Source organism: Anguilla rostrata, chromosome 16 (genome assembly GCF_018555375.3).
Source record: "Anguilla rostrata isolate EN2019 chromosome 16, ASM1855537v3, whole genome shotgun sequence".
Taxonomy (NCBI): Eukaryota; Metazoa; Chordata; class Actinopteri; order Anguilliformes; family Anguillidae; genus Anguilla; species Anguilla rostrata.
The window spans coordinates 21,871,579-21,932,526 of record NC_057948.1 but is presented as its reverse complement, the minus strand read 5'-3'; the positions used below and the strand labels follow the sequence as shown (position 1 = coordinate 21,932,526).

At 38.7% G+C, this 60,948-nt stretch overlaps 2 protein-coding genes and 1 long non-coding RNA gene across 5 annotated transcripts; 2 read left to right on the top strand and 1 right to left on the bottom strand.

Annotated features, from left to right (window-relative positions):
* The first annotated feature begins 1,964 nt into the window (after positions 1–1,964).
* Positions 1,965–19,518, top strand: LOC135241868 (CKLF-like MARVEL transmembrane domain-containing protein 4). The gene is made up of 4 exons (XM_064312613.1): positions 1,965–2,880; positions 10,987–11,163; positions 13,857–13,955; positions 15,815–19,518. Exons 1-4 carry the CDS (start codon positions 2,695–2,697, stop codon positions 15,941–15,943), a joined length of 591 nt encoding a protein of 196 aa, XP_064168683.1. The 5' UTR covers positions 1,965–2,694; the 3' UTR covers positions 15,944–19,518.
* Positions 19,519–21,157: 1,639 nt separating this feature from the next.
* tk2 (thymidine kinase 2) lies at positions 21,158–26,346 on the top strand. 3 transcript variants are annotated; one of them, XM_064312606.1, is made up of 10 exons: positions 21,158–21,438; positions 22,225–22,262; positions 23,055–23,129; positions 23,337–23,390; positions 23,729–23,818; positions 23,963–24,036; positions 24,224–24,312; positions 24,706–24,785; positions 24,882–24,962; positions 25,465–26,346. In XM_064312606.1, exons 1-10 carry the CDS (start codon positions 21,258–21,260, stop codon positions 25,549–25,551), a joined length of 849 nt encoding a protein of 282 aa, XP_064168676.1. In that variant the 5' UTR covers positions 21,158–21,257; the 3' UTR covers positions 25,552–26,346. The 3 variants fall into 3 exon arrangements, with proteins under 3 accessions (XP_064168676.1, XP_064168677.1, XP_064168678.1); XM_064312608.1 differs by lacking the exon at positions 21,158–21,438 and adding an exon at positions 21,734–21,986 and having other exon boundaries at positions 22,157–22,262; XM_064312607.1 differs by lacking the exon at positions 21,158–21,438 and having other exon boundaries at positions 21,733–22,262.
* A 5,553-nt stretch (positions 26,347–31,899) lies between these two features.
* Positions 31,900–41,693, bottom strand: LOC135241872 (uncharacterized). The gene is made up of 2 exons (XR_010326142.1): positions 41,554–41,693; positions 31,900–35,784 (listed from the first exon to the last, which is right to left on the bottom strand). It is a non-coding gene; the product is annotated as an uncharacterized LOC135241872 (long non-coding RNA).
* Between the last annotated feature and the right edge of the window lie 19,255 nt (positions 41,694–60,948).

Below are 60,948 nucleotides of genomic sequence, written 5' to 3'. Positions count from 1 at the left end.
TTTTTATTTACCATTAAAGCTTTAAGTTATTATAAAAATGTTTTTGATTTGAATATTACCTCCGATGTTTATCGCTTAAAACTGCATCACACAGAGATTTTCAACAGAATAGGGTTCACCACTGTGGCAGTATGTTCATAACAGGAATATGGAACAGGCTCATGTGCACTATGGCTGATTGGATACCCTTTTTACTGTGTAAGGTTTCAGTGCAGGCCTTAGTGCTGAAACCAACTTCTGCAACCTTGTTCAAACCAGAGCTCACATGGATGAGGTGAGCATAGTCACAGGAGTAATCAAAGATGGGTTTTGTTATGCTCCTTTTTTGTAGCATCACTGATAATAAATCTGTTTGTTGCAACCATTTGTTTCACTGTCTTCATCTGAAAGGGAAGCATTGGCATAAATGTTAGTCATGTTGTCAGTACATAACTTGTTTTTGCACATATGCTTGCATGCAAAGATGCAGCTAGGTGTGTGTGTGTGTCTGTCTGTGTGTGTACTTGGTGTGCTCTAATTGAGCTGCTTCTGACTAGTCTAAAGCTCAGTCTCTTTATGCCTGGCAGATCATTTAAATGTTTGATTTTTTTGTTATGGATTTTTTTTTTTTTTTTTTGCATGATAATTTTCCTGGTGTATACTTATATTTAGGAGTGACTGCGGTGTATTGCTGTTGTCGGAGTCATTCTTTTCACTGCTGTACTCAAACCATTTTCTGCAGGGTTGGGCATAACGTTTCCATATAGCTTGGTCCAAGATTAATTTACAACTTAAAACTGCATTCGCTTGATATACAGTTTATTGCAAAAGTATTGGGGCAGTGACACATTTTTGTTGTTTTTCATCTGTGTTGCAGCCCATTGGATTTTAAATTAAACAATGAATATGAGGTTAAAGTGCAGCAAAATTTTAATGATCAGATTTTACATTTTGCTTAATGTTAGATTTGTGCATAATCGATATAATGAAAAACATTTGGAAATGTTCAGTTACATTAAGCTGAATGCGACTTTTTACCATTACCATTTTTACATACAGGCTTACAAATAAATAGCAGAAAAACATTCCGTCCTTTTATGCAGATACCAAAGGACACTGTGAACATGAAAGACTGAGTGAATGTTGTGGACATAGCCTATTCGTCTGAATTACACCAAACGCAGTATGTCGCCTTGTGCAATTTTGTGTTTAGCGCCACTAAAGAGATCAAAACGTGTATTCCCAATAAATCCATACTTCAACCATAATTGAATGTCATTTTAGGAGAATTTGAGTTTGATCTTCTATTTATAGCCTAATTATATGTCTTTGTGCTGAGTGTTACTTTCTTTTTGTTATTGAAAATTGTTATAACTTGGAATTTATTTTATTGATGAACGATGAAGTCTTGGAACGATACCTTAGCTTACACATCCTCACGTGATACAATTTAGGGAAACATGCTAGCTTGCCGTTTTTCAAATATGATTGTTGAGACAAGAGTTCTCACTGCTATTCTGTCTGAAATACATTGAGGATTGTGTGCACGTTCAAATGACCACGTGTGTAGGCTACATTTCCCCTTACTCAGAAATGTTTTAGGTCCCTCGGCCACTGTAGGCGCGTGGTACGTAGCCTGTGCATTACCCAGAGGTGAGAATGATAAGGGAATGATGCTTACGCCTTTGATAAGACCCATCCAAAACAGAGCTTGGGTTGTAATTGTCAATTGTAGGTTCATTTTATTGTTGCACATTTATAAATGTTACATGAAGTGCTATTTCACTTAACTAAAACATAAACACGTCTACTGCATAGCTGCAATACGGGAAACGTGTAACAGGTGTGTAGCCTACTCCTGTGGCAGGTATCGTCTGTTTTATATTGAGAGCGAGAGACAACGAAACTGGATACCTGTCTAGACGTCATTGGTAGGCTACACACCTGTGTAACACGTCACGAATCTATACTGATACTCTTGCGCTGTACCCACTGCTGTATTCCGAGCTGTAGGTGGAATGAGGCTGTTGAGCGGTTCTTTCTTTAGGCTCAGCCCACAAACGAAAATGTAAATTTCGCAAAATTATTTTTAGGCTTTATAGAGGAGAACTTCCGTGACAATGACTGTATTCCTTTGGATCCGGGGAGATGTGGGCTGTAAAGAGAATATCCGATTTTGGCTTATTTTTTTCCAATCTAGATAAATTGGAAGACTTTCACATCGAGTAGCCTAACGTTATTATATTTATAGGGCGGAGGCAAACATTTGCAACAATGGGGTTTGCATTTTAGATTTCGGAGTGCAGTGCGTTGCTGGACACCACAAGCGATGCTTGGATTGTGTAGGCTATCGTGTCTCGTTTTCGGAGAATAAGAAATAATTAACAAATAACGGGAGCGTTGTAGCCTTTGCTGTGAACCTCCGAACCATATTTCAGTTCTGAATAGGCTACCACGTGCATTGTGTACTTTTCAGAAGAGTTCTATTTAACTAATGAAGGACATTCTTTGAGAAAATGTTCACTTCAGAATGTGCCGAATACAATGCGGTACAGTAGACTACATAGCCTGACGTGGACGCATTGAGCTGCTGTTCTGCAGTTTTGGTCTTAGCTGTTTGCCACTTTGTGGATTACACCCATCTGTTTATTGTCAGAGCGTCTGTTTAGTTTTTGTTCTCTATAGAAGTCCATATCATCAGAACTGATACTGAAGATGAGGAACGCAGAGGAGGCGGATGGATTTGATGGCGAGGCCTCCAACACTTCAATGATATCTGGGGCTAGTAGCCCCTATCAACCGACAACTGAACCAGTTCATTCAAGAAATGTATTCGGGGGAATCCGATGTGACACGGCATATCTGAAATCAAATTTAGGAATTTTAAAAATTATTGAAGTGGTAAGTGCTACACTCGTCTAACTTTGAAAAGGATGTCATGAATATCCACATATGTAACGCGTGTAGAAATACACAGTTTTATGCATTGGACGTAATTTTAGAGCCAGAGAACAAATGCATTGTGTTTTGGCCAACATGGTTCAAACAGCCTCCGTTATTTGAATACCGCGATTAACTCTCAGTTAGAGAGTTAAAATGCATTTGCATTGCAATGAAACCCATCGCTACACTTTGCAGAACGACTTTTCTATTGTCCATATATACGAACGGCAAATTAGAGAATAATTAGGCTAATGCCAGATAAATAATTCACTGTAAAACTACATTAGGACCAATACCTACACCAACACAGAAGATTAGATATTTGCGACTTTTCCTGGGTTATGGTAGTCGTCCATATTTGTCAATGGCTGCATACAAAGTATTTCTCGGCCGTTCACTGATTTTCAGCTGGGTAGCCTACTAAAAACGACATTATGGCAATGTAGCTTCAGTTTTGCAAAAATATTTTTGCAAAAATATACTCACTTTTTATGCATTTTAAATTAGCAAAATGTTTTCAATGGTTACAATAAACAGTAATTAATTATTAATTGTTAATACCCAGTGATCAGTGGCACATAATTTGAAGGCATTTTCCACAATAACAGCAGCGTGTAACAACTTGCATTTTTAATTCGTCGTCATAATAGTGTATTGAGCATGCTTATACCATGCTAAACACTGTCTAACCATTGTCTGGGGCGGCAGTGTCACATAATTCTTGTGGAACTGGGGTTTCAGCGCTGAGGTTGTAGAACTGGGGGACTGCCATTGTGCCACCTTTAAGAAAGATACTTAACCATAATTACTTCAGTACATATCCAGAATGGTTTGTATGTAAAGAATGTAAATTCTGTATGTCACTCTGGATAAGAGCAATTGCCAAAGACCAAAAATGTAAAATGCATTGTAATTGGCTACAATGTAGTATGTGTTTGAATCCTAATAGTACATGTAGCCTATAGCATGTGTTTGGATCCTTTCTCCACCAGCCCTTGTCTTTACTCAAATTAAAAGTCTGATGTTTAGCTAGAGAATGAGTGTGTTTTTCCTCAGATGAACTGACAGAATCTGAATTTGGAACACTAGTTCCTATCTAATCTCAGAACATAGCAGTCAAAGGAGTGGGATAATGGTGTATGTGTTTTTTTTTGGTGTTTTTCTGTTTGGAGTTTTCCTGTTAGTGACCAGAGGAGTTTGGAATTCTGCAACATCCAAAACACATTGCATAGTTTACAGCATGTGTTTCTGATTACTAAATTGAGCTGTTCTTGTTGACACTTGGCACTTGACTTTGGCCCATTTTTTTTAGTTCACAGCATTTAATTTAGCATGCAATGTGTTTTGCTCCTGTTCTCTGTGAAAAAACGAATGATGCAGAAAACTCAGGGGTTTGGAGATTAATGGAGGCATTTCTTATTGGGCCCAATCTTCTAGTTTTTCTTGTGTTTCAGTTTCTAAGTTGTGATGTGTTTGATTTTATGGCAAAGACTTTCCAAATATTTTATAAGTACTTGTCATTTGTCAAAGGAAATATATTTTGTGTTTACCTTTCTAATGCATGGAGGAATATTTCGGACAAAATTAATTAAATAAATAAATAAATAAATAAATAAATAAATAAATAAATAAATACATCCTGAAATAAATAAATACATCATGAAATGTGAGCATAAATAATTAAATACATCATGAAATGTGAGCATAAATAATTAAATGTGGCACGAAATGTAAGTATGTATTTATTTATTTAATTATTTATTTATTTCAATGACGCTACATGCGACATGAAATAAGGCTTGAAATTAAAACCGCCACTTTTATTTATTTCAATGACACTACGTGTGCGACATGAAATAAGGCTTGAAAATACAACCTTCACTTTCACCTATCAAATTGGACATACGTACATTTCGTGCCACATTTAATTATTTATGCTCACATTTCATGATGTATTTATTTATTTCATGATGTATTTAATTATTTATGCTCACATTTCATGATGTATTTATTTATTTCTTTAATTTTGTCCGAAATATTCCTGCATACTAATGTGCATGTCAGTCGTTTAACTGAAGTGATATTCATTTGTGTGGGCAGTTGTATATTTATGTTGTCATTAAATGCATGTGGCTTTCTTGCTATAAGGCAATGTTTTGTTCTGAATTATATACACTAAGAAATCATGAAGAGAAACTGGCAGTCTTCAAGTGGACTGGAGACAATTAAACCAGATGTAAAGAAAAACAAATGGAAATAAAGCCTTAACACTATGTCCATATCAGGCTCATCTGCAGTGTTCTTGTGCTGTGTTCCACAGTAACAGCTGTGTGTTGTGTTATACAATGGGAAAACACTGAAAGAAAGCAAGAAATTAAGTAAAACAAGTGCTTAATTCTAGTGAAGTTAAATAGTCTGGGACTCAGAGATGGAATGTCTGTATAAAACCTTTGTATTGAAAGAAAAGTTGAAGTTTGATTACAGTTAAGTGTATGAACACACACACACACACACACACACACAGTGCTAAGGCAATTTAGCCTTAATATTTAATTAATATTTTCCAAATGGAGCAGTAGTGCTTTTCTTTGTTTACCCCAAAACAGAGGAAACAATAAGGTTGTTAATGGAATGCATTGGAACCACTTAAATTAGTGTACTCCTTTACAAAGGGCATTCGGTTTTTTGCAAATCAGAGGTCTTTTCAAGGAGAGATATTTCATGCCATGTCGTGTCACATGAGTTCAGTATTTGCTCTGGGGCTCTGAATGTGCACTCCAGTCACAAAAGTGGTCACCCATCTCTCAGAGCTTGCACTTATCAAGCAGAGATAAGAAAGTATGGATTTAACTGTGTTGGAACATACACAGTCAGTGTTCAGTTTATCACAGAGCTCTGGGATATTTGTTTAGGGGAAAGGTTGAAATGGCGGTCAGAAAGATCTGAAAGCACCACCAAGTTGAGTTTCTGAGTAGTTCTCAGAGTTTACTTTTGTGGATAAGAGGGAGAATAGTCCTTTGAGTAGAGTGGTTGGCCAACAGCCTGCAAAACCACCAAATCACCTTGATTAAATTTGCCTGTCCCCAGCTTTATTCAAAATGACCAGAAGGTAGTGAGAAATGGTCTGCACGTTTTCATTCAATGACAGCTTGTATTGACTGAAAGCTCTCTGAGCCATTGGTGTGACCTGGAGGGTTTAGACAGGTGTGGTTTCTCCAGCATATCACTTTTGTCCTTTGAGTTCTTGAGACTCCAGGATTTTGATGTCGTCAACCAGTAGACAACACATCTGACTGTTATAGACCAGGAAACTTCATATATAATGTTATGTGAATGGTTATAGTGCACTGTTCATTGGTCACTGTTACATCATCCACTACAAATTGACAATCATTTACTTTTCCTTTACTGTGGAATTCACAGGCTATCCACATCATTTACTGTCCTTACTTAAGTGTATCAGAGCTGAGGCACCTTGTCAAATGAGTAGTAAAATGTTGATTTTAATCTGCAGGTCTATTTTTAGTATTGACTTTAAACTCATTCAGGCTCCTGTGAACAGTTCCAGGTGCTGATTCACCTGGGAGAAATGACATCTGCCTTTTGCAAAACTAAAATTGGCAAACGTTTCTGAAGGCCAGACCTCCAGACAGGCCAGTGTAGTCTGGAGGTTTGTGGTGTAATCCCTTAAATCTCCATGTTTATCATCCTTCTGAATTATAGCCATTAAATATTATATTAAAAATGGCAGTGTCACTTTTCTTTTTATGTGGTTTCTCTCTACCATAGCTTGAGGCTGGCTTATGATGCTATATTAGTTATTAGACAGTTGACATGTACATTGTCTGTTGCCTGTTGATGCTATAAAATCATGCTGTGACCTCAATAGAAATGATGAAGTAGAATGTTGAATCCACTCATAAATAATATAACAATACATCATTAGATGATACATTTTTGATGATCATTCAGTGTAATCTGCTGTCTTTTATTTGTCATTTATATTGTACCCAAAGAAGAAAATTGGCATCAACTTTTGTATTGATTTTGAGAAATGTTTGGTGCTATCACAGGATCTTGTTAATGACTTTGGGTTCCTTTATGGCCATTCTATGGATAGCAGCTATACCACCATGTACCCTACTCCAGCTGATTGGCTGTAGCTAAGCAATTGTGGGCTTGGTTAGTTCTTGAATCGGAGACGCCCTGGGAAAACTAAGGTGCTGCTGGAAGTGATGTTGGTGGGCCTGTAGGGGGTGATCTCCCTTCTGGTTGATTAAATCCCAATGCACCCAGTGCACTGATGGGGACACTGTGCTGTAGGAGACACCATCATTCAGACCTAGGTTCTGACTCACTGTGGTCATTAAATATCCCATGACACTCATCACAAAGAGTAGGGGGTTCCCCTACAGACTAAATTCTCAGCCTGGCTCTCTCAACCGGCCACCTATTCCTCCCGTGATTTAATTGGCTAAAAAAATTATTCTGTCCCTCTACACTTCAGCTGATGTATGGTGAGTGTTCTGTGCAAAATGGCTGCTGTGCATTGGGTGTTACTCATTGGTAGTGCTTGAGGCGAGTGTTCCCCTCATCAATGTGAAGTATTTTGAGTGTGAGAAAGGATTAAACAACTGTATAATGTGGATAGCTGCATTTGTGCTTTAGCAGATGTCTCTTGTAATCCTTCCACAAAGCTGTAGCCCTTGTTTCAGTCCATTTTAAATTGTGACATGATGTACTGAGACACACTGCTGACTCGAGACAGGCATGTTTTTGTTTTATTTGGGTAATGCTATTTATGGATTGACTGTGAGTTGCTGTGGTGCCACATTTTTAGGTCACATTTTAATGTTTGGTTTTATTCTTTCTTATGAGAATTGGTAATAGTAGCACCTGCAATCAATTCCTGGACCTGTGTTTTAATGAAGTTAGCTCACACTGCTCTGTGTCAGGGGCATTCCTCATGCTTACGAGAGGTGTGTTCTGGCCACACACACCACAGGCAGGTCTCTGACACACGTTTCATGGGGTTTGTGCTCAGATCATCCCTAGGGTTTGAGGACTTTTGATTAACTGCTCAATTTGTGCACAGAGATTGATACGAGCTAGTCTGGATGACATGGCAATCTTGGGAAAATAGATGACGCATTCCTGTTAAAAAGGGGAGCTTGTGCTTAAAGTGCAGTGTGGCTTGTCAGCCAGAATCATCCCCCATTAATATCTTCCTATAGCAGATGGTGGAGGTGTGGGGAGGGGGGGGGGGGGATCTGCCTCTAAGTGGCTATTACAAGCAACATACAGAGAACCTGATCTGTGAGGTGAAGAATGGGGCTGGCAGCAGGCTGGTGGAGATGCAACACATGATGATAATTAATATGCGTACCCAGCATGCTTGTTGCTGCCCCACCCAGTTACTGCTGTTACCCAACCCCTGTCGTATGTCTGACTCTTGCCCTCCCCTGTGGATAAGCATTTTAGTTAGTCTAATTAATCCACCTCACTGTCCTTCCCATTCTTCATTTCCTGTCCCACTACTGCCACTACAGTACTGCATACTTTCTGCTGAGACACAATATGTTTATGTGGTTAAAATTTATATACTTCAGCTTGGTCTTGCTTGTCAATTCATACCAGCATTTCCCACTGATAAACAGGGACATGACAGCTTGAGACAAACATAGGTACATTGCTGACAAGACAAAAGGAACAGATCCAGTTATGTACTTTGCTTCTGGACTAAGGTGGTGGTATCAGAAAAGATAGAAATGTTTATCATAACGAGAAACATGTCCCCTTTTTTGTTTTTGAATATTGGGGGCCATCCACTCCAATAGCCTGTCCACAGTGGTGTGATGTTGGTATGGGAACATATTTTCCTCTTCCTTAGCCTTAATTACAGTGGTGCTACAACTTATGGAGGCAGCTAGAAAGCCAGCAGCAAGTGTAATTAGACTGTAGCTCCCACTCAGTAAGTGGCCTGGATTCAATCAGCATTCATCCTTAACTTTGAATCACAGTCAGTGTTTCAGGAGTCAGCTTTTCTGCTCATTAAAATCAGTGGTGGGGATTGTGAAAGGAATACTCCCCGGTGGTGATTGTTGGTGTGGGAAGGGCAATCACTATGAGCCTGATTTACTAAGACCTTTAGCACATGCAAAACCTTTCAGCACACACAAAACTAATAACACAAGCAATGATTAGTCCAAAACAAATACTATTAGTCATGTTATTGGTTTTGCATGTGCTAAACGGTTTTGCACATGTTCAAGGTCTTAGAGTCTTGTATTAAGCGTGCTATTATTTTTGTACATTATTTATTTGACTTGTTCAGAGTGATTAATAGCTATACCTTTTCATACTATTCATTTATAATCCTGGATTTTTTTTACTGAAGCAATTTAGATTAAGTACTTGTACTTCACTCAAGGCTATGGCCTTAGTATCTCAACCGGGATTTTAACCTGCAGGTTACTTGAACTTAAGTTACAAGCCCAGTTTCTTAAAAACTGCACTACACTGCTGCCCTACAAAGTCTTCCAACTCTCAGCTTCTCAACTGTAAACTATTCACCCTGTGGGTTCACTGTTTTCATTGAGTTCTACCTCTGCAAGCTGGCTTATAATAAATGGGAACATTCTGAGTTTAATTGGTCACTTGGGCTTGGGTTTTTCCATGTGAACTAGTGTGAACTAGTTATACCATTCAAGGCCACAGGGGAGAATATTTGCTGTTCAAAAAAAAGTGTACTTTATTGTATGACAGTTATGCAAGCTGACTTTCTGTTTATCTTCCCAGAAACATCCAACAGGTTTTCCTGGAAACTTAATTTCACTTAAATACTGTGTAAGACTGGAGCAAAAAGTGAATTTTTGTAAAGGTAATGTTTTAAAGAAGAGGCACCCAGAAAGAGATTCAAGAAATAATTACAGTTTACTTGGTACCTTCATTCCATAAATTGTCTGTGGGGAAATAAGCTAAGCCAAATACAAGTTAACTTACATTTTGAAATGATGGTGATTATGCATATGTCCCTTCTGTTAGGCAATTACAAACAACCAATTATGTCAAGAGCAGTAATTATACTCTCTCTTAATATAACCTTTAAAAGGTGCTTAAAACCTCTTTTCAAGTTGTGTTGCCATGGGAAGCATCTTTTATGGTCCATCCTTTTCACAGGAGGTGACTCCTTTGTTCTCCCCTGGATGATGTTCTGTTGAATTAGCATTAAACAAGACCAGGTTAAAACCTAGTATATGGCTGGACCTAACACACGTGATCCGGCCGACCAATGGTGTAACTTCATAACTCGGCCGACCAATGGTGTAACTTCATCACTCAGTCAGTCAGTCACTCACAGACATTTGCATCTGTAGGGCTGGCCCCACTGTTGCGGTCCAGCCAAAAAATACAGAGACACTCAGTCTAAATGCCTAAAGGTAGTCTGACTGTTCTCCTGTCCCTAGCTGTATGTAGTTAAACTCCTGCCTGTGCCTTTTTTTATAAATCAATGATTTCATGAAGCGCATGTTCTTCTGGCAAAAGAAATAAATACAAAATCATAGCTTTTGCCTGTGGGTCAGTTACTTGTCTGTGGTGAGCCAGAGATGAATAAAAGTAAGCACATTCAAGATGGAAACTGCTTGTCTGAATCTGGAGTGACTAGGGTAATGGCTGATGATACATGTAAAGTGGCTACTGTGGCTATGTCACCCAGTGAGTGTATTTGTCATGATACAAAGAATATCATGATAGGATGGCTGTGAAGTATAATGGTTAGTAAAGTAGGCTTACCCAGCGGCTGTACTGTAGGTTTGATTTTAAAGAAGGACGCTTGAGCAAAGTACTTACTGTACTTACCTTAAATTACTTAAGTAATTTGTCCAAATTTATAAGTGGATGCTAGGTGAAGTGTTAGCTGTGTATGTTTCTCTGGATAAGACTATCTGCTAAATACCTTAATGTAAATGTGTGATAATATAAGATATGTATTGTGTAATGTTGAGGGGTGTAAGGCTCTGTATGCTGAAAGATCGCTCTTTGTGACCTGTTCTTACCATATAGGTCCTCTCTCTCATTGCCTTCATCTGCATAGAGACCGTTATGGTGTGTTTGCCCTGTGGAGGTGTGTACTTCTTTGAGTTTGTCAGCTGCAGTGCCCTCCTCATCACCAGCATCCTGCTCCTGATCTTCAGCCTCAGCATCCACACCAAAGTGCCCCACATCAACTGGAGTCTCACGGTATGTACTGCTGCTAACAGTGATAATCCACTAGCTATATATATATATATATATATATATATATATATATATATATATATACATATTGTTATTTATTAATTTACAGCTACTCTTCCATGAAATATAAGAATATGTGTCATTTTACAGGGCATAATTGTAATAACCAACAGAAATATGAAGAACAATACAGGACTCAATTACATGAAAGCAGTGCAAGTTAAATCATCTGGTGTACGCAGATGTTTTCCCATAAATAACACTATGCTGCAGCAAACAGAGAGTGAGAGCTTTGTGATGCTTGCTGTTCATTTGTCATAGGCAGCAAGACAGATATTGAGCATCTGTCATTGTTCAGTGGTGGCTCCTTGTGGTCCCAAAGAGCCATGGTTCTGAAGGTTTGTGTGTGTGTGTGCGTGTGTGTGTGTGTGACAGTGTGAGTGCATATATGCGGATGTGTAAAAGGGGCTTAGGGAAATTCTGTTGCTATGGTTCATTACAAAATTGGAATTTATTTTTGGTCTGTGGTTGGGCTGAGGTACAGACAGACCGTCTCGCTCACTCTCTCCAAACCAGCCGTGAGTGGGACCCCAGTGTTGCATAGCAGAGCCAAGAGCTCCAGGCCGACATTAAATATAGCCTTTTGATTTGTTCTGGAATGGAGCGGCACAACCAGGGAGCCCATTGTGAGGCTTCTTTGACTGTGTTTATGTCTTTGGGTTTCCGTGCTCCTTGGGTTCCTCACAGGCGCCCGACTCCACAGTGATTGTGGTGGGGGATTTTTACATGACGTGGCAGTCTGAGGGTAAACCCAAAAAAGCTGCTCTGCACACTTTTCTGACATTACCCCTGTAGCGGAGCAGTTTCTGTAATTGTGGCGGCTGGACTGGATAACAGTTTGCTAACCAGTTTGTGATGTTTTTGCCACTGAAAAACAGAGAGAAATAGGAGCTGCTTTCTCTGGTGTGAGAAATTGTCTTTTAATATTGTGGTAAAGGAGCCTTTAATATCTGGCTCATGCAATTCGAAGAAATGGTGATGGTAACTTCTCAAGTTTTGACAGGTTGTTGTGATTGATGCTGTGATGTTATTTACGCTAGATGAGGTTAGTTTTGGCTGGTGTAGCTTCTGACCCCTTCAATTCTACTAATATTTTACCTACCGATGGTAAACTCCTTTATGCTCTATGCTGTTGTGTGTCTCAAAGAACAACAGACCCCATGCAGCACTGCCATGAAAAGTCGTGGAACATCAGGACACAAAGAGGGACAGGAGTTCTGTACCCCTCCCAGTGTCAAAGAAGCCACCAACTTTAATTGTAAATAGACTACCAACTTTAACTAGCCCATCCTGCAGTTTTGGTTAAGGAAGCTTCAGACATGGTTCTCTCTGATTGTAGGGAAGTCTTATTCAAGGCTGTTTAAAAGCATTATGGAGGGCTAAGAACAGAAATTGAATTGCTTGCCTAGTTCAAAGCTTAGAGTTATATAAAAAATAAAACAACAAAAAAAAAGACTAGGTTCTTTGTCATATTCCTAAAGGGTGCATGTCAGTGTTAAGAGAAAAACAGAGTGCCCTCTTTGATTGTGAGCAGCCAGGCAGTGAATAGGGTAGGTTTAACTGAACAGAGTGGGCTGTAATACTTTGATAGCAGTGGTGTCAGGAATGCTTTTTATTTCCATTTTTCATCCCTTTGTGAGCTGAGTATGCTTTTTGAACTGAGCCTAGATGTGAATTGCCAGTAGGCCTGTTCATGTGTATGCTTTTCCATGATATTCACCTTTTTAGGAACTAGAGGCTTTCTGTTGCCAGGAGTCTCATGAGCCCGTATGAACATTTATAGCGATTGTGCTCGCTTTTAAAAAGCTTCTGGCTGATAGCTTCTCCCTGTGTCCGTATAGCCACACTTCACTTGCTAATGAATTCAAATCTTTTCAGAAAAGCCACAGACTTTTTGTATACTTGCTGACTTGGTGAATACTAGATTGGATTAAGAAGAATGAAGCTACGTATCAGCCTTATGTGGGTAGTAGTGTGCAGAAGCACAAGCGTACAGCAACGGTTTAACTGCTTCATGAAGCTTTTAGATATGAAATTCAGATTAACCATCTCAGATAGGCATAACAGTAACACTTCAGACAAGGCACACAGAAATGCAGTAGGTAGATAAATGGTAATTAATTAATCTGTACATTCATGCTATCATGATGCAGGCTATATAATGTATATTATTATATATAATAAATTACATAAATAATAATTGCAACCTTGTGTACAAAACAGGATTGCAGCGGCTTGCTTTCTGGTATGAAATTTGCAAAAGGATATATGTGCTCACATTCACAGAAGACTACACTTATTCATCTTAATAAAATGACCCCGACCTTGTGCTGAAAGTTGCACACACTGCTATGAACTGTCATTTCAACACTGTGGTAGTGTCATGTGACACCATGCGCAACGACTTGCCTCAAGCACCCAATTACATGCTGACCATGCTCATGCCATCCGTAGCTATTTATTTACCATTCTCTGTCTCCCTTTCCACGCTGCTCGAATCTGGTTCTTAGACGTTTCTGTTCTCATTTAATGTGCTAAGTGCTGAATGATCAGTGAAATACAAGAATGAGCCATCTCACGCCTGAGTCTCAGCCGAAGTTAGCAGCTGTCTGTCTCTATGCCATCTGTCTCTGCAGGACCTGGTCAGCACCGCCACAAGCTCCTTCTTTTTCCTCCTTGCCTCCATCGTGCTGGCAGCACTGAACCGCAAGTCTGGAGGAGAAATCACTGCTGTGGTGAGCACAACCCACCCCCTCCCCCCAACCTACCCCTGTGTCCTCAGAGAAGTAATGGCCCCATGACTCCCCCCCCCCCCTCCCCCCATGGCTTTTCAGATCATTCTGTATCAGACTAGTAGAGTGGATGTACTGAACTGGTTCAGTACATCCACTCTACTAGTCTCAGATACAGAGTGCCGATGGACTTAGACGGTCTGCTAAAGTGCATTATTTCCAGGGATACAGGGCAGGAGTACATGCCTCTCTTTTCACTCCTTCCCCACAGGCTGCTTGTCTACTTCAAAAGAGGCTTTTGAAGTGCTCTGTGTCATACTTGCTCAAGGGAATATTCACCAGGGAGACTGGGAACAATAGTTGTATGGTTATCCTTTGTACAAAACTACTCAAAACTATCCCACAAGGGAGATTGTAAAATTATCTCAATTTTTGTGTCTCGGATGTATGCTTAAATCAGATGGACATGAGTAATAATGGTGTGAATAACTGTGATTATATCAATAATTGGAAACCTACATACCAGCTGCATACACATTTCAAGACTGCAGCCGTCACATCACATGTGACTTAAACTTCTATCCTTCTTTTACCAGAAACACTTTTATCATGCATAATTTTATTTTATTTATGGGTCACACTTCACATTAATTATTCACTCTTTGCCTAAAGAGTCTAGAAGAAATGGAAATATTCACTGCATTGCTGGCCCCTTTGAATAAAAAATGTCTACTGGAAACTTGCTAAGTTAGAAATTGTATTTTTAAGATAGATACCAGATACTAAAATTTACATTAAATACAAACAATGGCTTTATGCCTGTATTTCCACTGAAGCCAAGCTGTGAATGTAGTCAAACTATCTGAATAGAAAGCAATCTGAAACCCTAAAGGAAGAATAGGACTACAAGCACCTCAATTTGCAAAATGTGAACAGATAGAGAATGAAAAATGAAATCTTTATTTGCATAAACTGTATTCTCTTATTAGTATTTTTTAATTCCAACTGACAGCATGTCCATAATTCTTAATCAGTAAACTACTTCTTTACCATTTTGTGTTCTCTGTTTCATTAATACCTGTTTAACAGCTCTTCTTTCTATACTCTTTCTTTTTCCTTACTAGGACATATGATGAGGTAATGATTGTAATGAGAACATAAAAATAACTTAAAATGTAAACCATAACTTACCCTGCCATTTCATATCAAATGGAGATAATTCATTTCAGTTCTGGTCCATTAAGTGGGGACAGCACTGGACCTTTTCATAGTTCTCTTTTTTGCACTGGTCTGGAATATCATGGTTGTTTAGCCTGATTTCACTACACTTACGCTTAATAATTTCCCTTTCCTGCTGTAGCAGTGTACTGAATTCATTTAGATAGAAAAAGGGATAGAGTGTGGATAAGCTGTAGACACATTGATTTCTTGAACAGCAACTGTTTGAATCAAAATTCATATAGGATGGTGTCGAGAGCCTTGGGGTACTGCTGTGGATTTGTCTTGCATGACAATATTTTCCCAGCTGGAAGCTCAGATTTCACATTCAGGGATTTCTCCTGGCTGTGGGGCTCCCATCTTGCCTCTGCATTCTGACTGGGGCTGTTTATGCAATTTCACTTTTACACACTTTTTGCTTGAAAAAGTGTGTAAAAGTGGCATTTCATTTTACACTTGCCGATATTTTGACTTTCTGCCAGGATTAAGAGCAAGACCACAATAAACTTTTCTTCTACTATAAAAATTTACATTTAATTTCCATGTTTAAGTAGACTATTTACACATAATCATGTTCTTTTTGAAGTTACATGACAACTGAATAACACCTTATGACAACTTCCTGTATGCAATTTCCTGTGCAGATAGTTGGCTTCCTGGTGATGGCTGTCTATGCCTTCAACACGTACCTGGCAGTGAGGAGCTGGTGCACAAGAGATGGAAGCTCCAGCACCACTCAATCCAGCGAGTACATCCGCGCTCGCAGCACGTAAAAGAGTGAGGTGGAAGCATGCCCTGAGCTCCAGTAACCCACCCAGCTCAGACTGGAAGGGTGCTCACAATCTCTCATCTGTTTCACCTGCTATGTTCCCAGGGACAGCCTGTCCCTGGCCTCTGCCTAATAACCCAGCCCAGGGAGTTGGAATTATTATAGCTTTTAGTGGTATACTGAACATCATCATGCCACAACGACATCTAAATCTTCCTGATGACATTTTAACTAGACTGTTGACTGTTGACCACACCCCCAGAGGGGGCCTCAGTGTGACCAGCGTGGCCAAACAGACCAGTCTTGGAAGGCTGCATGCGTCTGTGACAAAAATAATTTAAATTTTTTAAATATTCTAGATGTCCTATCAAAGATTATGAGATCGTTATTATTTCTTTAGTACAATTATGATAATACAGTACATACTGTATATGTTGTATAAAGATAATGAGTTCTTATAGTTGTCTTGTGGTAGTTTTCTAAAAGATGCCAGTGGGTGACACTGCTTTTTTCTTGGAATTAACCTCTCAGTGAACTGGTGTAAACCAGTGGGTTGTTACTCTAGTTTTTATTATGATGTAGATACGTCTAGTGAATATCATTAACTATCTCATGTTTGGTAAACTAGGTCTATCAGCAGATTTACAAAGCACAAAATGATATTGTTTCAGATGGATACAATTCATTATCTGTGGTTTGGAAGAGCTGACTGATTCCATTGCAGACTGGCAAGTTCCTGAGAACTTCAGAACATATTCTGCCATTTTTAATTCACATAATGTGTCTTGACAAATACTTCTGAAGGTTGTTTGATTACAATATTTATAAGGAACATTTGTTCCATATCAATATAAAATCTATTTGTTTTAAAACACTGCTAAAACAAATCTTGGGTCGATTGCATTATCATACACAGTTTTGCTCTAAACAAAGCTTACCCGTACAGATCTCACCTGGACGTCAAATATTTTGTCTTCCTGAATCACAGCTGTTAGAAGTGTTGCAGAACATTATCAGAAGCATAGCTTTGAAAACTAGCATTAGGCATGAAAGCCTAATGATATCAGTAAAGTGAAAATATATTACGGATATTTGTAAATAATGTTTATGAATAACATTCCCAATACCACCTATGTATCAATTTCATTGCACTGTAACCTTATTTATTTATTCAGTAACAGCTTTAAGAGAGGCTGCTTAAGAACTACCAAATGAATGGTCTGCATAGATAAATTGTTATCATTATGCCAAGAAAGGACATCATTTATTTTATCTTAAATGTGGTTAAATGTGGATATGTTATACTTAATGCAAATTAATGCTTTACATTCTCATCATGAAGGAGGTTTCTCTGAAAAACAGAGTTCTTTTAGCACAATAATATTGGGGATAAGTGTGGATCAGGATTAAAACTTGAGTGGATTTCTACTTTAATAATACATGTAAACAATTTTAATGCATAAGATGATCTTGCTGCATTGCTTGAGGATTTTGAATTTTAAAAAGCATATGCATTGGTTTCTTTTCAAGAGAGACACACTGCTGGACCATCTAGTCATGCATATTCAAATGTTAAGTCTCACAAGCATACCAGTCTAGCAATTAATTCATATAAAAATATTGGGGGTGATATGTTTCCCCCAAACCTGTGCATGTGGTAAAAAGCTGAGCTGCATTCAGTGTGTGAAGAGAGGCTGCATGAGGATTTTAGAGGTGGGTGAGAGCAAATGTTTGCAGAGGTTGTATTTTTTTCAGTTTATACCATATTTTCCTAGTAAGTTACCACATTTGGGCCAAGAAGCAAACTTGTGGTCTGCTCACTTCCTAAGTCAGTTTAACTTGAATGAATAATTGTGTGTTGCAGCTCTGCTTTGCATTGCCTAATTCTGTGTCCCAGAGAAGAGCGTATGATAGTCAAACCAGGCCTACTGCATCAAAAGGCTCTATTCCTTAAGCGCCAAAACGATTTGCTGGATTTTATATTCATGTTACAATGTATTTTTACAAAGTGCTCACTGTGAAACAGGAAACTCATAGCCTTCAACTTGGTGTGGCTGTGAATTGGAGCCAATGTCAAAGTGTGAAGGAGAAGTCCTGAGGTGTTTAAGTTACGTATTTGTGAGTGTGAAAGTGACAGGGCATTATTCTGCTCTTATTAATAGACCCATTGATGTTTTAGTGGTGCCTAATAATCTCTCTGGACTGTTGTTGATTATATGTATATGTGAGTTTTGATAAGCTGTGGATAAACTTTGTTGCTGAAGTGTATTTATTACAGCTCTGTGTAATGTATAGTTTATGCACTTTGTTTTATATACACGTATGAACTCTGTGTATCATAAGGATTTCAGTAGCGCACTTCAACCATGGTGCCTTAAGTCAAAGGCCACACCACCAAGACTTCCTGACTAGGACTAGGATAAATAACCCAATTTTTAAAGTACTTGGCATTTATCACAGTAATGGAATTGAATCACTATACCGGAGAACATTACTTGCATTTTATGTATGTGTATTGTTGAGAGGAAATGATGGACAAATTCTAATCCTGAAGGTAATCCTAAAGGTACTGTAGGTACATACTGTATGCTGTGACAGCTTTGTCAAATACAGAAAGAGGAGAAGATGAAAGTAATCAGATTAACGTTTTTACATTCAGTCCTAAACTATTAATGTGATTTAAAGGCTTAAAATAATGGACCTTTTAATCAATGATGTGTTTTTTTAAATTGGTGAAGACTGTCAATGCTCATTGTAGACTTTGACCTAATTTAGTACTTCAACAAAATGGTTCACAGACATTATGCTTGTGTTGATGATGTGACAATTGCTATGGTGACATTGGCCTTGTTTCCACAATCACCGTGGGAGTGCATATATATGAATGATATTTGTATGTGAATGTCTCTTCAATCAATTGAGGGTTTTAAAGCCTAAAGATTTTTGTCAATGTACTTCCCTTATTTTCTCTCATATCATTTCTCGTTATCATTTATTATTTCATATCCCATTCATCAAGCAAGACAATGGGCTATAGACTAAGAATCAGTCAACATACGTTTATAGTTTTGCTTATACACAGACAGTGTTTCAAATGGGCAAAATAGGTGAGAAATGCTGTGGCAAATCCTGAAAGGAGCAGTTCATACAAAAATGGACCAATTTGTCTGATTTAAAGCAGTTCTGCAAAGAAGAGTGGGCTAGAATTCCTCCACAATGATGCGAAAGACTGGTCTCAAATTACAGGAAGCGTTTGGTTGCAGTTATTGCTGCTAGAGGTGGTGTAACCAGTCATTAAGTTTAAGGGGGCAACTACTTTTTCACATGATTGATATGGGTGTATGATAACTTTTTTCATTAAATAAATGAAATAATTTTTAAAAATTTGCTTTGTGTTTACTCAGTTTCCCATTTTGTCTAAAGATGTGAAACCATTCAGTGTGACAAATATGCAATAATAGAGGAAATCAGGAAGGGGCAAATACCTTTTCAGATGACGGTAGCAACGCTGATTATTTTTACTGGTTTTGTGATCAAAAAATCCTTTCATTTAATAAATCATTCTGACCATGATTTTGATTTTGACTTGTAGTGTTTTCATGTCCAAAAGCACTTCTACTTCTGTGATTTATTTCTGCTAATCTTCTTTATGAAAAAGTGAAGGTTTGCGGAAAATGACATTTTTTATATATGGCCTTTGTAATTACAATTTTTGACAAGTAGTGTTATGCTGACCTTATGTTCAAGATTAGATCAATTTTCTATGAGAATCTGCAAAAATAACCATGTGTATTATTTATTTCCCACTGTACTACATTTCTCTACCAAGTTTACTTTGGAGAAAAACATGAAGGTGCCTTTGATCCTTTGGGCACACTTTTTTGTGTTTTTGTTTTTTGCTGTTCTGTGTTAACAGAATGCTATTGCAGATTTGGGGATAATTGAAATGTAGTCTGTAATGAAAGATGTACCTTCTGTTTACAGTTATTATCAGAGGGGTACTGTTTTGATTGAATCAGCCACTCAGTATGTTGTAGGGATGCCCTGGACTTTGCCATCCTCAACCTTTAAGACACAATTTACACACAAATTACAGACTTACAAACACGTTGTTTTTAAACATTTTGTTGAAAAATTAAGAACTAAAACAATTAAGTTTTTTTTTAAAAGAGAGACTAAAAAACTTGAAACCATACTTACACTTGCACTAGGCAAACAAAATATTTACCTGAGTTAACAGGTCATGGTTCTCCCCTTACTTGGAAGATTTCACCAGTTTTAGGAAGATTAAATGGAATTCAGATTGAAATAGACAGTAGCAATCACCTGCAAAAAGTGGAGCCCTTGAAAAGAACTGCAAAATGGTATGGAACAATGTGGCGGGGGGCAAGAAGCTGAGGCTTACCTGTAGCCTGATATTTACACGTGATACCTATGTGGGTTGAAAGCACACAACTTTAAAGCATTTTTGTGTGTGCAATCCATTAGTTGTCAAGAGGAAATAATACAGTGGTATGTTGAGAAGAGTAGCAATGTGGATGCTGTAATCTAATGTACCTCGTCTGCTTTGATGCACCATCTGTGCTACTCAACACTGAGATTATGGAGATGATGAAATAGATTACGATCTCACTCACGGAGAAAGTGATAATAAAACTGAAAAAACAACAGTGACTAGCTGAATTAGATTTGACCTTTTTTTCATATTTCAACCTAAACACATAATGGACAATGCAAGTACAAGGGACATTCAATACACATAAAATAATATTTTAGAAAATATTTCCACTGCCATATGTTCTGTCACACAAGACACTCGCATCTAAAATAAATTCTGCCGGCTCTCAGGAGGATATGGCGACACATACATTAGAAGCATGGGCCCATGTTAATCTTTCTCTCATAAAATCGTAAAAACGAGTACCTACAATAATTGTCCACTAGAGGACAGAAATGGCTGTACTTCGATAGTCAGTGTAGAAGTTGTAAAAATAATTCAGAAATTACAAAATGCTTAGACTTCAGATGTATTGCCTTACTTTAAACAACAAACCCGTTGATACCCCTACACCACCTGGCTATGTAATGTCAAACGTACACTAACTAAAACCGAAATAATATTGAAAAGTACACACTGAGGTCCAGACTCCAGACAGTGAACTACCCCTTTAAGAATTTAAGCGCTCCTCCTACACGCACTGCGCAGTGACGAAACTAGGAAACGCTGCTTTATACGGAAGTGAAATAAACGGTGGCAACACTGTTATGGTGACTTGACAGCACTCAGAACGTTGAGCTGAGCTTAGGAGGACTGCGAGATGTCATTTTCTTCTTGTTACATCGGCCGGTTTAGGAGGACTCTCGCACAAATACATTCCACAACCACTGGTTGTTTAAATCACCAAATAAGCTATTATCAGAAACCTGTACACCGTACGTGTACATGGATGAACACACAGACGAGACTTCGAAGCTGTAGGACGCAGCACAATAGCACAAGTAGGTGCACAAACGACTCTTCAGGCTGCACCTCTCCCCATCCCTCCCTTCCCCCCCTGTAAATGACTAAACTTAGGGGTGTAACTAGGCAGCTGTTTAATAGGTGACTTAGTTGATGCGCCAGTCTTAACGACTACTTGTATTTTTATTTATTTTTATTTTTCCATAGATTGCGTTGTTGCCGTTCTCGTTGTTAGTGTTAATCAGTTTAACCACCAGGGTCCAAGTTGAACTATGCGGTTGTTCCCTGTACTTGGACCGGTACTTCTCTCTAGGGGTTTCGTCATACTTGTTCCTGGTTATGGTTATACACTTTGTTGTACGTCGCTCTGGATAAGAGCGTCTGCCAAATGCCTGTAATGTAATGTAATGTAATGTAACAAAGCGCCGCGATTTCTTCCTTGTTGTATTTATTTCCTGCTGCTGAATTAAGTATTTCACAGGTGTTCGCTGGCATTACATAGTCGGTCAACGCTGACGACTCACAGTGAACACGTTTGATATAACTAGTTACGAAAAATAAGACAGAGAACTGTTAACAGTGTTATCCACGTTTAACGTGTCTCGTAAGGTTTCATCTGCCACGCACAAATTCATAAAGTATTTCGACTAGCTAAACCGGTGCTCAACACCATGTGTATGTTTTTTTGTGACTTTAGCCCATGTGTGCTTGATCTGCTTGCTGTTACTATCGATAACTGGCTACGATTGTATTGCTTGGCCTTGCATTAATTTGTCACGACGTAGCGCTCTTAAAATAGGTTATAATGTTGTGTTCTTCTCAAGGGAAATTGGTGAGCAACAGAGAGGAGGAAAAATTAGTGGTAAGTACATTTGTAATTTTTATTTATTCATTTTATTTTTAGTTTAGTTAAATATGGAAAGGCCGTCTAGAGCGTACATAGGAACTGGAGAGAGGGCCAGGCGGTGAAGCCTATGTAGCAGCGAGAAACGGCCTCTACTGCGCATGCTTGAGGACAAAAGCGCTTGCGCATTGAATTCAATGTTGAAATCCAAAGTGATGAAACTACTGTACCTAAGAACATCATCGGTCCATTTTTTTTGTGATCATAAATGTAATTATATGCAGCAGTTTCTGAAACGATAGCTGTTTTGGTCCAGAAGTCTTGGGAAAATATTTTAAATGTGCATATTTTATTACATTATTAATATTTTTAAATCTGCTTTTCATATGAAACGTAGCGGTAGTCAATCTAGTTTCAAAATACCATCGAGGACGTTTTATTTTCACTTCATCAATATTCATATTCTCATATTCCCCATTCGGTTTAATGGGAGCTCCAATGTTTTGCCATTAACACGCCACAACTGCTTGCTTCCACCCTCGCTTTACCGTGAAGAGAGGTGGAAAGACAGTCTGGTTGGCCAATCAGTAGCACTAATTGTTCAGTTGATTACCTGGGAGAAAACAAAAACAACCGGCTTTGGATTCGAGGGTCATAGTTAGTCACTATATTCATGCATTAGATTAGTCCGTTTTAGTTAATGCATATTCACATGAAAAAATAGTCTGCTGGACTGGATGGTGTGGAATCCACAAATGCTGGATTATCATTCATACAAGCAATTTAACGTTAGATTTATGTTTTTTTCAGATATGCATTGAAGGCAACATCGCTAGTGGGAAGACAACATGTTTGGAGCATTTCAGCAAAACGAGTGATATAGAGGTAATCAGTCCGTATCCGTATCCAAAGATGCTCATTATATGGAAGTGTATGTTTGGAAGTAAATAATGATTGAGGAGATTCATTATGAACACGTTTGCTTGTTTTTATAGTGTACGCCTAAGAACTTGAACAGGATAGTTTTATGATATGTTTAATGGTAGTTAAAGTTCTTCAGGCCAAGTTTAAACAGGTTTGTTCCATTTTCAGGTACTGACAGAACCAGTATCTAAATGGAGGAATGTTCAAGGGCACAACCCTCTGGTATGATTGATATTAAAGTGATTTAATTTCAAGCTGTAAATGTATTACGTTTTTTAAATTCCACTGAAGGCACCTCATTTTATGTGCCTATATCAGAAATGTTTGTGTGAGAATACATAGAAAATTGTTTTGTTTTGATTTGAAAGTTGAACTGCATCCAGTTTGTGTTCAGTTTTGAAGGTGTTCCTTTTTCATAAATATTATATAATTAATATTATACAAATATTACATTGATTTGTGATATTAATAATTAGTTTATTTGTGGTGGCTTATGTTGTGCTGATTTTGTGAGTGGGTTTATATGCTGTGTATTGGTGGTGTTATGTGGTTTCCCACAGGCTTTGATGTACCAGGACCCATTTCGATGGGGGCTGACCCTGCAGACCTATGTACAGCTGACAATGTTGGACCGACACCTCTCCACAGTAGTGCGTACTCCACCTGTTTTGATACGGATGTCTCCTAGACTAAATCTTGTGTGGGAGTGTTGAGTGAGTGAGAGAGCTTTTTATTTTAGACCATTCAACTTCAGCTCATTTCATAATCTGTCATGTTCTTTCTGTGTTCTTCAGTCGGCTCCTGTACGAATGATGGAAAGATCCATCTACAGTGCCAAGTACATCTTTGCGGAAAATCTTTACCGAAGGTATCATTTTGCATTGTGGGAATTAAATAGAATATAATTTAGTTCTCTTTTGTTTCGGTGAGCTGAATTTAAGTCTGCAGTGTCATATGAGAACAAAACATTTTTTGCTTTTATTGAATGTTAACCTCTTTTCAGTGAGCCTTGAACGGATCTTTTCAAGGATTTCCTTAATGTTTTTATTTTTCAGTGGGAAGATGCCAGATGTGGACTTTACTGTTCTGAGCGAATGGTTTAATTGGATCACTCAGAATATTTACCTTCCTGTGGATCTAATTGGTAAGCCACTCTGCAGTCAAAACAAAATGTGACTTGGAACAGGCATTGTGTTGTGCTGCTCTGGCACTGGCTGATAATCAGAGCGATTGGAGTTCCTTCAAAGGAGATATTTAAATATTGCCCAGTTTTATGGCAAATTCTAAACATTTTTTTTCTAACAGTTAATAAAAAAAGAATATTGAGTTAAATCATATTTAAATAAAAAGTCCAAGGGTGTAAGATCCAGATAAACAGAAAACTGTTTATGTGTACATGTTGGAAAGCAACAGAATCACAATCTTTCACTCAGCATAAAGCGCTTCCTTGTAATAGAAGTCAATAAAATTCTGTATGTTGTCAGAATCATGGGTAGGTTTGCACAGTAAAGTCATTGTTCTTTTCTCTATGGACTAGTTTACCTGCAGACAACACCACAGATCTGCTATGAGAGGCTGAAGGAAAGGTGCAGGGAGGAGGAGAAAATGATTCCCATGGTAAGTGTCGGATGCGCCCAGCACCTCTCTTTCACTGCAGACTGTGTTACTGTTTGTATATTTAGTGGGTTTTTCTTTTTAATCTTTTACTCGTAGGAGTATTTGGAAGCAATCCATCAGCTGCACGAAGACTGGCTGATTAACAAGACATTGTTTGAAGTCCCTGCTCCTGTTCTCGTAAGAGACTTTGCCTTAAAGGCATTAACCTTTGATTGACCATGCTGCATTGTGCGCGAATAACAACGTTTTCTATGTAAATGAATTAGTTACATTGCCTGTCTTGAGAACTTCACTTGATAAAGGTTGATCAGTCTTTCCCCCGGAGATCATAAAGGTACGCTGTATACGGGGCGGCAGTGTAAAGGTCACAGGTTCAATTCCTAGGTAGGACACTGCCGTTGTACCGTTGACAAGGTACTTAATCTGCATTGCTTCAGTATATATCCAGCTGTATAAATGGATGCAGTGGAAATACTATGTAAAAAGAAGAAGAAAAAAGTTGTGTAAGTCGCTATGGGTAAGAGCGTCTGCTAAATGCCTGTAATGAATGTAATGTTTGCCATGCTCGGTGCACCAATGCTTTCATTGTGTGATATCTTATGGATGAGCCATATGTCACATTTTAGAGTTTCCAGTAGTTTTTATTATTCACGTTTCAAATTTTTCTGCTGTGTTTTAGGTGATACCTGCAGATCATGACCTTCCAAAGATGCTTCATCAATATGAGGCGAACAGAGAAAAAATTTTATTGGCCAAGAATGCATAACTCGGTGGATAAAATCTACAGCAAATCTATTGGTTGCAGATATGGTGCAAATCTTTTAGTATTTATTCTTTTTTTTTTTAAGTCTGAAAGTAAATTTTGTATTGTTGCTATTCAGTTCAGAAGATTTTCTCATTTTGAGTCATGTTGAACATGAAATACTTTCACAATCTCATTGTCATAGACAGCAAACATTATACGGACTGCTTGGATTTGGAAAAAGTTTTTTAAAAATTTTATTTACATTACCTATGGTGTCATGCCACAACTGTACTTAGCAATTGTAATGTATAGCTACCTCTCACCTCATGATGTTAGTTAGCAGTCAAGTGCTTGGGTAACCGCACTGAAGTAGCTCCTATAAATCATAAGCACACACCATTATTAGGATATTTATTATATTTTAATTTGAATATTCACTAGTTACTACGATGTGAAGTTAATTTTTTTGTCCTGTAAGTTAAGCCATTTTATTACTGGGGCCACTCTTTAGGTTTTCTATCAGTCATACAGTGGATGACGTCAGTTTTTTCTGATAGCAGTTTGTTGAAGAAATAAGTAGTAAATTATGTATTCATGTACATATCACTGCTGTCATTTATAATAATAAAAACTACTTGAGTTTTATCTTTCATAGTTTCGCAAGTAGCTGAAACTAAAATATTTTATCTAAAATATTTACTCTTGAATTTAACTTATTTGACTGGGAACAACTCTATTGTGATGCTGAATCACGCCTATCATGCCTAAGGTGGCTCAGGCTTATGTTGGTTCAATAAAAAATCTGTCTTTTCCTAACTGTTTTGCCTTTTTGTCCATTCATCCATCCATCCATTTTCTAAAGCTGGTCAGGGTTATGGGAGGTGGTGGTATCCCAGCATGCATGTGGCGAGAGGCAGGAATACACCCTGGACAGATCGCCAATCCATCACAGGGCCCACATATCATTCACTCACACATTTATACCTACAGGCAATTTAGTCTCCAGTTAGCCAGCTGCATATCCTTGGACTGTGGGAGGAAACGGGAGTGGAGGCCATATTCAAAATAAGTTGATGCAGGTCTATTTTCTGTAGCTAAAATGCAATTTTCAGCATCAGTGTGCACTGCAGTCCTTTATTGAATCGGAGGACAGCTTATGCTTGTTCACACTCTCCTTAGTAGATGGAGATTACTATAATAGTGGGAAAGGCCCTGTGGATATTCTGCGTTGTTCTGAGCCTTATTGAACCAACCTCCCAGGATCTTCTAACCAATCCATGTTACTCCATACAGTATAACGTGTCTTTACCAATGGTAGGAATGTGTAACTGTAACTGTAAGCTTAGGGTTGTAACTAGGTAGCTGTTTTGTAGGTGACTTAGTTAATGCATCTGTCTTAACTACTGCTTGTATTTTTGCATAGACTGCGTTGTTGCTGTTCTTGTTTGTGTTAGTGTTAAACAGTTTAACCTTCAGGGTCCAAGTTGAACTATGCGGTTGTTCCCTGCACTTGGACCGGTACTTCTCTCTAGGGTTTTCGTCATACTTGTTCCTGGTTATGGTTATACACTTTGTTGTACGTCGCTCTGAATAAGAGTGTCTGCCAAATGCCTGTAGTGTAATGTAAAAAATAGCTAAGGTTTTAAAAAAAACCAAGACAAAAAAAAAACAAAAACTTTCCCATCACCACATCTGAAACCTGTAAGGTTTTTATCAAGGTACACAAAGTCTAGTTGAACCCAAATGCCATAACTAATTTTTAAAGAATTTCTGTCAGACTGTAATATGCGTTCAGCATGTTCTGTCACTTTTTAGATGAATCTGAGGACAACATTACCTGTAGTGCAATAATCACCAAAGACATCACCTTGGCTTTAGTTCTGTGATGGTGTGTCTAAGCAAAGAAGACTCAGGAGGCAGTTTATGAAAATCAAATTGGGGTTTTATTAGCTTAAACCAAAGGTTCGGTTATTTACAGTGCGTACAAAATTCAAATTCAATCAAAAAGAAGAAAAAGAGAAAATGGGGAAAGAAAAAAAAACTGACATACAATCATCCGCTTGTTCTTAGCATCTTGGCAGCAGAACCTGTGTATCGGGCACCAGGTTTTACTTATAAAATAAAGCAAATCAAACCCTCCCTTATTTTTTTAAGGAAAGCTGCACAGCAATGCTAAGGCATAAAAATATCAGCGAGTGCAATGGCATTCGTAGAAACCCGCTCCTTTCCCCCATCTACTTGCCAACAGCCCCATGTAAGCTCCTACATGTCCCATAATTCCTGGACACTAGTAAAGGCGCACGTCAACGTCGGCGCCGCTTTTAATACATCCTGGAAAGCGTGATACAGCCACGGAAACCCCGACACCACATTTGCAACTTTTGCAACTGATGGAACAAAAGAAAAAGTTCACCTGGAAAGCAACCCAGTGTACACGACAGAAAACAGTAAAACGAGAAATACGATAGGCCTACCAGTTAATGCAGGACCGCACTCTCTCTCAAAAGCATGGACTACAACCGCCGACACGTCACGTGAGTAGGTAATACACAACACAAGGGGGAACAACAGAAAGTTTCTGATAGCATAGCACAGAAAAAATAGCATGAAAGCAGAAACAGTTAGTAAAGCTGGATCTCTAGTACAAAAAAAGGAAAAAGAGGGAGAGCAAGACACATCATTGTAGCTTTTCACGTGAGTAAGACTTTGACCCACTAGCATTGAAAACAGAAAAGAAGTTGTTTAGCTGGACAGGGTGATGATAAACGCACAGGCCTACATTTTCTGCACGCACAACAGCGTAAAACCCCCTTCTGTATTGATGCGTGTAATACATAGGAAAACCCTGAAAAGTGGCAAACTCTCGGTGCTGTACAAGTATGGGGCATGCCGCCACACCAAGCCGTAACTTGGCGCCTATATGTGCAGTTGTTTATTGGGCCATCGCAAGTTGAAACTGAATTTGGGCATCAGCATTATACATGTTACCATGTGGATTTAGACTATATTCAGTTTTACTTAATTATACTTTATTCCGCTTATTCATACTTTCACTTAATCTTCTAGATTATTTATTTGCATAAGAAATTGGGTTGTATCAAAAATTCAGCATAAGATGTCCTATCCTGAATCCGCGTTTGCATGTGCTAGTGCAATACACTAGAGGTCATTGTTTGCTCTTTTATCTTTTATGTACTGGACAGTAATAATGTTATGCATATTACTGTGAATTTAGACATTTGTGTTGCACACATACAGATATATTATACTATTTTATGTTTTTACATTTAGAGAATGGGTCTCCACCTACCGATATTTTTTGTAGGTTTGGATAGGCATACCCCACAATATACTTTTATATAGGTAGGTTAGGATATAGCTACAGTATGTAACCCCAGTGTATTTCTATCTCTTGTGACTTGAAAGAATTGAGGAAATATTGGGTAGCATTGCTTTGGAATACATCTTATTTAATTTTGGTGAGGCAAGATAGCCTATATTGTTTGTAGTACCGTAACTTGGCGTCATTTTGATATCAATACTTTTAATGGCAGATCTGGATTTTGGCAGTCTGTATGAATGAGTTATAGACGGTGTATGTCTTGTATGTGTGAGTAACTTGGCATTTTTGTACGTTGAAAACGTGTTTTTTTATGAGGTATCATTTCTTTTTGCAAAGCCTTTTATTATAAGAGTGTGAAATGTGAAGTGACCCTGTAAGAAACGGTTGTGGATTATTGCTATCCTTGTGTGAATTTATACAGTCTGATGAGCGTGTACCGTTTAGCAGTTTCGGTTTGATATATATGTAAAACAGTGGCTGTGACAAAGGGTGCAGTGGCGTAAGTGTAAACGCATCAGAAACGCAGGTGAAATTTGGCCAGTGTATGTACTCACGGATTTGACGGCAATCCAACGAGCCTTGATTGACAAAAGAATCAGCAAGCCCGTAGAATTAGAGCTCCCTAGGTCGCAACTTGTGTACCGTTCTGTCCTGCTCCGTTGTCTGTTATTTCGTGGAGATGCACTTTTAGTGTTTGTAAGGTCTATAAGGCATTTTGATAGGCTTATCTGCAGGTAGGAATCCTCTTCGCTGTTTTGCTAATCTAGAACCGGAAAACTTGATAGTGGAGAATAGGAGCAGACGCATATGTCCCAGCAGGCTTTGCAAATGAGAAAATAACAACAGTGTGAGAGAAATTAGGAGAAATTATGAAATTGCGTAGTTGTAACCAACCAACGGGCTCTGGTCAGTAGTGTGGAAAACAGCTTTTGACTTATAGGAATGCATTACATTACATTACATTCATTTGGCAGACGCTTTTATCCAAAGCGACGTACAAAAAAGTGCACATGGCTGAGCTGCAGAGCTCGGTTTGTGGGGTACTGGTAGCATAGTGGTGATGCAAATTACGTTTATGTTATTTTATATTTTCAAATTTTTGAGGACAAATAGAGACACATACAACTTCTTCAACATGCTTTTGCTCTCCAAGCTCTGACATGTGCCTGATTTCAAGTTTCACTGATGCAAGATTAGTGAATTGGATTTTAGCAACTAGATGGCACTACTGAGTTTGCCCAGTTCTGTCTGTACCCCCAGGTCCTCCAAGATGGCTGAAAAACAAAATGACCAACAAAAAAGGTACATGATAGGATCCTTTACTGCTATGGTCCACAACAAATTTTGATGTAAAATCTGTATTCGCTGCAGAGTAATCTTCAGGTACATTTTTTTCATGGGTTACAACCTCTGGCATAGAGGGGTACTGAGTTTGGCATTACTACATGAAAGAATTGCAGAAATATAGCTCACTTCCTCTTTGGTGCCTTCCACATCAAATTTGTTTGTGTACAGTGGCCATATTATTTGACCTAGCAAACATATTTTAACTTTTGGATTAAAATAAAAAATGGCATGAAATCCAATAGGGTGGAACTCGTCAGGACTTACGGAATGTAGGCTAGAGAAAAAAGAATCATGACTCTAGGCCAAATGGTTCAAAAGTTACATGCAAAGGTTAAAGTCCAAATTTGGCCAGTTAATGGCGCTGGAGGAGTTAATGTGCTGACAATAAGGACTGTTTTCCACAGTACAAGCAGCTTATAAGTTTATTTGCAGAACATCCATTCATCAGATTTATGCTATTAAAATGAATATATTTACCAAGTGGGAGAACTGTTTACTGTACCTTCCATAGATTTATACTTGTTTGTCATTTTCTGATCATATCTCGATGCATTATCCTTATGGGGTTCTTTCCTGCCAGCTAATTAATAAGTTTCTTGATATCTGAAATGGAGATCTTGCTGATGTATTGAATAGGGATATTTTTCTTCAGCTGTCAGTAATTGATAACACCAGTCTTTGTAAACAGTTCATTATTTCCCTCTGGCAATTACAGAAAGATATAGACCCTTCATTGCCAGAGTATCTTTCTGGCTAGAGGACAAACCCTCCTTGAAAGTTTTAAAGAAATCGGCTGGATTGTGTGCGTATGTATTTGTAGGTGCGTTGTCTGATACTGGTGTGTGTGTTTATGTGCCTGTGCTTGCAGATGACTTTTCTGGTGTGTGTATGTGTGTGCGCATACGTGCATATGTGTGCTTGTTTGTGTGCGTACATGCATGCGTGAGGCTTTGCTGGGATGTATCTTCTGAGAGGTCAGTACATGTGCATTTCTGTTATGTTTCCCTGAATACTGATCGCTTTAACTTTGGCGCTCACTACATTGTCACTGACAGATGGGGAGGTGACCCTCCAGTCAAACACTAATACCCAAGGGCAGGACATGCACTACCCCTGGTGGGACTAAGCAAATTATGTCTCTTTGTCATTAATGTCAAAAAATGACAGCCCAGGCTATGATGCATAAGCTGTATGGTTCTGCCTCCATTCACAGTGAGCACCAGGTGTGTACAGTACATAAACAACCCTTTATCGATATCTGGTCAGCCATCTAAATTATCTGTATCTGTCATTGGATGGCGGGGGGGGGGGGGGGGTGTTGGATTGTGTTGGTCTAGCACTGTTAGAATACATGTATTTTTTAAATGGGCGTTTTATTCTGTGCAGGGAAATTTACATTGATTTTTCACTTTTCATTTAATGTTTGGTTTCTCCAGTAATATAATTTTCTGAATTAATTCCAAATATTATTGGTCAACTCTTTAGTGAGCACCATGACCATCCTAACAGTTTTTCCTAAAATAATACACGCATCATATATTACACATGGGGTTGGTTACACGGTTGGGGTGAAATATTTGCAAGATTATCATGATGTAAACATGACAATTTGTTAGAATTGGACAGCATTTTTGTTTTCCCAACATACATGTCTGTATTGAATTAAACAGAGGCAGAAGGAACAAATCTTGGATTGTTTATTTTCTACAACATAACAAAGGAAGCAACACAAATACAAAAATGTGCAAACACAGAGACAATGATGGTTTTAGGAAATAAGGATCATTGCTATTACAATGTTCATACAACAAAGTGACAGGGACATCATGTAATGTGTAATGGATTTCCCATTCTGTACTTTAACAGTCTCTTTTTGCAGGCAAAAATTTTGTCATATTTTAAAATGGAAGTCATTGTTTTAGGTGTAAAGCCCAATTTGTCAGTCTAGACTGGTTTGTCATCCAAATAAATAATAATAATAATAATAATAATATTACATGGACCTACGTGTCTGAAATAAAGTTAAATTAAATTGAATAATAATAATAGTAAACTGACGATTCAATGTTGATAGATCATAAACTGTTAGCAGGAAGACTGAAACGTTATCTTTCTGATAGAGAGAGTTATCTGAGTTTTTGTTCAATGGCAGCTTCTCTGATAGTGGAGTCTAGACTCTGGTATCCCACAGACAAGCTGTTGAGGGCCTCTCCTATGCTCTTCACAAATGATCTTCCTTCTGCTATTGAATAGGCCAGCTTGGTGTTATACGCTGATGACTCCACATTATATACTGCATCTTATACTGAGTGACTCGGTTTAGTCTTTACAAATGAATTGAATGCAGTGCAGTGACTTGGTAATGACGAACAGATTTTTTGTTAACATCTCAACAAACATGACGATTATTTTTAGTTCAAGGCACAGACTAGCTAGTGATCTAAAACTGGAGATACAGCTATGTGGTCTATTCATCACACAAGTGAAGACGGTAAAGCTGCTAGGTGTATTGCTTGATGGCACATTTTCTTGGTCTGAGCATATGGATAGCTCTGAAGATGGGTAGGGGAATTGAATTGATTAGAAAATGCACTTCCTATCTTACATCTTTGATGCTGAGTCATGTGATGCAGCCCTTGGTTTTGTGTCATCTTGACTACTGCTCAGTTGTTTGGGCATCAGCTGCTAAGGAGGAACTCAGTAAATTACAAATAGATAAAAATAGGGCTGCTAGGCCCTATTACAGTAGCTGTTCCTTAAGAACCAACATAGAGCTGATGTATTCATTCAAAGGTATACTATGTAGGATTTTGCGGCCCTTCTAGACTCTGGGTTTGTAATCAAATTAGTCTCCTCAACCCCACCCACACCTCTGTTCAGCACATACCCTTGACCGCTACAAGCAAAATGTGAAGCGAAGATGTGAGGTGGTCAGTGATATTGTAAATAGCATGTTTTGTAACATGAATGATTCCATATAGATGGTAACAGTAACTAGCCAGTGATATAACAATCTTTACACTGAGTGCACCCTTAGCATGTGGGAAAATTGTACAGTAGCTACTCTGCAGTGCTGTTGCAGCTATTTTGTGTTTTTCCTCTTTCTGTATTTAGCCATTGCAGCAACTAACTAGCTAACAAACACTTTGCTGGAATCGGATCCCAAACCACAGGCTCTGTAACCATGCCCACCCCTTCCCACACAGAAAAGAATGCCATGCCCAGAAACATCCCAAATGCATTTTAGAATAACAAATACAGGTAAAAGTTGCACAAATTTGGGAGAAAGTACATAAAGACTGAGATTGCCAGTGTATCATAGATATGCCTTAGTCTAGGTATTTTGCAATATTTAAAGTAAAAAAATCCTGCATAGTATGCCTTTATTTAAGTGGCTAAAAGTTGCAACTAGGTTATCTGCCAGTTTATTTATTTTTCACTATCACCATTAACACTCAGCCTTGGATTTCTATTTAATCAGAAAGGGTACTGTACTGACACTCATCAGCATAACATGCCTAATGCTCTGAAAAATACTGTCTAGGGCAGTATCCTCCTGGAATGCAATACTCAATATTCGCCTTATTCACAGAAAAACAGTTTTAAAGAGTAGGTGAATCTCTCCTATCACTTAAGTCATTGTATTGAGAATGTTTGTAAATATGTGCCTTGTACTTGTATTTGGTGTTGTTTTTAATTCTATTTTGTAAGATGTAATGCTTTTAGAAATTATTTGTCATTTGAAATTACTCTTTGCTTAAAATTGTGTTGCTTTTATATTGTCTGTTATGACGTTTCACTTGTCTAGTTAATCATGACATTACTTTGTAAAGATTCTATTCTTACTGTAATATATAGCCTAGTTAATTTGTATTTTATTTTAATAAAAAAACTTTTTTCTCTTGTACTGCATGTTTCATGCGGACCCCAGGAAGACTAGCTTGTCACTTACACATCAGCTAAAAGGGATACTAACATAGGAAATCTCCACTACCTACATTAAATGCTACATTGTTATGTGTAGTAATTCCTATATGTGAATACAAGTAATTACAGAAGAGTGCTACTCAACATTTTAACATTTATTAGCACTGTTATTTGTGAGGCTTTACAAGTGTCTTTGAAAAATGATCATACTACCTTGTATCCACTCATTGGGCCTCATTCATGAAACATGGATTTTCTTAAGAGTTTAGTTATCAGACAGGTTTGCTGGCTTTAGTTAATTTTCGAGTTTTCTAAAATCTTGTTTTTATTTTTTTCAGTTTACTATAATGTTCTTTTCACAAAGTTTTCAACTTAGTTTTAGTTTGTGATAATCTTGTTAGGAAAACATGTTATTAATTTTATATATTGATGAAAGTGTCTGATGATGATGATTGATGATGATATACAGTATAAAGACACACAAGTGTGCAGTCAGACCTACAGACAGCATATACATCATTGCGGAGTGAGAAATGGCTGATTTTGCACATGGCTATGAAGAGAGCATGACTTTCATAGGATTTCTAGGATGGGTCCTTATGCCAGTCAACATGAACAGACACGCACATTCAATTTACAAACAATTGGCATTCATCATCTGATACCAGGGATACCGACAAAATTGAAGGCCTGCATGTGTTTCAGGAATCTGATGTCGGTTTTACATGGGACGTTGTTTAAAAGACAAAAGTATGAAGAATTTAACAAAAGTTTTGTGCACTTTATAACACATAATTTTCCGATAGATTCTTATGGATTTTTCTGTAGAAAGTTGGCTACACAAGTGACTACAGATCATTTTATATATTAAGGACATGCATAAACCTTCACAGTGCCTCACATGTAAATATCAATCAACTATGAGGGAAAAGATTAGTCTAGATCAAAAAGAACCTTTCCCTTTATAAAGGAAACATCTAAACAATAATCAAGTAGTCACTCATATCATGTCATATATTGGTTTTTAAATCAGGGATACCATATCAAATGTATAGTAAAGATAATTGGAACAGATACAGAATTGCAGAATGTGTATTCATTACTCAAAAATGTATTTTGTTAGCCTACAAAATACCATTCTAGTTTCCAATCACAAATCATGTAATATACAGTTTTGCACTTCAGGATATACAAATGAGTATACTTTCTGGTACAGGGGGACAACTATTGCATCTAATTGTTGAAATCAAACTTTATTTCATTGGCCCTTTCCAAATACCCTTAACATTTTTGTTGTTTGCATGTGATTTATTTTACTTGGCCAAAGAGTGCTTTATTTACCACTCTCAGTACAAAATAGTTGTAAGGGGCATATAACAGGCACATATTGACATTAATCTATTAGCACTGCTGATAATTCTGGTGTTTTGAATGTTACTGAGTTAAAAGACAAAAGGATACAGAAACCGGACATTACTTTCTTTGCACATCACACTGAAAACCATAAACTTGATGAAATTGTTTAAGACTGAGACCAAACAGCAAAGAGACAAGGTCCCCCAGTAGCCCTCTGTTTCCATGGCAGTGTTCCATGTGAAGAAGGAAGAGTGGGCAGGGCTGGGCAGTGTGGTGAATGCCTAATAATGCAGAGGGAAAGAGATTCAGGATCGACAGACAAGTCAGTCTGAGATGCTGGAAGTCTTTCAGGAAATTTAAGTTCAGTTGACAAATAACCCAGAAAAAGATATGCTTGTTTGATTTTCATGTCTCTTCAGACATTGTGGCAATTTCCCAAGTAGAATAAAATGACCTCTTTCAAAGAGGAATATATTCTTTAGATTACTGATGCACTCCAGGTGACGAACTTGCTCTGGCCAAAAGGTTTCTGTGTGAGATGGGCAGTTGGGGGCTGGTGTCTGCAGATGCACGTTTGAGCAGGTCTGTGGGAATTAGGGGGATGGGCTGGCTTCGGCCACCCACCACCGCTTCGTAAGGGGGCGCATCCTCCAAAGGGAGCGCCGTCAGAGAGATGGAGGCTATTGTATGCAGCCTAGCTGTCGCGGAGGAAGAGCCATCTGAAACCTCCAACTCCAAACTGTTGTGCATTGCTGGCATGTCCCTTCCCTGGCAAGGGTCAGTGAGAGAGTATGGAGGGGGGTCATCAGTGGGGATGTATATATGTGTTGCACCAGGCCCCATGCATTCTTCATAACTGAAACAACAGGAAATGTAATTACCATTCGGTTTTCATAATGTCAGTTAAATTTATAAATAAGATAAATCATAAAATAAAACACTGAATGTCATGATTCATAGCAATGGGAGTGGGAGAGAAAGCCTGGAACCCTCATAGAACTCTGAGTCACACTAAGCAGGGTCGTATGTTTAAACCAACCTCTTAGCAGTGACCTGAGGGGATAGCAGGCAATGGAGAAACTAATGCTGGAAAATAGAATCTGTGGAAATGCTAACGTTATCCTTCTGTCAGGAGTGGTGGTCCATGGAGGCAAGGTGAAGCCAAATGAATCCACATCACTCTTGCCTGTCACCTAAGGGAAACATGGACAGAACCTATGTTTCTTTTCTCTTCCAATTTCCTCATCTTCAGATTCACCTAAGGCAGCTCCGAAAGACGAAAAACCAAGGGAGAGTGCTTGGATATACCAAACATTTATTAAGCAGCCTTGTTAGTGACTTTACGTTTGCCTGAAACATTCAATCTTCCCTGCAGCTGTTTTTACAAATAACATTTAATGCATTAAATTAATTCCAAGTTCTCATTTGATGTATGTGTTAAGTAACATGGATAAGGTCACACGTTTCATAAGATAACATTTTTCATAGAACAACTCTGAGAACCCTTTCAGTGCATTGCCAATTAGCATTCCCCAGGAGCATTCCTCTTTCAGTGTTTCATTCTTTTGTGAAGTTTACCTGAGCAGATAAATATCTCCAGATAAATCTCATTAAGAAACCATATTTTAAAATGCTCCACATGAAGACAATGCACTAAAACTTGATATCAGGACTTTATTATTTAACCTTCAGCTATAATGAATTTCAAGACAATTAATAGCAGAAAATGGGTTGGCATAATTTTGTCTTCAGAGATTTTACATGCAAGGAAATCTAATTGGTTGGTAATTCAAGAGCCATGACTTTCAGTAAAATTATTTTTCCCCCTCTCAGTTGAACTCAATTCATACCTCTTGTTTTAATACTGATATAAATAAATCAAAACTTAAAAAAACAAATACTTTTTTGGTAAATAAATCTTAATCTGGTATTCTTACTTCCTTCTTAGGAAGGATTTGCACACATTTAATTTAGCCAACTAACATTCACCTATACATTTGTCAGGTATATAAATCTTGGCCACAGAATTACAGATTTTCACTGATGAAGGCATTGTACTGAAATGTTTAAACCTTTAACCATGTTTCAACCTTTAGTCTTTTTTACAGGTGTACTTGCTTACAGGCTCTTATTGTTGTATCTGCTGCTTCAGCTCTACTGTTTTTGTACAGACACATGGGTTTCTTTCCTCATAGACCTGCAGATTTTCTCAGCCTTCCATTTGAATACTAAGATCCTGTTGCCCGGGTTACCTTAAGTAGTTTGTTCCCCTGGCTATCATTCATAAATAAATGATGACCATGTTGTTCCTGGAAAGTGGGAGGGATTCTCAGCACATCATTTGATAGTTGGTGAAATCTGTATGTGCTTGCACATGTTAGGTTTTAATCATATTAATTTGCTGGCATAACACTTCAACCTAACAAAGATTTCTGCAGTATTATAAGTGCCAAATGAAGAGACCAGTTGTTTTTAATTGAAAATACATTGACTGAAAAATGAAGGTTATGACACTAAATAACTTGTGTGAACGGAAATGTACAATAAGTGACAAGGATAGCACATGATATCTTGTTTTTGTATCAGTGTTGTATGGGTGTTACACTAAGCTGCAATTCCCATGCCTCACGAGTTGAGGGTTGAGGGGTATTTTATGCTTCAGTACAGTTTCCCACAGGAGGATCATAATGCCCTCGGGAAGTTCCCACTAGGTGTTCTTTCAGCTAAAAACAATTAATTAATGGGCAATTCCAATTTAGCAACACATCTGAGCTGTTGCAACCATACTATAATCATGCCAGCTATTTGCTTTCATGCTATTGTTTCTTTGAGAGCATGCAGGTATTCGCTTTTCTTCATAGTTATCCGGCGTGTGATGTAATGCCCCTTATTATCTCTCCATTCCAAGTCTTAAGAAAATGTGGTGGTGCTGCCGGGAGCTCATCGGAAACATCTGCTGTTTCTGTCTATCATTTTCTTCTGAACCATTGAAGCCAAATAGCCTATATTCTGCATCATTGTGACATTGCATAGTTATGCAGGAGAGCCAAGAAACTATAACTCTATAGAAAAAAAGAATAAATACAGTAAGCAAGTGACATACAAGCTGAGATGACTCACTGTCCTATCCCAGTTTACAAATAAAACAAAATTTGAGTACCAATTTCGCAGGAGCAATGGTGAAGATAAAGAGTGGTTAAAAGTTGAAGTGTTAAAAATGAACCAATTTTAAATGTTCATTTTGGGTTGAATGAGCACTGGTAATCTAGAATATCACTTAAATATTGTTGCATTACAATTTATTCAGTAGCATGACATACACTCTATAGTATTCTTTATAGTGGCAGAACTGGAAAGTCATACCTATGGGTTTTACCAATAACATCCCACCACAACATTGCCAATCTCTATCTGCCAAAGAATTCCCATCCCTTTAAATTCAACACACCAAAATAGTGTGGAGGTACCATTTCATGCACATCATCAATATTTTAACCAATTGCATATTGATCACATGCAAAGGAATGGTTCAAGATGTATACAAGAAATATCCAGTATATGAATGTGTTGCTTTTTTACTTCCATGGCAAAAGTCAAATTTGAAAATGGCTGCACTAATGCCTCCTCTAGTCATCAAAGTATTCTTCCTAGACCCATTTTTTCAGCTGCACACTTGCCGTCTCTGTGTGTCTGGTCAGCTCAAGACTAATGAATCCTCTAAATGGAGTGGACTCACTATCGGTATGGAAACAAGGCAATTGAATATATCTTCCAACAGAATTATATTCTACTCAGTGCTGGCTAATAGCCTGTGGTTTGGCAGTAATAATCCATAATCTTCATGATTGGCTGTGGCACAGGAGAAGGCCTGTGCATTCAGGCTGTCCCTCATTTCTGTGAGAGGTAATTTCAGCTTTTTCAGAAGCTTCTTCAGTGGGTTGTGGGTGAAGAGTATGATATAGTAATGAAACTGTCACTTAAATGTAAATAATGTACTGGGTCTTGAAACAAGCAATGAAAGGCAGGGAGGTGTTCTGATTCCTGCCTGCCAAGTCTCCCATATAACACATGTGACAACCTGGGCAAGCTTCATTAGTCATTTATGCTGCAGTGAAGGCAGAAGGTCCACTGTACACACAGGATTCAGTGTAGATCATCAAGCCTCACTAGAAGTTCTTTGTTATACTTTTTATGTAAGGGTGTCATGAGGTGTCTGGTTATACTAAATACTAATACTAATAATCATATAATACAAATGCATTGATAGTGTTAGTGCAAGGTTGTGTGAATCAGAGACAAGGGTTTTCAGATTGTGTGACGAATTTGGAGGTGCAAACGTGATCGCGGCTGAGGAGGTATAATTGGTGATGACTGGGTTAGGACGGGGTCAAGGTATTTAGGTTTACAGTTTTGGTTTGCCTTTTCACTGGAAAGCAAATCCATTTGTCGGTGCCATTGCATTGTTAAAGGACTGAGTGTACAGCCCTGAATTTGAGAATATCCTGAAAGAGACTGACTGACCCACGGTGCAAAGTTAAGTACTGTTAAGTCCAGATGCATGGAGAGTGGTGCTCAGGCTACAGTGAAGGCTACACACAGGGAGAAGAACCAGCATGAAGGATTGACTCTGCTCCATTAAAACCTGGAGTACGGCCGTCTGGGTAGTGTAGAGGTATAAGCACTCGTCTACCACCGCAGAGACCCAGCAGCGGTACTTCCGGCTTGGTCAGACGTTCTTACGAACACAATTGGCAGTGTTTGCGGGTGGGAAGCCGGTGAGGTTATGAGTCCTGATCGTTGCATTAGCGACTCCTACTGGTTGGTCGGGGCGCCTGTTCAGCAGGGAGGGGATCTGGGGGAGATAGCGTGAACCTCCGTACGCGTTACGCTCTCCCAGTGAAACTCCTTGCTGTCAGGTGAAAAGAAGCGGCTGATGACTCCACGTGTATCGGGGAATTGGTATAACGACTAAATTGGGGAGAAAATGGGAGAAAAATGGCAACAAAAAAACAAAAAACCTGGAGTAAATGTTTGCCTATCTTGCTCCTTCTCGCTGCAGCTTCAGCAACAAAACCACTGTCTTGTGAGAATATTCATTTAAACCCAACAGACAATAGTACATTTTGAGAAAATATGTGAGCAGGGCAGGACACTTAAATACTATGCTTCAAGTTGTAGAGAGAAAGGACATCCTCTGGAAAGTCTAGCTGGCAAGTCTTCAAATGCCATCCTCACAGCTGTTTGCCCCTGATAAGGATAACATTATAACAGTTTATAGCAAGGTTCATGTTTTTTTAAGGACAGGATCAAATCCAAACATTAAAACCTGTCCACCATTAGAAACAGGAAAGGCCACATATTTTTGGTTTATATTTTTGTTTTGGACTGAAAGCATAAAATAACAAAAGTACTATGTACAAGCATTTGTCATTTTTATGGATTTGTCCCATTCTGCGTGGAAAATAACTACTATGGTTCACTCTTTTGTTTCACTCACTCTATGCCCAATATCTCACTCCAAAATGATTATACGTCTACTGTGTGCACATGTCTCATGGCCACATTAACTGAAGGAAAAAACATTACAGCGCTGATGTGCTTCACTGTCATTGGCGGTAATGTGATCTCATTACTGATTACAGAGTTCACATCCACTCTCTCCCTCCCAATTCCGCATCCATTTCACAGTGAAGCAGCCTCATTATCACAGGGTGATGCTTTTTGCAGTCATTGAGAGGTCAGTCCATATCACAAAAGTTTTTTGTCATGTCATTTACTATCCCACTGGCTCACAGGTGAGAGGTTGCTGCTCAGAATTCACACTGGGCCCAAAGCATCATCACACAACATACATGTAAGGTCTCAGTCAGGAAAATATGTGGGCCACATACAGTAAAATATTACGGCATGCACAGTACTGTATCACACTTCTGAATAAGTTGCAGCACTGCTTAATTATACGAAGGATAACAGTGGCTTGGTGGTTATGGAAATGGATTATGGATTATGGATTGCTGATGTGAATGCCATAATTTCAGAAGATCACTTACTGGGGTGGTGAGTCAGGGTACATCACGTTGACTTGAGACAGAGTTTCCGCATAAGAGTCGAAATCGAACACAGGAGGAAAATCTTCGATACACGTAGACCTCAGCTCCCCAATAGACCCTCCATAGGAGAACCCGTCAGGAGCTGCAAACAAAGCCTTGTTACAACAGATCTCAAGATCACATATCGAGTGAACAAAGTAAGTACACTGAAGCCTGTCCCTGTGCTGAAAACCAATGGGGGTTAGAAAATAATGACAGGTGGTATGTTGTTACTGTGACATTGATTCTTTTTGCTATTTTTGTTTGGTTTGGTTTATTCATGTCTTTGCAAAATTCCCAAATTTATGTTTCTCTCAAGAATAATATTTGACGACAGATCAAGGACCCAGCTTACACAAGACTTTTATTCTTGTTGCATTTACTCCAGAGACATTCTAGAAATATAGGACATTATGATTCCTGAACATGATTGCTCATAAGATACAAATCTGGCACAAGCCTGTGTGTTACTCTGGTTGCCATCTCAGTCTGGATGTCCACTAGTCAGTTGAATATGAATTGCATTGGCTCCTATCACCCAGAGGCCAAACTGGTAGGATGCTAGTTCTGCGCTATCCCCCCATTACTCAGAGAGAGCCCAAAGGCTCAGAGGCTTCAGTCAGACACCAATGCACTCACTGTGGGTCATGCAGCTGATAGCTGTGGCTCGTCTGACTCACCAGTTATGTTTCCAGGTTGGGTTCTCCCAGAGGAAATATCTATGACCTGTCTGAGATGTGGTGCATATAGAGCAGTGAATGCTAGGTAATGCTCTCTTTCGCATTTAGCTCTGGTGTTTGCATTGCATATTGCAACAGTATGTTGGAGAATTTGTGACATAACCCTAAAGTGAATTTTTTTTTAAATGAAACTTGCACCATTTCATTAAAAAAACATGATGTGATGTAGCAAATGATGCTTGTGGAGAAGCTGGTGGAAACACAAGATGGAGTTGGCATCACCCGAAGGTGAAACCTCTCAGACTGTTCTGCATCTGGCTAAAATGTAAAATTATTAAGGAATACCTGAAAGTAGTGGGGGGCGATAAACTACATCAACGATCAAATTTCAAATGATCAAATGTTTTGTGAGCGTGATAATGATAACGGGGGGGCCGCAGTGTCCTGGCGTCCGACTGGGCTAGATGTAGTTGCGCAGGGACATCCTTGGGAGGCTACCACGATATGGTGACACAGGGAGGGAAGAGACGGGCCGATGACGATGCCCGCCACCACAAGCGGTGACACCAACAGGCTGGCCTCGCTGCCTCCGTCGCGGCAGTCTGAGTACTCATGGGCCAGCCTGCTCTGGTTCGAGCTCACTGCAGGGAGGGAGGGACAGAGACACGATGGGCCACTGTGAAGTTTATTTTGTGCACTACTTGACACTTCCCTTGACCCCGCACTAGCTTGTACTTTCCATCACACAGACACATACCTACAGAACATGATTCCCATCAGACACTCACTTCTCAGTGTGGCTGGCTTCTCCAAACCACACCTTCTTTCGCAAGTTTTCTCATGTGTTTAATATTTCATCTGGCTCCATTAAAATTTTTATTTCATAGCTAGGAACATTTTATAGCTGATGTTCACAACTGAATATCAAAAAGTCTTGCCTGCATCAAATCTTTCACCCTTACATTACAAATTAAGGGACTAAAACAATGCTAAACAACTCAGACATATTGCATTACTACATATTCTTGGATGCTTGGCGAATAAACATTTTGAAAAGGAGACATACTCAATAATTCATGACACAATGCCATTATAAAATTTTTTGTTGAACGCAATTGTTCTTTAAATTTCAAGTGAATATTATCAATGAATATTGTGGCTTTTGAAAATCTGGCTGACTCACAACAGCAGGTTGCGGACAGCAAAGGATATAATGGCCTTTATTTATAATTCATTTCTGCAAGATGTTTTTATTAGGTCCATGTCATCAACAGGATGGTAATAATTTAGAGGCTTAACAAAGAAAGACTGAATAAGCTCACTATTTATTGGTGAATTACTCAGAACACCAGTCTATCTAAAAACCATTTCACATTTTTCCCAAAGTTCTCTGTTCTTTTAATATGATAAAGTAGACAACAGCCTCACAGTGATTGCCAACAATGGCAAAGTATTGTCTAAGGATCACAACCAGCTGACAGAAGGGAGGACAGTTAAACTGAGGAGGACACTGCTGTGAGCGATGCCTGACCTACGCCAACTCTTCTAAAAATCACTGTGAAATTGAGTCTGACCTTTCTGCCTATTGTCAATACCCACTTCTAAAGTATGCAGTAGTTCTGAGAGACAGACACACACCCACGGGGCAAATGGAGGAGTTATGATGCATCTTACCAATTAGTTGTCCTATATATATATATATTTGTATGTGTTTTTGGGCACTGGTGGATGTGTCTTAATTTTACTTTTATCAGGGAAGGGAGGAGAAAAACGGAAATGCAGACAGCCTGAGACAGATAGACAGAGAAATTATGATGATGAAGGCCTAAGACATTTGGCAAGGGCTCTGAGGGGAAGGCAACCAATTTTAAATCAGGTCTGAATGATAGACTATGATATAATAAAACTGTATGATTTCATATCTTGTAGAGGCTCCAACCTTGATATTACATTACCTTCTCAATATTGAATAAACAAGGTTGGAAAGTTTCTTCTGTATTTAAGTTCTGCTTCTAGAGGGTCTTGGTAACATCTGCCAGCTCTCCTCCCTATTTATTTCCTTCACATTCAAAGGCTGAAAGTTGCCATGGGTTGCTTAAAGTGGAAAGATCCACAAAAGTAGTACTGCCAACCACAGAAATGCTGCACATTTCGCAAACAATGTTAATGCATAAAGTCATTCCTAATGTTCCTGAAAGTGTACTTCAATGTATCAATGGCTTAAATATTATATATTACGGATTTAAATCTGGAGCAACACATTAGTGTAATGAGTAGAGCTGTCGGCACTTCGCAGCAAGAAAGTATAGAGGTTAAAGGCCTTTCTGTGTGGAGCATGTCCTCCCAGTGTCCACATGGATTTCGTTTGGGTACTCTGGTTTCCTCCCAGTGTCAAAAGTTATGCACATTAGTATAAATTGTTCTTGGGCTTTGAATGTGTGAGTGAATAGTGTGTGGGCCCAGCGATGGATTGGTGACCTGTCCAGGGTGGAAATATTGCATCAGTGTTGTCAGTTGTGCAGAAGAAAGTGACATGGCCCAAACTTTCCCTCTGGACCTAATCTCCTTGTAGTGACACTAAGGCTGAAAGCAAACACACACAGAAAACACAGCCCTTCATAACAGATCACCACTTCCCTGAGTTTTGTTACATAATCACTGCATTTTCTTTCTTTCTTTCAGCTGATGCGCACCTCCCTCTTTTTGCATTTCTCTGGCTTGCTGTCACTTCTTGCCTCTTTCACCTCTGTCCTTCCGTTGCTCCCTTTCTGCACTTCTCTCTCATCTTCCTGCCAGCTGGCATTATATCCGCCTCTGCAGTAAACTTCCGTCTAGTGTACATCTAAACACGCTTCGTTTTCCTGGCAGGATTGTGTCTTTGAGTGCCCTGCTAAGGAATACTAACCCCTCCTCCACAGCCTCATTTACAAGTGTAAAAAATGCCCACATTCTTTTTCACTCCCACAGCATTCATTCCAATTCTGTTCCAATTTTTGCTATATAGCCCATCTTTCATATTAATATTAAATGACACATTTCATATTAACCTGTTTAATCCTATACCCCCATTCATTTTTCACCTTCTGCTTCACATTTAGATGTTCCCCTTCACTCTGGTCCTTACTACTGTTTAGTTCATGTTCTGTCTTCTGTATGTAAGAGTTAATGTACAGTAACTGGGGCAATGTTGTTGTGGAGCCAATTAAAATGACTGGATGTGTAATCTCCTTATGCCACACGGAGAGGAGGTTCTGAGCTCAGCTGTGAGGATGACGCGTGCCCTGACACATTAAGCTGGTGTGACTGTGGCTCGCATGTGGGATTCTTAGGAGGGGAAAACGGTAAGAGATTTGAAGCATGGCCAAGTGGTGTGAATTTTACATGATTACCCAAAATGCATATAAGGACTCTGAAGATGCAGTGCCCTCAAATGAAATAATGAATATGAGGCAAAAGTACAGCCAATTAGCTTTTAGAGGCCCCCAATTTTCATCTTTGCTAAATTAACAATCAAATTTAAAAGTAAATCGAAGCAATAAAGTCTGATATTTGGGTGCATATCCCTTAAATGCAATAAGTTCATTGTTATATAAAGTTCGTTTTGGGGGTTTTCTGTCTTCAGTGTGTTCTTCAGTATATGAAATGCATGCTCAACTGGATTTAAACTAGTTGACTGACTTGGCCAGTCCAAAACTTTCCACTTTTTCCCACTGATGAATGCTTTGGCTACTTAGCCAGTGTGGGGTCATAGTCTTGCTGCAGGTTGAAGTGCCAGCCAATGAGGTTGGGGGGATGTCTTTGTACATAACCAGACAAAATATGTCTGTACACTTTGAATTCACCCTACTGCTGCAATCCTCCATTACATCATCAATAATGACAAGTGAGCCTGTTTCAGAAGCAGCCATACATGCCCAAGCAATGACACTACCTCCTCTATATTTCACAGGATTTCTTCTTGCAGAGTAGCCTCTATTGAATTCTGCTCATTCTGCTCTTGAAGTCTTCTGTGTACTGTGGCTTGTGATATTTCCATCCCTGCCTTCCATCCCTGGAGACTGCTGGTGATGTCACTGACCATTGTTTTTGGGTTTTCCTTCACAGCTTGGGATTCGTTTGTCATCAACTGCAGTTGTTTTCCTTGGCTGACCTGTATGGTGTTTTCCACCAGTGGTTTCTTTCTTTTTCTAACATCTTTACTTAATATTATCTAGTTTCTGTGCTATCCTTCTTAATGTCCTCTCAACTGACAGATTAGTTGTTTTCAGCCATACTGTATATTCTGAGCTGTTGTAACACTATGCTAGCATAGTTTTCTTATTTTAAGTCATGTTTTAAGTGACAGTTTATTGAACAACCATAACTTCAATATAGGCATTAGAGATATTAAGTTAGCTTGTTCAGAGATGTGCAATATATTAAAATACTTCCTGCTTATAGTTCACAGAGAAAAGCCATCAATCCCAATGCTAAAAGCACACAATCTAGCCAACATTAATGTTTTAATTAAAAGTGAAAAAAATAAATGATATTTGTAATTTCACACAAGTAACAAGCTCCCATAATTCACTTATGATTGGATGAACTGTACTATAAAATAGCTTGGCAGCATCTTGCTGCCTTCACTGTCTTTCACTACATGAAAAAGAGCATGTGCAAAGCATGATTTGGTTGCAATTCCATGTTTTGTTGTTGCTCTTTATGCATTGCATTGTGGCTGTTTAATTTTCAAACAAATATGCTCCTCTTGAATTTCCATGATTCTGTCATGCATATATTTGCATGCTGGTTATTCAGTAGGGAAACACCTGTACCTACTAGATGCATTTCTCACACTGCATTTCCCACCGAAGTGATGCATCAAAGTGTGAGAGCAGAATTTAAGGCCATTTGTGGCAGTGCTCTAAATCTTAAACTTACATAACTTTCTTACAGTAACCTTCAAAGTTACTCCCACTCTACGGTCTATCAGAGTAATATTTTTGCATACCACATGGAAATTTGAATTGTAAGAAATAAGATCAGTCCAAAGTTAGGACAATGTTCCCTCTACATTCTGATTGAGTGTAGCCCTTTCAAATACAATGTGGTTAATAAAAAGTGTGACAATGTTCTATGCAATTAGATTTTTAAAAGAGAATTTGCTTCAGGGGATTTTTATGTAGTAGAGACTGGACAAAAGTGTGTTTGACTGAATCCATATAAGTAGACTTGAGGGTCACCTGACATGATGATGTTTGACAGAGAGAGGTATGATTACAATTCTTCACATAATAAAAAATAAACACCCCTCACAAGCCCCAGTCTATCAAAAAACATAATATCCAAAAGCACACATTTGAATTATTACAATAATCCAATTGACTAAATTGTCAGGCTGAAGAAATTTGTCATGCTGGCAATACATAGGGCCTCAATATAAACAAAAAGACAAAACATCACGTGGATATTATAAAGAATGAAAAATAAAGAAAAAGGCAAGACACATGATTAAAGATAATATCACATTTAAAACATATTTGATTGGATTTAATGGGAATTACAAGGGCAGTATCTTACTGTAAGACCTGGAGAAGGCTGGAGAACATTCTTAAAGAAAATTCTCCTGATTTAATGCTCACTCTTAAAACCACTTCATTGAACTATAGTCACTCATTTGGTAATTTGCATGCCACATAGTGGTACATTTAAAATCAGTTAAAGGGAACAGAAACAGGTTAAGTGAAAACAGTAAATTTGGTCTCTGAATAATTAATGTGAGAAGTCAGATATAACTGCTGAACACTGCTCTTGCAGTGAGGAGAAGCGCAAACACCCTGCATGCATAAAGCGCAGCCTCGCATACACATATTCAGAAATATGTCCTCACCTTGTGTGAGGAGTGTGACACGGTGAGAAAAGCTAAAATGCTGCCAATTCCCCAGCTACTCGTCAGCCATAATACCCTGTGCAAAACATGCTTCATTGAAAACATGTGAAACGCATCCCCTGCAAAACCCTTTTACACCATTTTGTCCCTTAAATTAAAATGTGACATAACGCTCCTCTTGTTCCTCAGTAGCGAGATGGCCTGTTCAGGTGGATGCAGTGTGACAGGGGCAAGGAAGAGGACAGGCCAGGATGCATATGTGCCTTTCTCTGTTTAAAGAAACGTGTCTGGGAAGTCAGAGGCAGGAGAGCCAGACTGCATTTCAGCGCTAAAAGTAATGAGGAGTTCTCAAAGATCTGACAGACCAGCTGGCCACTGCGAGAAGAAAAAAAGATAAATAAAATAACAAATAAATATAAAAAGAACAAAAAAATAGAATATAAACAAGACTCTCTAAAAATGTGTCTGATTGGTGCCTTGAGAGTTGAGCGGATAGCAATGAAGTGAGTCAGGGAGGAAAAGTCTAATGATGTGTAACCTGTCTTTTGGAAAATCCTTTTTACTCCTTTCAATTCTTTCAATATAACATATGGATGTCTCAATGAACACGGATTTATCCCAACTTCACAAGCATTCATTGTAACTTTTATGTCCCTATCATTCAGTCTGGCTTTAAGGGCTAAATTCCCCACTTAGTCCTACTCCTAAAAACACATACTGAGTGTGCAACCGTATCATGAATACATTTTTAAAATTTATTACACAGTACCTATGGTGTATGTGGATCATATGATATAATGTACAATTATGCAGGAAAATCATTTATAACAAGCAATGACTCGCATTGAGCAGCAATTTCTCTGTCTTAAAAATAATTGTATGATGATCTAGAATTAAATATTGTAAACATAGGTTGTGAATCTACTGTAATTTTGGTTCCTACTACTGCAGTTTACGTACTTAAATGCACCCATGTTCAGTAAGGAATTTTTGGCTTTTTGGAAGCCAGTCCACTTTAAACCTGTAACAGGTGAAAATATCACACACTTCTAACTGAGAAAATCTACAGCTGTCTTCTTTAGTTCAAGTAAAGAACTGACCTATGACTTGACCCAGGGCAGGAATATTTCTTGATGTCTAGTTCTCAAAAAGCAATTGGCTTCTTTGTTAACTATAACTAAGCTATCATTTCTACAGCCTGACTATACATCTAGTACATTGGATAAGAGTCACAAATTCGGCTGTGCAGCTTCCTTAGGTATGGAACACGTCAGATTTCACCTTGTGAACATCTCAGAGGAAGTCGTTAAACAGTTAAAATAAATTTCAACTGGAGCAAAGGGAAAATTTTCTCCTAACAGGACATGAAAGCTCTAGCTCTGCTCCATAAAAGACCTTGGAAAAAGCCATTTGGCATGCTGAGTGTGGTGGCTGATGGGTAATTTATGATGTGTCCTTCAATCCTCAATACGCACTGGAACCTGAGTGACAGGTTGAGGCACCAAGGCAAATTATTTATAAATATTCAGACCTGGGAGGCAAATGTCTGCACTAAATGTGATGGGCTGACAACTGTGCTGACAAAGCATTGAAACGTAAGGGTGTGTTCATAGGCATGTACCTAAGCGTGCACACGCACACACACACATGCGCACGCATGCACACACACACCTGAGCCTGGGACGACATGGTCCTTGATATTCCCTAGAGCAGAATTCCGAGAGTCCCTTCGTAATTTCCCTTACAATATCCTGATACAAAAACGATGGTCAGTGTGGTGGAGGCATGCATTCAAAGCTTTCTGCAATCTAGCAAAAGTATTTGGTCCTTTTCCACTAGTGTTTCCTGTTTCTCACCAAATAGTCTGATAGGGCCCTGCAACAGCTCCACAGTTACGCTCCAAAATCAATTTAGCATGAGGCAGTTTCAGCAAATCAAGGTCATTTCGCCACCCATCTGGTATTGGCTAGACAACAGCTGCAATCAAGGTGACCACTGCACTATGCTCAATAGCTCTGAGGCATCAAACCACACACATACACAAACTGAGCTTGGTAAAAAATACATCCCGCATACATCCAACATTGACTCTGACAAAACATTGGTTTTCAGATGAGATGGATTACTTTAGCAATTACAAATAATTTAAAATAGAAATGGTTTGTGCTCTTATGTCAGTTGTTGGGTTCTGAAACAGAGGTGCACAGGTTTAAAGAATCAGTAAATACATCAGCAAAGAAAAATATGCACACAACATCTTAATAAAGGCTAAAATATTCAAATGTTTCAGCATATTGCCTTCATCAGTGAATTGGTGTTGGTGCTAATGATATTATAATATACCCAACTCTGCAGTGTCACCACAGGAGTACAAGTGAAATCAGTATATTATAAAAGACTGTCATCAGCAAACAATACCATTTCATTGGGGAAATAATTTTCTGGTAGGGATTTTCCATTTCACTGCTTATTAATAATGTCAAATAAAAACAGTTTCATTGTTGAATGTTCGTTTATTCCTGGTGGATGCTGGCCATACTAACTTGGGCGAGTGCAGGCAAGCATGCATTCTCCTCTGAAACACATAATGCCATTGCTTCTTTTCATTCTGCAGTTGACCAGTTAAGCTTGCACACACATTGAGTTGGAGGATGGGACTAAGAGCAGCTTATGCAGGCAGACTGTGGGCACCTGGAAGGGTTCACTGGTACTTGATGACACACAGGATATGATGTAACATACTCATTCATTACAAGTGTAACATAATTAATTTGTATTACATTTTTGTACTGATATGCCACACATCTGACTTTCTTTTCTGCCCCAACTAATATATAATCAACAACATCTGCAAACAGATAAGTGTTTTGCTTTTAAAAAAAGTATTAGTCAGTAACACAGTATTAACTGTTTTTAAATTCCAAAAAGCCAAGCAAAAGCAATGTTGAACTATGGCACTGGCATGACGCATTGTTGGAAACATTATGTGCATTATCAGATGAATCTGGAGATACTATAGAGATAACTGGAGATAACTATGACCATATGACTAACTGAGAGTATGATCCTGCACACACCCGCAAAAAATACCCTTGCTCCCACACACATGCACATAACACAGACAGACAGACAGACACACACATACACACACACACACACACAGTAATCACAAAGATGCTATAGGCTGGTTGTTGATGAAATTTGATCCCTGGAGCTGGTTGGCCTTTGGAGAGAGGAAGAGGGCGGTGGGGATGGCAGGAGGGTGTCTGTCACTGTGAGAAGGCCTCACTCTGACAGAAGCACAGCAGGCTCACCTCAGGGAGCCCACTGCAGCACTCACAAACCTGTGACTAATAGAAAGGTCTCCCTGCCTCCACACTCTGGGAGCTGGGACAGCAGCTGGGAGAAGGTCACCATTGGGAGAGGTGCTGAAAATGGTGACCTTCTCCCAACTAATTAGCCAGCTTCTTGCTTCTGTTCATTATGCTTTGTTTTTTAGGCAGGTTTGCCTTTTCCTGGCTGACTTGGACTGCGCACATTTGAAATGTTATGCTGTGTTATCCTGTTATATACAGTAGTTGACAAATATTCAGGTTAAGTGCCTTGTCTGAAGGTGCAGTGCTGTAGCAGTACCTCACCTGAGAGTTTATGAACCCACTGCCTAATGGGTACGAAACTAGTCCCCTTAATGGCACTGATTATTTAAAAAATATATATATCCCTCTGGCTTTCTGATAGCAGACTGTGGCAGCTCTGTGGAACTGTAGATTGCTCCTAAACTATGTCCATCACTCAATTTCATATGGGACTGCAAGGCCCTTCCCTGTGAACATCTGCACTGTGACAGAAGAGATCAGTACTGTGACTAATGGGAGGTTAACATGCACACTGGGATTCACTGCCCTCACTGCGATTTATGCACACCTGAAACATGGGATCAGTATCACAGGCAACAGGGGTCAGCCATTAGGGGTGCTACACACATATACACAAACACACACGCACAGATACCATGAGACTGTAACACCGCTGTTACACTGTGTCTTGCTAATTCATGCTAATTCCAAAAGACTTGAGTACACTTGCACTCTAGCCTTGCATACACCTGATTCCATGATTTCCTTTCCAGTTTTTAAGGCATGAGGAGTTCAGAGCTGCTACATCACAGGATGACATATACAGTGCTCTCTAAAATGATTCATACCTTTTAATAAAAATTAACAAAAAAATTAAGTCAAAGTTAAAAGACCTATATATATATATATATATATATATATATATATATATATATATATATATATATTAAAAGTACTGACCTATATTTCAATTCTCACACATTGTAAATATTCTACTTTAATAATTATTCAGTGGAGTGGACCAAAATAACCCATTTCAAATAATATGAATACTGACACTTTATTTTTTGTACTTTGTGAACCTTCCCTTTGTAATGGTAATACTGAGCTATCATCTATTGTGTTTTATGAATATATTGGGAACGTATTGGAAGGATTTTAAACCATTCCTCCATACACAATCTTTAAAGATTTTTTGATCCTTCGGTCAGAGTTGTGGACTTCAGTGAAATGACTTGCACTTGTGTGCAACTCTTGACTTTTGAGAAGTTTTAAACATTTCTACAACCACAGGCATGTATTGACTTTAGTAGTGGGATGTTGAAAATGCATTATATAGTCCTGGGTTTTCTCAGTTCCTCAAAATGTATCTCATTTTATCCACGCTGTCGTCTCTAAAAACAAGTAATCTAATTGGCTTGAAGGGCTCTGGGGGAAAAAAAAAAAAAAAACGCCAAAGGCTTGTGGTCTGTGACTAATTGTCAAAAAGCACTGCAAACCTGCCGGATGGCAATGTAAGACCCATCATGAGCAATAATAAAGATTCAGTCACTCATAAAGTCCTTCAGTGTAAGATAAAATTCTCTTTGATATTTTAAAATATATTTAATAATTTTTTTCCCTCATTATCTTGCTAGCTAATTATGCAATATGAATTTGGTGAGCCAGCTTGCAAGCTAAATAATGCCATTATATAAGCCTAGATGTTTAGCTTGTCATTTTTATCCACACAAAATTGCTTTTGTTTGGTGGTTTTCCAGTACAATAGATATCAAAGATGATGTATTTCTGTTTTTTTTTTTTTTTTAAACTAAATGCTCCTCTTTAGCAGTTCAGATGTTCAGATTATGGGATTTTATTAACTGAAGTGCCATGTAATATACTTACTATATTATACTGAAATGTAGGTTTTTAAAAAAAGATTTTTTGTCATTGTGCATGGGGGCTACATGTGTCCTCTACCAGGCAGGTTTACCAATGATCCCATGTTTTTAAACTTCCAAATTATTGTCCTAATTGTGTAAAGAAAACATCCTTTATTCTTTTATTGGTTTGTAACCATCTCCTAATGTGTGAATGCCAACACTCCTCTTTCTTATTTCTTCTGATAGATCTCTGACTTTCTCCATGGTTATGAATAGCATATGGACTTCTTTCAGTACTTATAAGAGGTGTAACTAATTGTGATATCTTTCTGGAGAAAGAAATGTTACTTCTGAAATGACAACAAAAAAATTGCATTAGCATGAAAGAACATAATTTTGCATATTTCCTGACAATGTGAAATAGCTGATTACCTGTATTGTATATTTTATACAGGTTTGTTTACTTGCCTTTACTGCATTTTTGTGAATCATTTTGTAGGGCACTGGTTATCCTGTATGAAAGATCCCCTTTGGACCTGAAATGGCACACCTAGTCAAAGCCAGCTTCAGCCAGAAGCGATGGTGACATTCAGGCGTGAGATAGATGAGGTGTGAATTATAGATCAGAGCCAAGGTAGGGATCCATATACTGTAAACAACTCTCTGAAAAACCTCTGGCAGGCCACACTAGGCCCAACACCTCTACCTTTAGCTCTTCAGATGGAGACACTTCATTCATTGTGATATGATAGTGAATGTCAATAAAGCATGTCAAATGTCAAATTTCATTAAAACAGCACTCATCCAATGTTTTTCACATTTCCATTAACTCATTAAGATGTCATAAAGGAAACATGAAATCACATCATAGATGAAACATTAGTAATTGACTAAATATAGGCTATTTATCTGCATATGGTTAAATAATACTATTTTATCCTTTGGTTTGTAACAGCAAACCTGCTGGAAACCTGCACTAGAGACCATGTGACATCTTTAGTTAGTGGCACAGCCATTTGGAGGCAAAATTGTCTCCTTTTGCAAACAATTTAGTGAAAGTTCAAGTCACATTAGCAATGGCTGTAAACATAGGAGGTTGAAGGACAGGCTGTTCTCTGAGAGGTGTTTAAAGGCACACAAAGCAATTAACCCAATAGGGTCACACTTTTAAAAAGCTTTCATTCCTGCTGTCTTCTTTTCTTCAAATTATCTTTTACAGAGCAAAATTATACGCTAGAATTTGGGATACAAATAATGAATAATTTGGTGATAAGATAATGTCTTCTACACAAATGGTGTTTAGATACTTCTCTTTTTGTTGTTTTCTGAAGGGGCAGGGGGTTAGTGGTGGTGTAACAGTGCATTTTTACAAAGCAGAAATGAAAGAAGGCTACAGTAAACTTCAGATCTATGTTAATGAATTATTATTCAATTCAGACTATATTAATAAACAATTTAATAAACACAAATAGATTTTGGCAACAAAAAGCTTTATAGAAGAATCACTTTTAATCAAGGTAAAGTTTTATGAGTTCCGATTAACACTCAGGCTCAGTAATGTTAAATTACTTTTGAAGTGACAGTCGCTCCGTGCCTGTGCTGTTGAAGACGGAATGCTTTGCTTTCATATGATCATACATGCTAGTTGGCCTGTCCCCCTTTTCTCCTCAGTTTAGAATGCCCAGTCATATAACACTCAATGTTGGAGCCTCTGCTGTCCATTCAGGAGAGCGCTGACTAAGCGTGTGCTCTCCTCTGAAACGTGATGTCAAGGGCCACTTCTTGGCATGACGCAGGTCACAAGTTGGGCTTGCACAGAGATGAGTCAGATGAGACATTTCATGTGCAGCCTAACAGGCAGAATTGCAGGCACTTAATCCCAGCCGAATGATCCTTCTCAGTCTCTGGTCAGTATAACAACAAATTATGCATTGTCCTGGGGGGTGACCACAGTCAGCACTGACACATTCAGGATTTGATCTCGGACTGTGGGGCTCATTCATGCACTACAAATAGTATGGTTCCTTACCCAGAAGAGCCACCCAGCAGCCTCTTACCCATACATTTTTGTACAATACCACACAATATGTGCTTTACATATTCACAGTTTATGTGCTATAATTCCACAATGTGCTACAATGATTCTGCTTCATTTTGGCTGGCAGATTATTGTAAATGTTATCGACAGTACCAGGACCTCCTGCTTCTTGCCCTCTGGCACAAGTAAAGCACACATGTTTAGTGTGTTTCAAACTAAAATTTTAGCATGTCTGGAATATTCCAAGGGAATAAGAACTGCATAAAATAAATTAAATGCCTGCTGTTCATTTTCTGTTTAAGCTTGTACTTGTGCTGGTGCAGGTCTAACATAACCACAACAATAATACAATAAAATGAAAAAAAAAAGCATTAGCTATCACTACCCTGACTGCAATAATCTGGAACAATTCTTCAGCCACTTCAATTTACAGCAGTGAAAGACAGACATAACCACTACCTTACTTACAGCCCACATTTACATCTTTGAATGCTCTTACGATTCAGCAATAATGTCCCAATTACACCACTTCCCACTCAGGTGATTAATTTTGTAAGCATTTCTCAGCCAGGGAACATTAAGACATGCGACTCAATGGGCTAGGAAGGACCAAGATACAAATGTCACTATTAAATCAGCTTGAGATATTCAATGATAACCCTGTCACAGCCTTCAAGGACCAAAGACAATTCCATCTGTGTGGTTGTTTATTCACAAACAATCACAGGTCTATGAAAACTGATGCATTCAAACAGATGTCCTCATGACACAATGAAGGCCATTGAAAAGCACTTCATTAAAATTTTAGGAAGAAAATAAGGAATCAAATGTACAAGCAACCCCCAAGAATCTTGCTGTCAGTTTAGTCCATTTGTTTTTGTCAGAAACCTTGGCTTTGCTCCAGCTCACAGTCTGAGTTGCACATGATGGATGACTGAAAGTGTTGACAAACAAGATAAAGGCAACATGAAGAGAGCTTGGCACGGCAGCCAAGCACATATTTGCACAGTTTGAATGCTCCCCTTACCTGAGCAGATCAATTTCATCAACATGTACTCCCTTCCACAGTTTCTCTTATAGTGGCATCTCAGCCAGTTGACCAGGCAGTAGCTGAACTGGAGCTCCTCCTTTCGACAGAGAACAGTGATCTCCTCATCTGAAAGGCAGCCAAAGAGAAGATGTAAAGCGTGGTGAAGGCAAGAGTGACAGCCCCCACCCCCCAATTTATAAAGCCAAGGACACTCACAGCCCCACAGCCTCCCACATGGTAGTGCATTATTTGGTCTTTCCAGTTCATTGCCACTGGCTCCGATTGACAGGAGGAGATCTCTTGAAAAGGGTTCGCATCTGTCTTTCATTCACAAAAGGTGAAGCTTATCGGGGCCAGAATCTGTTCTCTACACAGCACCACTGGCCTGCAGGATACCAGATGAATAGGAATTGCTTTGGTCATTTTTGACTGACAAATATGACTCGACCTTTCCTTTACATGGCATATGAACTTTCCTTAAAATGTGTATGTGCTCCATTTATGCATGAGGTTTATAGTTACAGGATAAGATGTAAGCTAGATGTATGTTGAAGTATCAATTTTCTTTCCTATTTCCACTGTAAAGCATCAAAGTGACTGTGTTTGTAAAGGTGCTATAAAAATTAAACTGAACTGAATTAAACAGAAATGAGCACTCTAACATCAGTTGTCACGGAGGTTTGTACAGTATTGTGCTGATCTTCACTCTACATTCGTTATAAAACTCTACCTGCAGCTGGTGAAAAGCATTAATTCTGTATTTAGATGAGAAAAAACACAAAGATGTTTGTGATACATCGACGAGGGCCCGTATGATTACTAAATACTGTGCAGCGTGATGATAATGTCTGTATGAGCACCATATAAAACTCACAGATTACTTACAAGCTTGGGAGGAGCTTCTGTCGACTTCGATTGGGCGTGAGGTGGCAATGACCAGGGGAGTATGGAGAAAGAATGCTTGAGAGAGGCAGGGAAGTGAAAAGGAAACATTAATCACATTTTGTGCTTGTGTCAACATTGTTTTGCTTTGACGAGTGCTCCTTGTTACAAGCTTCGCAACACAACTGTGGAAAGGCATACAAGGCTAATATTAGTGTTTAGTGAACAGATAACATTGTCTCAAACGCTCTGGCGGATGTGTGGAAGTTTATGTCTTCAGGCTGCTGCTGGTTTCGAGTCCCCACCAGGCATAAGCAGAATGAATCCAGCTGTACATTTTACAGACTTGATAGTTTTTGATATAGCCTAAACACTAAGAATGGAGCATCAAGGGCAGGGAATTTCTACAGGGGAAAAATGGGGCTAAAAGCAGTAAATGTCCCAGATTATAGCCAACATTAATTTTATTGGGATTCAGTTTACCTGAAATTTGAAAATAGATAAAATAAATTCACCTGTGGAAATTAAAGGTATACAGTATGTGTTTGAGAAAACATCTGGTATGGGTGATACTGTACCACAGACACTTTTTTCAGCTGCACAATTATCTCCTTTTAATTTTCAATATGCATGCATAGTAAAATGTTCGTTTGAAGTAGGCTATTATAAGCGACCCTGCACAGACACTGAAGGAGATTTCCCAATGCCTGTAGCAATAACGTGAACAAAAACAATCTGTTTGGAGCCTGAACAGGATTGGACGTTATCAATAGTCTCGGCTGTAAAGAAGTTACAATTTGATTGTCCAATTCGCAGCAGGAAGACTTAACGTTTAATCCCGAGCAAAACAGTAAAACATCCCATTTCCCATCGTTTTGGTGTAAGGCAAAACTTGAACATTGACCTAAAATCACAGTACTAGCCCAGGAAATTAAATAGCGACACATTATGCCCCAGATACATACTAATCGGACGAAAAACACATCGGCAATTGTTATCTTGGACAAATAAAATAATGTATAGACGCAAATAGCCTACATATTCTGCAACAACGGGTTAATAATGACGTAGCCTAGGTTAACCAATGTAGACTATTGCACAAGGACAATAACCACAGGCTGAAAATTTTAAATGTTAACTAGGTTAGCGTAATGACAGTCTAGGTAATTTCTTGACGCGGAGCTTGTTTTCACTATGCTACATCTGATAGCAAGGTGGCCACAGTCATTACTATACCAGCTACTGTACAACTTCTCTGTTTATATAATTATGCCAATAACAGAAAGACAACTTCACAAAATGAAAATAAATATTATCCTACATACCCCAGGAGAACAATAATATCCCCATGCGATGCAGATGTGCATTTGTTCTTCGGCTTTCAATGCTAAAATCAAACAGGTTTTCTCCAAAGAAAAACATTCAATTCATTCTTTATGAAAAAATGCAAGAAACAACAACCTGAGACTAATGCCGTGTTCGGCCGCTGCAGCTCGATGAGCACCTTCAGTGTCTCCAGTTTTCTTCCGTAGCTACTGCAGCTACCTGCCTGTGAATCACTGCAGTTCTTTTTAGACATAACCTCCAAAGGATAACATTTTGTCTCATCTGTGCTGAAGGTCCGATGAGGTCATGCTATAGAATTTAATTTCCTGTTTAGCTAAATTATTATCTTCGGTCTGTCACTAACTAACGTGGGCTATAGCCTATTCTGTCAAGAGTACCGCCCGTTCACATCGTCAACAGTTTTCTTCGATGGTTACAGCTACACAAGTGGATAACAACGGGACCAACGCTAAATTATAATGTGTAGCGTTTACATAGTTTTGGGGCTGGGGGCAGGACCAGATGTAATAGGCTCTGTTTTTTACGTAAGATCATACCCGTGACAATTCATGACTATTTTCACATTCTTCGCAAATCAAATTTAGTTAAAAGTGGCATTTAAAACTACTATATCAGAACCAAGAAGGTGCAGTTATGCCAAATACATTTCCAATGTGACAACTAATGTGATGACATATAGCCTACGCTATTAGGTCCGCGTGGGGCGTTATGTTTGGCTGCTAGAAAAATCAGCACTGACACACTAGCCTACATAAAATACACCTGCACTGTAGGCTACACGGTATTTTGTTGCAAGCAAATCAAATAATTGACGTTTGGCAAATTGGCTATTTGGGCTGCAGGCCCAAAAGTGTTGATTTGTTGAGTGTGCAGGGGGAAAAACTGCAAACAGCTTTTTAAACTGTGCAGTGGGTCTATTTAGTTGAAACACCTTAACAAGACCAACATAAGTGTTGGCCCTTCCATAAGTCATTAGTTTAATTTATTGTATTAAAGCTGAACAATTAACTGTTAGGACTGAAATGCGCGTGTGCAAGCCTTAGCAGCTGTGTAGCCTCCTAAAAGTTATTGACCTGTTACATTTATGATGCGTCACAACTACCAACTCTCCCCCAAAGACGCCTCAGAAAGTTCCAGGAAAAGTCTAGTCACAGGTTCACTGAAAACATATATTTTACCACGAGCATCTTAAAGAATCATATATTCATAATTCAAAATATTAATATAAAACTTTGGTTGATCTAGTTTACCCTGGTGACTTTTATGCAGGAACTGCAGTCTTATGTAACCACATTGATGATCATGTGGGCTTTCTGTTGATGGTGCCTGTTTATGGGTTCATTCATTAGGTATCCCATCTGTGCCTAAGGTGACTGAGGCATCGCCCATTTTGCCCTGAATCATCAAGACACCAATATGTATATAGGGATACCATCGTTGCTTAGCTGTCTACCATGCTTGCATTAACTCTTCCTTGCATGCCACAGTATTTCTCTCTTTTTGCTTTTATTTCTTCATCAACATTTCAGTTCTCAAAAAAAAAAAAACAAACAAAAAAAAAAACTTAGGACTGAGAACCATTCCATTAAATGCAATGTAATTAACAAGTGCCCTTACCACACCTCAAAGCCCTGTGCACGTTTTTAGTGTGCTCATTAAGGCAAACTTCCTTAACATTCACTTAGATATATCTGACATAACTGGTTGTATTCAGGACAGTCTCCTTCTCTGAGGGTGTACCATCTGGGATTCAAGATCATCTGGTCAGGAGAGATGACACTGGGCAGGAACACCCCCTGCCACTGTGCTTACATGTATGACTAAAGTAGCTCTATTGGTTCTCCTGACAGGCCTTTGATGTACACTTTAAAGAAAATAGTTTGGTTCTGTGTGGTGAGTTTGGCCATCCATGGCTTTTTTCAGTATTAGATAACATACAGCGCATGTAAATGGACACAAATAAGAAAGTTGACAATGTCAGTGCTCTAAGAAAATACAGATGGCATCATGAACACATTCAGCATGGCTGTGTGTGTGTGTGTGTGTGTGTATGTGAGAGAGTGTGTGTGTGTATGTGCGTGTGTGTGCGTGTGTGTGTGTGTGTCTGTGTGAGTGTGCATGCATGTGTGTGTGAGTGTGTGTGTGTGTGTGTGTGTGTGAGTGTGTCTGTGTCTGTGTGCGTGTGCGTGTGTGCTTGTGCGCGTGGGAATGAATGATGAGCTGGAGTATGCCTCAGCGATCTGATTGATGGCCACTTTCTTTCCACTTTCTGCGAGGGGCACTGAAGTG

Excerpts from the sequence above, each read along its gene's own strand:
- LOC135241868 (XM_064312613.1), top strand. The coding sequence starts at position 2,695 with ATGAGGAACGCAGAGGAGGCGGATGGATTTGATGGCGAGGCCTCCAAC. Across the intron at positions 11,164-13,856 it reads ACATCAACTGGAGTCTCACG|GACCTGGTCAGCACCGCCAC; the intron begins GTATGTACTGCT and ends CTGTCTCTGCAG. Across the intron at positions 13,956-15,814 it reads GAGGAGAAATCACTGCTGTG|ATAGTTGGCTTCCTGGTGAT; the intron begins GTGAGCACAACC and ends TTTCCTGTGCAG.
- tk2 (XM_064312606.1), top strand. The coding sequence starts at position 21,258 with ATGTCATTTTCTTCTTGTTACATCGGCCGGTTTAGGAGGACTCTCGCA. Across the intron at positions 23,391-23,728 it reads TTCAAGGGCACAACCCTCTG|GCTTTGATGTACCAGGACCC; the intron begins GTATGATTGATA and ends GGTTTCCCACAG. Across the intron at positions 24,313-24,705 it reads CCTTCCTGTGGATCTAATTG|TTTACCTGCAGACAACACCA; the intron begins GTAAGCCACTCT and ends TCTATGGACTAG.